This window comes from Acanthopagrus latus, chromosome 18 (genome assembly GCF_904848185.1).
Source record: "Acanthopagrus latus isolate v.2019 chromosome 18, fAcaLat1.1, whole genome shotgun sequence".
NCBI lineage: Eukaryota > Metazoa > Chordata > Actinopteri > Spariformes > Sparidae > Acanthopagrus > Acanthopagrus latus.
In genome coordinates, this window is record NC_051056.1 from 14839618 (window position 1) to 14900517 (window position 60900).

Consider the following 60900-nt stretch of genomic DNA (forward strand, 5'->3'; position numbering starts at 1 on the left):
TGGAGGGCTGCTTTACCAGTAATCCTTCATGTCTATAGATCGACTATTCCCTAGGCCCTTTGCACACAGAGTATGTGGAACTTTAGTCCTGTGACCCAGTTCAAAGAATGGGCCATGTCTAAGGATAGAAGGTTTGAAATGTTGTGCAGATTGGAAATCCCTCGAAGGCAAATATGTGATTTGTGATTTATATATATATATATATATATATATATATATATATATATATATATATATATATATATATATATAAAAAACTGACCTTGCCTCTCACCCAATTTGAGCTGGAATAGACTCCAGCCACCTGGGACGCCGCAAAGATAAGCTGGCAGAGATGACGGATGGACTGATGGATGGATAGAAAATGTACTTGACTGGATTGTGCCAGTAACACAGCGCCTGACACCAAATGTCAGCCGTACAAAGTTAGTAAGTAAGCTGATAAGGAAAGCTGAGTATCTAGAAAGTGTATGCTGCAGATATTTTTCTCCCAAACTTTTTTCCAGTGATTATTGGACTTACAGTTGTCAGGTGGACAGACATATGCTCCGGCAGGATGATGTTTTTTCCTCCGTTTGCTGGATACGCAATTGCCAAGCTGTCCTCACTCACGCCTCGTCAAATATGGCAGCTTGGTCATTGGCCTTAAGCCTCAAACTATGGCGCTCTACTTGCCCTTCTAGCATCAAAAGGCTCTGCTGGCAAGATAGCAATAATACGTAATATACTAAATGATATGTCAGCTTAGACTTTCAAAATAAGGGCTCCATGGTCAAGTTAGCTATAATAACTTATATGTAACGTCCACATAGACTTTCAAAATAAAGCGTCTCTGGTCATGTCAGCAATAATATCTAATATGGGTCGACTGTGGCTCACGAGTAAGAGCCAACGTCTTGTTATTGGTCGGTTTAATCCCCCTGGTCTGCATGTCAAAGTGTCTTTGGGCAAGATACTGAACTCCAAACTGCTCCTGATGTGCTGGTCGGCATCTTGCACGGTAGCCGCCACCATGCAACATCTGGCTAGACTTTCATAATAAAGCCTCTGCGGTCAAGTTACATGTAATACATAATATGCAACATCTGGTTTGCAGTTTACAGTTTACATATTCTTTAATATTTTGACATTTGGACTGTTAATAAAGTTGTCAGACAGTTGCAGTTTGGTTAGGTTTAGGCCCCAAAGCTGCTTTGTTAGGTTAAGGAAAAGATCATACTTTGGGTTTAAAATGACTACATTTGGTCTCCTAATTTGCATAACATCAAGTAAGGAAAGTCCAGTGTGTGAGGAGTGTGCTTCAACACGTGACACTAGAGGAGGTAGAGTAACTACAATACCAAACTTAGAACTGCAAGGCCACTGACAGCAGAACTGGGAACAGGCTGTAAGTACACAATAGTTTGACACACAATAGTTTGCTAACACATTCACCATTTGAACCTTGCAAGGCAAAAATGCTACCAGGGCTGTGTGTCTGTCAGCTTGGCAAGAGACTTAAAGCAGTTTATGTAATGCTTCCATGATCAAGATTATAAGCAACATTATATTTTAATAGCAGTTACAAAATAACTTCTTGAACTTTTGACACTGAAACAATTTTCACACTGCAATGGTTTAATACTCAAGTCACCAAAGTAAAACACCCTCAAAACCTGCACATAGTGGCTTTAAGCAATCAGATGTTGGTTTGTGTGGATGTATTAAATTGTGCTTTATCAGTGGGGAGAGGATTTTAGATGGACGCTTTAGTTCACGAGAGATTCTGTTTATGCCAGATTCTGACTAATGTGTATGTTGGCAATAATAGTCACCACAGAGTGTAAATGCACTTAACAGCTTCTGTGACCACCTCAAGGATTGTTATCATTGTAAACAGTGTTTGGCTCCATCATTCGTCCTGAGCCCGTGTTGTTATGTGACAGTGAAACAGAGGATCTATTTCCTGGGCCGTGCCTCCTCAACCGCTGCCAATACCATGCACGACGTGCGCGAAACAGAACAACGGTTTGTCCATGGTTGCGACAATTTACAATCACAGAAGGGCCCCTTAAAGAAGTTGCCCCGCTCGTCACTGAAGACAGTCGAGCGCATGTGCTGTCATCTGACAGCGACAGGCGCCGCTGGGCAGATTAGACATTCATTCTTTACACTGAGAATCTTAACGGATTTTCAGTTTGGAGACTTACAGCATACTGTAGATCCCCTATAGACATCTCCAACTGTGATAATACAAGAGTTTCCGTGCGTGAGAACTCTACACACAAGTATCTAGTTAATTGGATCCCAAGCGGTAAAATCTATACACTTTTAAGAGTATATATTTTGAAAGTGTCCAGCCCATTATATATATTTTGAAGGCACGGTAGACAGCATCCAAAACAAATTATTAAAAGACAGGCGCTCGCGAGACAAATTAAGCTTAAGTTTTGGCTCCATACCAGTAGCGGCTGTGTTTGTTTGTGTGGGTGGAGGTGGCTGCATTCTCCCCTCTTTGTGTGTAGTGGGGTGTAATGAATCGGATGCCATTTTGAGAGATGCTGTTTATGAGCGTCTGGATTGACGTTGGAGGCGACAAGGGACTGTGGGGGAATTAAGGGAAGGAATGTGAGCCGCACTTAACAGAATGTGACAGGCGCAAAATGACGGGGTTTGGCCCGAGAATCAGGATGCCATGTCGTGTGCGCACACATGCGCATACATAATCCTCACGCAGAGATGCTCAGAGCAAACACACACACACTGCCATGGTAAAGTGGGTACAAGCATGAGGGGACAATTTGATCTGTTCCCCCCAAAACAAATCAATGTCTATGTGGCTCTATTTTTGAGACGAACACACACACACACACACACACACACACACAGTCCCAATCAGTTGGGCTTTCTCAGACAGGGACGAAACAAAGTCATCTGAGCCTGCAAGTGGCTGTCCCAGCCTGGTAGTGACAGCCAGGATAGTTGCTATTAGACAGATTAACCTGAGGGATTTCTGCCCAACCCCTACTGCCGAGCAAGGACACAGAACTCTCTGCCCCTTTAGATATTTCATTTCAGAGTGAAGGATACATGGCTCCAATATGTCAGCGTGGGCTGATGTGCGATAATCAGAAACTGACTTATCTACAAGATCTTGGAATTGTATTTCTTTTGTTGATCATAATAGGAAGGAAACAACGATGAGACAATGGGAATTTTGTCAGATAGAAAGTCCAATCTTTGATTTGAATATCTTAAACCTGCGCCACAGTAGACACTCGAGCTGAAGAAGAAAAACTGGGAATCCTCTGTTCTTTATCATCTCTGTCACATGATATCAGATCACTGCTTCAAATCAAAACTAAGTGTGTAGAGACACACCTCACACACACACACACACACACACACACAATATGCTACTGTATACACAGACAACTCAACTAATTTAATAATGCCAGAGATTGAAAGAAAACTTTTAGTATTTGAAATAACTACAAACGCGTCAGCTACACAAACAAAACATGGTCAATTCAAAATCGGAGAGACTCTGCAACCGCATGGCTTATTTCTCGCCTGAAATGTCTTCAGAGCCACATTCCACTGAGCTAATTGTTTTATAATAAAGGAGAAAGTTTCTGAATGAGCCGCCACCTCGGTCGGATTTGAGGGCGGGGGGTGAGACAGGAGGTAACTTGAGAGGCAGGACAGGAGGCGGGTTAAGAGGAGGAGAGATGATGAGGGGTGAGGTAAGAAAGGAGTGACGATAAAGGTAAGAAGAGGGCAGAAAATGTGTGATCCAGAAGGAGAAGAAGTTGAAAAACTGGTGATGGGAGGGAGGGTGAGACAAGGAAGGGGGGGGGGGGGGGCAAAAGAGGAGGTGAGAAAAAGAATAAAGTGGAGCACAGGAAATGAGATGCCAACACTTGTGGAGAAAGCAGGTAAAGAGGTGAAAATGTGTTGAGGGGAAAAGGAGTGAAAACAGAGGCGGAAAGGAGAGCAGAGGTGCCAGGAGCGAATGGAAGAGAGTAAGATATGCATTTTAATCCTTTTTGCATCTTAAGTACGTGATCAGAAACATATACGTCTATCATTATTCTTGCAGTGAGAGGCGCTAAAGGAGAGAAAACCGAGAAGAAAAGAGAGGGGAAGGAGAACAGAGAGACCAGGAGTGGATCAAACAAAGGCTTGTGAGACATACACCCATGTCGTTTATCGTACTCGCCTGCAGAAAGCTTATGATGTAAGATAAGATAATACTTACTTCGCAGTATTGAAGACACACATTTATTTGCCATTGTTGTGGATCCTTGATGTGCGATTACAGCAGCCGTTATTATCACGGCATGCATTCAAATGTAGCGGCTTTGTTAGCTAAACATTCAATCTACAAACTCCACGCCGGCACCCAAGATCCCAGATTAGTTATGCGGTTTACTCCAAATCCCTGCTCTGCATCACCTACGCTATTCAACTTAAAGATTCAGTGTGCACAATTTTAAGGGAGGGGATCTATTGGGAGAAATTACACATAATATTCATAGTTGTGTTTTCATTAGTAAATGACCTGAAACTAAGAATCGTTGTGTGTTTTTCCTTTTATACTCCACAAGGTCGACCACATTTCGGCGCCGTGTTTTCTACCAACGCATCCTCAGACATGAACTACTGAATGCGTCGAATGCCAGTGACTCCCAAATCGTCTTACTGTATATCACCATGCCTAGACCAACATGTCCACAGGAGCGGCAGGCGACCTGGACCCTTGTTGTGCATTGGTTAGGTTTAGGCACTGAACCTACATGGTCGGGTTAATGTGACCACATTGCACGTGCATCTAGTACCATGTGTATTGACATTACATACGTAGCTTAAGATACAGTCATACCTGACAATCAGGATAAGTAAGTGAACACGTCAACATATTCTCACTCCTGAATGGCTGACAAAAGACATGTTACTGTTTTCAAAACAACATGACAGCATAACAGCACCACATGACCTCTGTCATACAGTCACAGTTTGGTTAGGTTTAGAATCACTTGTTACCTCTGCGACTTCCGTTACAAATGTACCTATATTGCCTAAGCTACTTGTGCTACCTATGTTCTTGATGTTAGTCCACTGTGGTTGACTTTTGGTTTCACACTGGACGTGATCAGACATTAACTCTTTTGTGTCCTAACAGCAAACAGAAGTATGGGCTCCCAGTAAGACACATTTTCACCTATATGGTTGTTCTACTGACGACGACAGGCTCGCCTCCTTATTTTTACTATTTCGCCTGATTTCCTCCTTTGCTGCCGTAATAATTGCTAGGCCACGAATTGTCGCTGCCGAACAGCAAACATTAATCTGGGTTGTAATAAGCTGCTTTCACAGTTTACCTATATGCCTACACATTTTTCCGATGAGGATGGACTTGTATGGACACAGTTGTTCAATAGTAGGTTTTTGTTTTTGTTTTTTTTTTTGCAGCCATTGCAGGGGAGGGGTGTTTGTTACAATCTACAATCTAACCACTCAATGACATGAAATCCTACACTAAAAATAATAACTTGAAATCATTTCTACCTAGGTCATTTAAAATGATGGAGGAAATTGAAGAACAACCATTTCTGTATCCTACATTTTCAGACATTACATTTTCCTGTAGGAGGAGTTTGGGCTAAGCCCTGTATGATTACAGTACCTGGCTCCGTTCTGGTTAAGAGTCAGGGGATAACAGTCAAATAACTTTATGTGCAGGAAATCCCCACCTGGCTATGCTCAGTCCACTTAATCCTCACCACTCCGCATCTATTGACATGTACACGCAGCAGTGCAGTGTAACCAGGGATATCATAACCTACCAGCTCTGTAGCTTATTGCCAGTGATGGCTTTCGCATTCATGTCAAACGTAACCACTCACATATTTCAAGAGATTTGGACACATAAAGAAACTTATTTGTGCTCCGCCGCGACATAAAGCAACCATTGTTGCGCGCCTAGCAACAACTGTGGCCGTCCAACATGGAGGAGGAATTCCAGACATTCAGTGAATAGCCTCCATCCCTGTCTGAGTCGGAGGAAATAATGGCTTCAGCTGTGAAGCCGTTCGATGTGTTTTAAGGAGAGAAAAGCAAAGAGAAGTGAAGAAATCTTTACAGGAGGATGGAAGCTGTGCGGACGCGAACAAATGATATTGACATATAGATGTAAAGTATAGAGAAGGTGAAGAGAAAGAGACTTTGGGGAGGGGAGGAGGAAGAGCAGGAGGAGGGGGAGAAAAGGGTGAGATGCAGCAGGGCGACAGTGACGGATGAGAGCCACAGATGACGGAGCGCTCGGTGATGGCAGTTTATCAGCATCTGGTCCGCGGGGTCACTTCAGCTCTTGGACTCCCCTCACTCATCCGTCTCCCGTACCTCTCCCCTCCCAGATCTCCTGACCCGTCTCCCTCTCTCCTTCACCTCCTCCCTCCCCGCTCCCTCTCACTCGTTCGCTGACAGCACCGACAACGCTAAAATGCGCAGTCCACATTTCCTTTCTCACGTTTCCCGCCCCCCCCCACACACACACACACACACACACACAGTGAAAGCAGCGTCCGGGGGGACACAAATTGTGACGGAGAAACACAACTAGCAGTGTAACAGAAGTTGTCAATAACATCAGAGATAGATTAACCGACGACTTTATTGCTTAGGCGTTAACATATTTAAAACGCCAGCCTGCTTGTGGGAGAGCTCGACACCACCCGGCTGATTGAATGTGATGTTTCGGGATGAGGAACAGCCGCGGCGAGAGGAAGAGGAGAAAGTCAGGGGGAGGCCAGGCTCACGCTGCATGTGTACGACACCTTAATTGCGTCAATGATTATCCCTCCACATTACGCTTTTCCCCCGCTCATATTTATAGTTGTGTCCAATTTTCATTATGCTCTTCATTACGGGGCATAAATAACCCGCGTTAATGTGCCCGGCGCACCACGACACACCCCCGTAACACTGCCAAGCGATATCCATCTTGTCCCCCCGGCGATCCGACATTACCTGGCTGAAATATGTCTATTAGCCGCGCGAGGCCCCTCCCTCGCCATCAGAACAGCAGTCCGCAGATGACAGCATTAACTTTTAAGACTTTATAGCATCTTCTTTACCCAACACACACCATTAATCCACTTAATGGCCACCATGACCCCTTTCATCGTGTTTCATAAAATAAAAATATGAATAAAGCCCATTACGATCTCTATTGTGGAGAGTCTCGGCGATAAATCAGAGCGGGTCCTATTAGAAGGATTGCCTCTGTGACAAGTCAGGTTGGCCGCATTAAATCACCCGCGCTGTTTGCTTTATTAAACCTCTTCTTTTTTTCTTTTTTTTTTTGCCCGTTTTTAATACCCAAAGCTGGAATCTTTACCTTCCCACACGGTTTGAGTCATATTTCAATCCCCTTTTTGTCCTTTCGCCAGTTTGTTAGTGTGAGGGCTTCTGAACTAAATATTTGCATTCTGGCTCTCTTACTTTAGGAATTTTCTATCTTAGATATTTCTTCTTGTTTACATCTGCCGCGGCGGAACGCATCGAGGTCTGCAGCTGGCACGAATGTTGCAGCGTAGGGACGCCTCCAAAGTGGCGTAAAAAAGTATTTTGCCAGTTGCTTCGGCCTGTTTGTTTCTCTGTGTGAAGCAACAAAAGTCACCTCCTTCAGTGTGTCATTTTCTCTGTTTTGAGGAAACTTTATGAACGTGGTAAGGAACAAAAGCTCCCCACTGACAGGAATGAGAGTCCATACATGGTAACTGTCAGAGGTGGGGAGTAACAAAGTACCAAATTAGATTTTTGCAGGTATCTGTATTTTACTTAAGTTTTTTACATTCACATTCCCTGAATTGTTCTTTCTACTTCCTTATATTCACAGGCTCGTTACTTAAGCTGGAGCGCCTCTGAGGGGAATTGTCGATTGCTTTATATTTTGACTCATTGCACGCCACCCTCCCAACTTACAAGACTGATTTCAACCCACTAGTGCACATCGGGCGCGGCAGATGCAGTGAAATGAAACAGTGTAAAAAAAAAAGAAAAAAAAGAAAGACGCAACAAGACGGAAACAGACAGAGAGGGAGACTAGCATGTGGAGAAAAGATGCATGGTTGACAAAACATATACTTACTGTGTGCGATGTGAAAGTTGTTGCTCCTGTGGCAAAATCCACAAAGATCTCCCCCCGTTTCTGCAGTTTAGTTCAGATAAACATAGCTTTTAATCATCATTTAAGTCTTGGGTGTTCTGGTATATTTACAGCAGAAGCAGACCAGATTTTGTCTACATTCAGAGAAAAGACATTTGACAAACTCACTCTTAAGAGACGAGCTGTTAAACGCAGTGGATCATTTAGCAGCTCAAGAGACAGACGTTTTTTGTTTTTTTTCCTCAGGAGCTGGTCGACACTGAGACGGAGCTAAAAGGAAGGAGTGAATATTGGACTTACATTCATCAGGTGGAAACAAACACAACTTCAGATGCATGCTAATGTTGCCCACCCCCCACCTTGATGTGCAAATAAGCCACTGCTTTGCAAACACGTTCCCCATACCAAGTAATGATATGTCAGGGCTGTTTGTTTGTTTGAAAAAGAGAGCAAAGAAAAGAACTGTATCGCTTAATTCTCTGTCTTATTTAAAACTTTTACTTCTGCAAAAACAGAAAAATGAGCTACTGGCATAATCAACAGAGACCTGTTATGAATTATAGCGGCCCAATCTCACTTCCAGCACATTTAACAGCAGCCTGGTCAGCAGCCCAAGTGTGATGGTGCAGTTACGCCTCTGGTGTCACTCAGGGTGCAGTAGTATAAAGAGCAAGAAAAGTCTGAGTTTGGGCAGAATAAAGACTTTTGTGACTCTAGCTCCAGTGTAATCACGCAGTTGCATTGTGGGTAATGTGGCACCAGGTTTGAACAAAATGTCCACTGATCCATTAACTCATCATGGACGCAAACAACAAATGATTGAAACTTGTAAAGCAGGACCAGAGATATTGCTGACTTTACCCACAATGCAACACAGCCACTGAGCGACATCACCGGAGGCGATTTATTAGCTCACTTGCAGTTTCCTCTGGAGCCACGGAAGGCTTTATACTTGCTCCAGTTACCCTTTAATTTACCATACATAAAAACTGGATCGACCCTTATTATTATTTACTTTTTAAAAACTTTTTAAAATTTCTATTCTCAGTGTAACCATCATCTGAAAAATCTGCAAAATTGTTTGCAGCTCTTCCCTCTACCCTGTGGGTTTTACCCCTAAGACAGCGAGCCGGGGGTCTTCAGGGATATTAGCACGGAAAACCTCCTAACCCTTATTTTAACCCAAAGCACACTCTATTCCTAAACCTTGCCAAACAGCAACAGTGTCACGATGTCCAAACAATCTAAAAGTCACAGGTTTCATGGTGTGTGAATCGTTCGCCAGCAGGCTTTATTTTGAAAGTTTTAACCAAACAATGAACGAATTATCGCTAACTTGACTGGGAACCATCAACATGCTAAACTCACACTAGACGGGGGACAAGTAGGGCGTCACAGTTTGAAGCTTAAGGCCGCTGACCGAGCTGGAGTGAGAACGCATTGAAGCCGCTTCAACCGTGCAATGGTTCACCCCGTCACTCTGTTAACCTCGTCTACATTTAGTTATACTTAAACAAACAAAAAAAAAAAACAAAAAACAGTTAGAATCAGCATTCATAAGGATTCTCATCCTCCACCGGGCGAGGGCAAAGGCCACTCACAGTAGATTGGGTGAGTGTGCATGTGTGTGTGTGGGGTGGAAATATAAAGTGGACGAGGAGCTCAGGTGTAGATACCGTTGAATTATGGAGCGAGCCCTGCCTGGACAGAATGAAGTATTGTTGCCCAGTATCAGAAAGCTGTCCCCTGCCTTTCTCCTTCCTCCCTTCCCACCCTGCCTCCTGTTCCTTGAAAATTCTCCTCTATGGCGGCTCAGAGGGGAGTTCAACTTCAAAGAATCGTCCTCTCCTTAAGCTTTTTTCTCTCTAACGCCGGGGCGAAAAATTTACCTCCATTAACGGGTAACAACCCCTGTGATTGGGCGTCACATATAGTTTGTTGCTCGGCCCAATACAAGCCAGTTTGCCAGCGAGGACACGGTAATGATAAATGGAATTATGCTTAACAAAAAAGCTATCACTGGCTGCGGTACAAAGGCCTTTGAGTAAATTCTCAATTTGAGGATCTAACGCTGCCCTTGAATTGTTTAGGCACAACAGGGACGGGTGGAGGAATTAATTTCAGATATTACCCCAAACAGCAGGGGTACACAACTCCTCGGGGCGCCACAGACAAAATCTTTCATCCCAGTTAAAAAAAAAAAAAAAAAAATTGAACGGGGATTTAAGGAGAACACACAGATAATTCAATCTTTATCTGCGGCGAGCCACAATGAAATGTTAAGTTTCCACGGGATCCTCTTACCTCAAAGGAGGACTCTGGAATGAAAGGACAACACATCTGAAGCATCTCCCTCCTGCTCTCGAGAGCAAAAAAATACAAGAGCACATGCGCCGGCCGACACACATACCGACGCACAACATAAAAGCTTCTAATCAACATATCAAAGCTGCAGTTCCTCCTGTTCAACATGCTTTGTGCAAAGTCTGCGAAATAGGCAACATACAATCCCTCCTCTGCGAGTACACACCGCCTATATATATATATATATATATATATATATATATATATATATATATATATATATATATATATATATATATATATATATATATATATATATATATATATAGCGTCGACAGCTCCTGCAGATAGCAGACAGTTACAAATCGAGATAACTCTGGGGTGTCAGGTTTTTACGTGCACACACAAACACCGACGTATTTGGCATTCAGCTCCATAACTGCCCGGCAGCCTCTCCGCCTCACATTTACACGGGGCACAATGTATGAGGGAAAGTTTTTTTTTTTTTCCGAGGAAGAGATATATCGCAGACAGGAGTGAGGCGAACAGGCTCGGGCTTAGTAACATCAACTCGAGGCTCCCTGAGATGCCCAATAACAACACTTGGCTACTCCTCCAGAGAGGACCCCCGCTGTAGCATTAGAGTTGTCAACATGCATCCAATCCGCTGGTTTTCGGAGGTCGTTACACTGAGTCAATATGCAATTTGAGGCCGGTTGGCGGACGACGCTGGATTGATTGATTCTGACCTTTCTTCCTGACAGCACCTGCTGTACACGTTCTCCACCAAATAATGAAAAGTGTTGAAATCCCTCAATCTTTAGATTTTGCCTCTTTTCTTCTCCCAAATAAGCGCCTCTGGTTAATCCCACTCATATGTCTGGCTGTAGGTCTGCCTTCTCCACTTTATCTCTAAGAGCACGAGGGGAGACAGGCTCAGGGGGGTGATACCAGCCGTATCGATCTGTGCAAACATGTGCACTCCCACAAACACAAACACACACACACACACAAAAGCATTCCTTTAAGCAGGTGGCTGTGCACAGTTTGGCAATAATCCACCGGATTTAACTCCATCTATCTTACACCTTAACTAGGTTATTTGTAAAAAAAACAAAACAACTGAAAACAAGTTCATCAGACTTAAAAGTAACTAGCGATGGTCGGCCGTGTAATGCTCCTTAACCTAGAGAGACACTGGATTTGAGCCACACTATCAGCACGGCGGAGGGCAATGTCAGCTGGCTGGTGGGTCCAGACTGAAACGTCTCAACAACCATTTGATGGATTGCCGTTCAAATTGGCACAGACGTTCATTCCCCCCGGTCAGCTGATATTTGGCATTAGATTCTATTTAATTGCCTTAAATCAATATTGAAAATAAGATGAAAAACAAGAAAAGGACAGTCAGCCACGCCTGTCTGCGTGTCTCGTGTTCGGGTCCCTTTTGGCAAACTCTTGGCAGACTAAGTGAGCAACTTTAAACATACAAAATAAAAGAAACCCCAGCAGTGTTTGCACAAAGCAGCAGTTACTGATGAGCGGAGAATCCAGCAAGGTCACACAGCAGCGTCATTGTGAGCATGTTAGCATGCGGATGTTAGCATTTAGCCCAAAGCACCACTGTGCCGATCACGTGGCGCCGGTGTAAGGAAATCGCACGTCTGGCTGGGAAGATTCCACGCGAACGCCCCCTCAGATTGGACCAGCTACTTGGAAAGTCTGAGTGCCGAGTTGACGTCATTTGATGCGGCAGACGAAAGTAAACTGTAAGTTGACGGTAACATGCGTACTGGTGGAATATATTTCACGGTTCACATGATCTGTTTCCTTTACTCTTCCTTGTCACTCAAACGTGTGTTGTTTAAATGATCTGCCAATAAAATGCAGAACATCGAACCTCCCACGTTCCAACTTGACGCAACCTGAACGCATCAAAGTCGGAAAAGCGACTTCCAAACTCGGGAAGAGGGAAGGTCCGAGCTGCTAGCAGGTCTGTCTCTTAGACTTAAGATGGATGCAACCGTAAAACTGATTTTGAATGCTGTCAGCATCACGTCGATCCTCGGGTGAAGTGAATGAACACCCTCCTCCAATGAGAGCAGACGAGATCAAGCACATTTCGAGCTGATACTTCTACTCATTGGGGCATTGAAGGGTTACAATACCCAAGTGGGAGGGTCACATTACAAAGAGACACAACATCCCTCTCCCCCTTCAGATGTGAAAACAAAAATCCCTTCTGAGAGGAAGCGAGGCGCCCTCAAATCAATCCATCAAACCAAAAGGACGGCGCACGCAAACGAGAAAAATGCCAATTGTGAATTGAATTCTCTCGTCTCTCGCGCCTCGGGCCTCGAGTCGAAAAAAAAAAAAAAAAGGGCCGGTCACACGAGGGTTTAAATAGAAATCTATTTTCTGGCCTGAAAATCAAACTGGCCATCACTCTGTCCTGCCTCACCTCTCTCTTGGGGACTTGTCACATTTATAACGCGTAGTCATTTTCTCAGCTGTCAAACGGCCGCTGTTACCAAGCCACTGTTCCCCCAACTCAAGCTGTCAACTTCTAATTCTAATCTGCTCGAGTGTCTCTGCGTGCGTCTGCTATGAATCAAGTACAGTTAAAAAAAAAAAAAAGTAAAAAAAATTTAAAAACCTCTTTGGAATTACAAAGAGATTGTTATTATTCATTATTAGCGTGCGTGTGTGTGTGTGTGTGTGTGTGTGTGTGATCTGTAGGGGTCTGCACAGAGGTGGCATAGCAAAGTAGGTCATGACAGAGGTTAGTACTGCATTAGCGACTGTCACAGGCGGGACAGGAGAGTGCAGACACCAGGGCAGCCCTCTCTCTCTCTCTTTCTCTCTCTCTCTCACTCACAGCCTCTCTCGCTCACTCACACACACACACGCCAACGTTTTTTACCGACGAGCCCGCCGACATTCTGTCATGGATCTGAGCCAGCAGGCCGTGACACACATGGAGGGCAGTGTCTGGAACAGGCGGGACGCGTTCGGTCTGTCTCTTGTGTTGTATGCGCGCACGTGCATGAGACAACGTTTGCATATGACAGGGCTGCTCGGCCTGCCAAAAAAAATCTAAATTGTTTGCCCTTGCCAAGGAAAGAAGAAGTAAAGGGGAAAAAAAGAAAAAGAGTTTCCCAACTTCTTTTTTGACATTTTTTTTCCCGGCTCTCAGTGATTTTTAATGGAAATTCATTCAATATTCAAAGATTTGCTCAGTCTAAGCACAGATGAATCTCACGCGGAGCCTTTGTATCGGTATCCATTTCTCGAAGACTTGAGGCAGGGCGCCGTTTAGCTCAGTTGGTAGAGCAGGCGTCCCGTGTACAGAGGGTTGGTCATAGAGGTAAGATCGGGCCTAAAAAATCCAGCCCGACCCGACCCAGGCACGCAGGCATTATAGCCCGACCCAGCCAGAGCCCGACCAATTAACTTGATTTGCAGGCCCGAGCCCGAAGCAAACCCGAAATTTCAAGATTACGTTCACGAAATGTCCGCAAAGCCGTGCGCAAAGCGTGCTCTTGCTCTGCGCCTCCTGTTTAGTAGTAGTTATATAGCAATTACCTTACAGCGCCGCCTTCTCTGTTTTATCCAAATTATTTATTTACAACAAGTATTCCTTAGTTTAGTATCCACACATCGTTTTAGTATACATTTTTATAAACATATATTTATTTTAAAAAAAGTCAGCGAGAGAGAAGCCCGAGCCCGAGCCCGACCCGACCCGAACGTAATGATTGACATTTTAGGCCCGACCCGAATTTCGGGCCGGGTCGGGCTCGGGCTCGGGCTTGGGCTAAAGATCTTACCTCTAGTTGGTCATCGCTGCAGCAGACCCAGGTTTGACTCCCTTTGTTGCGCGTCACTCCCCTTTTTCCTGCCACCTCTTCAGCTAATCTGTCAATAAAGCCATAAAAGGCCCAAAAAAAAAAAAATACTTTCAAAAAATGTTGACTTATGGAAATCTGTCTCATTACTTCTGCCTCCTTACAGTTTAGACTCTCACATGAAAACATAATGATCCAAGCTGTTTCTGTTGTCTGCTGCTGCGAGTCAACGAGCCTCTTTATTTTTTATGTATGTTTTTCATATATATATATATATATATATATTTTTTTTTTTTTTTTTTTTTTTTTTGATGTTCTACAGTAAGTCTCTTCAGTTTCCATCCTCAGAAAGTTGGGGATAATTATGGGAGTAAAAAGGCTCACTGTAAGAGCAGATTAACAACATCTCACTCCGCTGAACTCCTCCACTCCCTTTTATCTTCACAAACGCAGTAGAAGAGAAGACGAGTTACGCAACTCCCACCTTGGGGACCCAGCCGACTTTCCACCCAACTTCTGTCTGTCTCTGCATGTCTAGGGCGTCTGCGAGTCCTCTGCTATTTGATGTGTGTGTTTGAAGCCGCCACGCAACCGGGGGGGAGGCGGATGTGCCTGTTGTTTGCAGCTCTTGACGCTTTTGCGCCGTTCCCTCGAGGACTGACTTTCAAAGCGTGGCAAAGTTGGACCTTTCCTGGTTCTACATTTAACACATCCTCAAAATCGCAGTGCCGAGGTGCTGGGTAGCTTTCTTCCCACCTCTTCTCTTTTATCATCCCTCCAAAGACCCTCCTTTTATTAGCAAGGTTCTGGGAGACCTGCCTCCCCTCTGCTATCATTTAGCTGAAACCTGTCATTTAAAGGAAATGAACATCTGCTTGTGATAGATGTTTTTTTTTTTTTTCATAGAGGCCCAAAAGCCTCTTTAACACATCTGGACCCTCGTCTGAAGTTCTTGGTCTCACATTTTGAAAGGATATGTGATCGCGTCAGGTCCATAACGTTATTATACATCAAAAATGCCAGAAAAGAAACACGTTTTTTTACTGTCCGCTCATTAGAAACTGCTTTTTATCCCCTTTGTGGCAAATACATGAAAAACAAGTTCAACTTTAGGTTAATTGGCTCTGGTGTACCGGCTTGTTTCTGCATCAAATTACCACTTACAGGATATAAAGAGGGGCCAGTCATCAAACTAACTGTTAGTTTGTGTCTCAGTCTGTCAGAATGAAAATGTATGTTGCAATTGCTGCCTATTGATTTAATATTTCTATTATTAGCCTATTCCTTTTTTTAACATCATCTTATTATAATGTGAATTGATGATTTAGAAATGTTTGTCAGGCCCAAATTGATTGTGTTGTTTTATCTCTGTGTAAGTACGGTATCGTTGTTTCATCAGCGTCAGGAATCTTCATGGTTCCCAGACGGTGGGAAAAAAAAAACATAAAAATGGCTGCACTATACACTGTACTGTCCTAATGTTAGCTAGCGGGCATGAGCAACGTTAATGTTAGCTAGCATTATCAATGTTAATGTTGGCTAGCTAGCAGCGGAAAAGTTAGGTAGTGCAAAAAAAAGGAAAAAAAATGGCAACCACTTGAGCATGCTGATGAACAAACATTCAGTGGAGCGGGGGAGAGGGGGATGTCCACGTTTTTCGGAATGTGACTCAAGTTTTTCAGTCCGAGTCTCAAGTAAGTCGCAAGTCAAGCTGAGTCCCAGGTTGTGTCAAGTTAAGTCGAGTCCAGTCTTCATAAAGGGACAAGATGAAGTGGTAGGATTTGTCTACTAATGCTATTATCGACCAATTTATCCAGCCTGTTCAAAGATTACGATAAAGAAGTTTTTTATATGTTATATATATATAATGTTTGATATTAAGTGAAGCTTATCAGACAAATGATACATATTTTTTTAAATGTTTATTTCCTCTCTATCAAAAACCCCATCCCTCCTAAAGCCTGAAATCATGACTGAAAGAACACATGAAAACATGAAAAATGAAAACAGAGAAGTCATCGTATCTCAAGTCAAGTTATGAGTCTTTAACATCCATGTCCACATCGAGTCTCAGGTCATTTATTTTCTGTCAGGTCAGGTTGCAAGTCGCCAAAACAGCGACTCCAGTTGACTGTGAGTCGGAGTCACAATGACTCAAGTCCACATCTCTGCTAATTACCATAAAATCATGAGGCTCGGCTCCCTCCGTCATCCTTCAGAGGAAAAAGAACTGTGGCCCTCCTTTGGACTAAAAACAAACCAAAGACAAAAACGCACTAGCTTTGATCGAAAGCGGCAGATTCTTGATCAAAACTTAAGACAAACATGAGATCTGAATAAACAACTGACTGTATCCATTTCAAAGGACCCAAGCCACTGTGAAAAACACAACACTACTCTCAGAAAACCACGTCTGCTCCTGCTGACACGACTGCATAAGATTATTTGCGCTGTTGATGGACTGATTCCAATGAAACGCCAGTGGAAGAGAACAAGCAGCAAAAGTTGCAGTTAGTTAGTAGAGAAGTCCAGACTGTCATATAACAAAAGGTGTCCAGTCTGTGTGATCATTGCAGTGAGACACGATGAACATTGCAGCCTGCAGATATGGTAGAATACCTCTCAGAAGCTGATCGGTGGTCAGTCTCAAGGCGTTTTGGTTCGAAAAGTTCTTCAGGTAGCAGTTAGATCTTTTTCTGTCTTTTACTGATCTATTATTTAAAAATGTGTTTGAATTCAAAACAACTGCTGGATCTTTTTCAAGGTGAGCATGAAGCCGGTAAATACATTTAAAATTTGATGCTGCGATGACAGCTGAAAGGAGAACGTGACACTTTTTTTTTTTTTTTTTTTTTGAAATCACATTAGTCCTGCTGCGGGGACAGATGGGCTGATTCTCAGGAACATGCACCTCTATGGCCTGAAGCTATAAACTGGCGGAGTGACCCCAGAGAGGCACTGAAAGATGTGGTGTCTGCTACGGCTACATACACAGAGAACTGAACTCTGAGTTTGTCCATTTTTTTTCAGATGCTAGGTAGAAAAATTTGTTTTGCACATGTTATATATCTTTTTTTGCTTGTTTGTTTGTTTTAGAAATGGCTCTACAAAATCCACAAAATTGGCTTTTAGCATGAATAAAAAATAAAAATCAAGCTACCCCAGAAACACCAGTTTATTTATATAAATCTGCTCGGGAAAGATTGATAGTCTGCCTATCCGTCCACACGGCTTTTAATTTGACAGCACAGTGTCCATGGAGTGGCACATGGCATCAATTATAAATATTAAAAGGGAAATTAAACCACGGCAAAAAGAGAGGTGACAGTACAGGGCTGGGCTGCATCCTCAGGGCTTGACAATTGAGTCATCATGTGATATGAAATTACACAGTGTCACCTCTCATCTCCATCCTGCCCACCCTCAGATACTGTAGGCACATTAACATCATGAACAGCTGCTGTGCGAGACGAGAACAGTCAAAACCTACGCAATAAAACAAGGATGAAAGTAACTAAATCAGCTTTTATCCCAAAATGTCTTATTCATATCAAATTTAGTAGCAACGTGGCTATTTGTGTAATAGATTGTTTTAGTGTTGAAACATCACACATCTGTATGGGGAAAAAAAGGACAGCCTTCTATTGCCAGGTTTGCTTGAGCATAAAATTCAAGGAACTTCCAATGACGTTCAAGGAACTCACTTGAATTCAAGGAGCACAGCTAACTTTGAGACAGGGACAACTGTTAAAGGTCAAGTTCACACACAAAATGAAAATTCTGTTATGATCTACTACAAGCAGCGAGGTAGTTCACTCATCATTATGCAACTCTGTGTTGCATAATGATGAGTGAACTACCTCGCTCGAGTGAGAGATTGTAACACCTTCGTGTTGCACAAATTACAGAACATACACACGGTCATTTATGTACAAATTCACATAAACACGTTGCACGTCTTTGATTCTGCTTCAGGGAGTGTGTAAACAGCAGCAGCGAGACAGGGATGATAATGTGGCCGGCATCTTCATGTAGAAAAAGTTCGACGTCTGGGAGACTGCCCATCAGCTTCGACTGCGTGTGAGCACCAAGCAACAACTCAATGCATTTTTTAAAAAATGAAAAAATTCCAACAGAATTCAGTCACGAAATATATCAATACGAGCACTTGAATGAACCATTCCTATTTATGTCTTTTTTTTTTTCAGAAACGACCATAGCCTTCATTTCGTTCTCTCAAATTGCATTTCGAGGATTTCGAGGACCTGAAGGAACAAAATGTACCTGAAGGTAACACATCACAAACTGCAACTGATATCATATTGCAGAAAAGCTTGACCTTTAGAACATGGAGGTAAATGGAGGAAGTGGAAGAAGTACTCTGATCTCTTACTTGAGTAAAAGAAGCAACGCGTCAAAGATTTACTCAAGTAAAAGTACAAAGGCATTTGCATCAAAATGTACTTTAGATACCGAACATAAAACTACTCGTCCATTTCAGAATCACATAATCACATATATAAAACAACTTATAACTATTGTTACTGAACTTTTGCATGTGTGTGTGTGTGGGGGGGGGGGGTGCATAAAGCCCTTTTGTGGCTCTAGAAGAAGCTGTGTGTAATCTTATAAACTGCCTCCAGTGATTAACTTAGTGGCTAGCAGTATTGTGGGTAATGTAGGCACCAAGTTTGTGAAAAGCATTCCACTAGTCATGTATTGCACTCCCATAACATTGCTGGACTCATTATGGACACAAAAAAAACAAATGATTAAAATTGACAGAGCAGACCCAGAGATGTCACCTGGCGCCTACATTTCCCACAATCCAAATTAGCCGCTGAGTGACATCACTAGAGGTGGATTTATAAGATTACGCGCAGCTTCTTCTGGAGCATAGGGCTTTATACTGCTTTTATTTTTTTTCTCACACACACAGTAGTGCTCCCCAAGACCTGTAAACAAACTTTAAAGTGTGAAAATGTGTGCAGTTACCCTTTAGGGACAGTACTTGAGTAAATGTACTTAGTTACAGCCCATTAGGCCACATAGAGAACACTCACCACAAGTCTGAAAGCAATTTTTGCTGTCCCAAGAAATTCAATTTGACTTAGTAAGAGTTTTAGACCGCATATTTGATAACATTTAACGACAGATTGTTAACGAAATTAACTCTGTTCCCATGAGTCATTAGTCTTGCACACAGCCTCACCTTAAACGCACGACCTGTTGACACCGATGCCCTGGAAGCTGTCTAATCTACACACCGCGTCCAGAACATGGCATATGGTGTTTGTCCGTCAGTATGCGAGCCGTGCCAGTCAGGCCGGCACACAGCAGGGGTTGTGTGGGGTATATCGCCGGGTGACTGACCTTCTCAACTTTATCTCAACTCTACTGTTGGTCCACACTACGGTTAAATGAATTAGTGCCACGCAAGAACAGATCAGCATGCTTACAGGTCAGGGTGTTAATGAGAGGACCTTAGAGTTTTCCGCTGAGCCTGACAAAGGCCAGGTGGATGCGGGGAGTTATAAAGGGGAAAGGTAGCCAAGTGGAGATGTTCTCTGTAGCTGTATAGTCCTGCAGGCCTAGGCCCTGTTTATCTGCATCTCCCAACTGCTCTGCTGCACTGAGGCCTCAAACACAGGTAAGCAAGTCTTTCTCTGTATTCCCACAGGATTTCAACTTTGAAAATGTATGTGGATAACAACCAGGGATGAAAGTAAAGAGTAGCATGGGCAGGATCTATAACTCAACCAATCTTGTGTGCCAAGGAGCCTGGCATACGGCCAAGACGGATAGAGGAGTGGCAGGCCCAGATACAGCACTCTGCCAATGTTGTAATGCCTGGCACGGGTGCATTGTTAAAGACACTGTTAAAATGATTCATTTTCAATCCAATAATCTGCAGTACACTATAAGATGTCCACAAAAGGTCTATATAGTTTCTAAATGACTGCTAAATATGTTTTTCACCTTGAAAATGGAGCTGAACTTCCAACCCAGGAGAATATCCATCACAAATGGGATCAGACTAATAAAACTAATAACAATTTGGTAATCTTGGACAGAGCTTTCCCCTCTCTCGTGAGCACTGGAGCAGCTGAAGCTGGACAGCGCTGACCTTGAGGATACACCGACAGTATCCACAGCGGTGATTTGGGGACAAGTGCATTCTTTCTGGCTTGTAATAGACGATGCTTTGATAAAAAAATAAGGCTCACCTGGGGATGAAAGGAAAGCAGAAGGAATCAAAATAAAATCAATTTTCAATTTACTTCAATAGGAGCGAAACATAACAAACATAACCTTGGATGGCTCATCTAAAAAATGCTGTTTGTAAATGTGAGCCGCGAAATGTCCGACATCAAAAAGATAACAGACATTCGGGGTCGATCTCAACTTTAAAAAAACTGCTCACTTCTTGGAATTTAGATGTATCATTAAGACAGTTTGAAGACCACCTGGGTCATCAAGACGTAATTTCTGCACTCATCACTTTTCTTAATCTTTGGTTTTCTCTGCTTAGGCTCGCGCTAATTTGGAAGATTGAGAGATTTGAGTCAAATATCACCCGATAGTTTTTTTTGGTTTTTTTTTCCAGCAGACCTCGTTTCGCCGCGGCTTTTCATCCCGGCTTTTGATTTCCAAAGACTGAATGGATTGTTCAGTTGTTTTTTTTTCTTCTGCTCACTTCAAAGCCCTTGTTCTGAGCCGGGGCTATTGCAGCGTGCCTACAGTGTTGTCTCTGAGCTATTAAACTCCCAAAGCGTGAAGCTATATCTGGTGGAATTGCGCAGGAACGTTGCACGAAATATCTGTATTGAAAGCTGTTAAAAAGAAAGTGGTTTTGTAATGCCTGAGTGTCGTCAAGAAAGGTCTGATCAAACTTCGCCTCATCCTTAAGCTCCCAAGCATCTGCCTCGAGGTGTTAATTATTGATGGGGGGGGGATTCATTTTTCTCTGTCTTTGAAACCTAACAGAATAAAAATTTGATCAGATGTGTGCTATTTTATGTGTGAGCTTTTTTTCTTTTTGTGCTCCATCCAAAAAAAGGTCTCCTTCCCATGGCCAGAATACCATGGGCGGTGTCCATGCTGCTGCTGCTGGTTCTCTACTCCCCCGGGGTGTCCTTGGCCCCGGCCCAGCACTTGTGTGGCTCCCACCTGGTGGACGCCCTCTACTTCGTGTGCGGGGAGCGGGGCTTTTTCTACCGCCCAAACCGGCCATACAAGCGGGATCTGGAACATCTGCTCGGTAAGGCCACATCGGCTCCTCCTCTGTGTGAAATAAGTTCTAATTGTGCGCTTAATGGTGGTTGGAGTTCAGAAGGGGGGACAGCGTGACATTGCCCAGAGACCCCGGGCAAGCTTTGTTACACTGCGGTCCCTGCGATGTTCAAAGTTTACAGTCAGTCTAATGAGAATACCAATTTGGGTCCTGGCTAGAGGAAAAATGTTTATTGAGAAAACACGCTGGAGACTTCCCCGAACTGAATCTTTGAATTTGTCCGAACCATCATTAGTGTGCAAAGCCTGTCTCCTCTTTTGAATTCGGTGGGTTCAGTGGGCTTTTGGTTTCTTATTGTTGCTTTCAACATCTGAAAAAAAAAATAAAAATAAATCCCCCAAATTCCTCATTACTTTATTCCCGATATGCATTATTTGGAACTCTTTCCTCAAACGCCTTACTGATGTTTTGAAGTCAAAGGTGCGAGCTGTGATATGCAGCCATCGGCGCACCATCATAACTCCGCTTGAAGTACAGACTTACGAGACTAAATGGATTGGCCAAGATCAGATTACCTTGCTGTTAAATCTCTATTTAAATGTGACCTGTCTCAATGGTATTTTGACGAACTGGAGGGTTTTGCGGGACTTAACGAATGGCTTTGGGAACTTTCTCCGCTTCTAAGGGTTCCTGACTAAAAGAGCTAGACAGGAGCAGCGTCTGTGGAGGGTCCTGTCTGACCACGATGAGCCCAAGGTGAAGAGAGGCATCGTGGAGCAGTGCTGCCATAAGCCGTGCAGCATTTACCACCTGGAGGGCTACTGCGACTGACACGTCACTCCACGACCAGCACCACTCATAGCTTGTAAAAAAAAAGTCCATTTCTGGCCCAATGCTTGCAGGCTATGTCTTATCAACCGAAGGAAATAAAGCTTCGTGACCCATAACCCAGGGCTCCTCTCTGCAAAGATGTGAATTTGTGTTCTTTGTAGCTGGTGCATAGTGTGGATGAAACATGGTTCGTAATAGCTTTCTGCTGTGCTCCGACGTGTGGCTGCAGTCCTAGAGTGCTCTCTACTGGCTGAGGGCAGACATGGCCGAGAAGATCACATACAGCCGAGGTTGGAGGTTTACATACGACTCTGGTGCCCCCCACCCCCTGCCCTGCATGTCGTAGATGTCTCCCTGCACCGAGACACCTCATTTAAATGAATGGGTTGCTGTCAGGCATCGGCAGAGCTCGATGACGAGCTGATCGTTTGAGTCAGAAGTGTCAGAGAAGGGAAAACATCCGGAACGTGCAGGGCGAGGCGGTGACGGAATCAGGATTGAGACATCCAAAGACATTTGAACTGCCCCCCCCATGATTCCTGTAATTTAATCCTCATAAACATTCCATGACTGCAATCAGTTAGGATCAACACTTTTATAAAAGCAGAATAATAGCAGAGAAGCTTATTTGTTTCATCTTATGTTCTCAATGGGTCAGAAGTTTAAATACACTTTGAGGAGGCAGTTTAAGCTCATTCCTCCTGATTCAGCTGGTGTAGCCGAGTCAGGTTTGTAGAATTCTTTACTTTAGCAAACTTTTCCGGTTATGGACGTTCCGATTGCCCGAGGTGTAGATCTTGCTGTCCTTCATTCATTGTCCACTTAGCTGATGCATCAATATATCCACACTTTTCCTTCCTCATGCCATCTATTTTGTGAAGTGCACCAGTCCCATCTTCAGCAAGACACCCTCACGGCATGATGCTGCCACCCAATGCTTCGCGATTGGGATGGTGTTCTTCGGCCTGCAGCCCTATATTTTGCTTCAGTGATAGTGATGGGCCAAACATTTCCAGATTTTCTTCCCCCTTTCCAGTTGCAAACCGTAGTCTCAAGCAGCTTTGATGCTGTTCTGGGTTTCATTTGCATTTTTCATGCCAACGTATTCTCATCTCAACTAGGAGACAGGATATGTCTCTTCTGATCAGTGTTACGGCTGCATGGTCCCAAGGGGTTTATGCTTATGCGCTATGGTTTGTACAAATTCTGATTTTGGTTTATTTTGTCCATGATGTCAAGCAAAGAGGCCCTGACTTTGAAGATAGGCTTTACAATATATCCACAAGGACACCTCCAGATAAATATGTCAATTAGCCTATCAGTCAATTTCCTGTATGTAAACTTCTGACCCGTTGGAATTGTGATATACTGAATTATAACAGCTGAATACATTTTGTGGAGTGTATGTAAACCTCTGATTTTAAAAATTGCACACGATAAAAAGTCAGCAAATCTTGATCACCTGTTTAAGAAGACTATTTATTTACAAAGAATTAAGATCCATGAAGAGGCACCCTGCACAGTTGCTGGCTCTTCTACCAAAAGCACTGCAGTTACAGTAGAGTTACACAAATACAAAGCAGATTTCACAATAAACAGCATTTCACAACGTAATGCTTACTACAACTGTTGTTCTCTTGAGTGTGTGCACCTATTTCCTCATTATTTTCACACACTGATCCTGTAAACACTTTCACACGCACACGTACACACACACACACGCACGCACACACACACACACACAGCTCCTAACACTTCTTTTTAAAATCCAAGCACATGACATGAATCATTGCAGTATATGTGAAAATTTGACACGTAGACTTTAAAAACGTCATGGGTTGCCAAGTCATAATAAACACAAGATATAAATTTGGCAGCCAATTAGTTGTCAGTTCTCATCTTGTAGAAGAGCTCCATTACACAAAGTGATTTCCTGAGAGAACAAACAAAGAAATAGGTTCCCGCTTAAATATCTCAGTAATCACATCAGGTAAAAAATTATCAACAAGAATCTTACAATTGTTCAATTCTCATTGCTGCAGCGACAGGACAGTTTAGTACTCACCTTCTTTAAGAGGTTCACTTGTTTCAGTTTGCCTGTTCTCCTTGTCGTGTTGGAAAGCTTTGCTGGGATCGAACCTGCGTCGAGGAGCACCCGGGAGCGCCGACCTGAGCTCCTCCAAATCACTCTTCTGCCGGTTTACCTGGGACCGAAGTTTGGAAACCTCCTACACACACACACAGAAAAGAAACCTGCTGATAAAATGCAGGCACTGTAGCTCGAGAAAAACAATGTGTGTGGTTCGGAAAGCAGGCAGTATTGCGCTCGAGTTTTCACCTGTTTTAGGGAGATATTCTCATCTTTCAGCTTGATCACATGTTTGATCTTCTGCTTCTGGTTCTGGTGGCCCAGCAGGCGAGCGTAAGCATCCGACAACTTGTTCAACTCCTCCTGGTTTGCTCCGTTTTCATTGAGCAGCGCCTTTCGCTCTGCTGCGAAGGCGTTGAGCTGTTCCTGTGCAAACACATGAACATAGAGTAGAGGTAAGATCGGGCCTAAAAAATCCAGCCCGACCCGACCCAGGCCCGCAGGCATTAAAGCCCGACCCAGCCCAAGCCCGACCAATTAACTTGATTTGCAGGCCCGAGCCCGAAGCAAACCCGAAATTTCAATTTATCCCATAGTATTTTACGTTCACGAAATGTCCGCAAAGCCGTGCGCAAAGCGTGCTCTTGCTCTGCGCCTCCTGTTAAGTAGTAGTTATATAGCAATTACCTTACAGCGCCGCCTTCTCTGTTTTATCCAAATTATTTATTTACAACAAGTATTCCTTAGTTTAGTATCCACACATCGTTTTAGTATACATTTTTATAAACATACATTTATTTAAAAAAAAGTCAGCGAGAGAGAAGCCCGAGCCCGACCCGACCCGAACGTAATGATTGACATTTTAGGCCCGACCCGACCCGAATTTCGGGCCGGGTCGGGCTCGGGCTAAAGATCTTACCTCTAACATAGAGAGGGTTTTACCTCTAAAAGATAGCCCAAAGATAATTCAGTTCATTGTGAGAGACGTGAAGCAATCAGAAAATATTCACATTTAAGAGAATGTTGACGAATTCTTTCTTAAAGGATAACTCAAACAGATTAAGCAATTATCAAAATATTTGGTGATTAACTAGACTGGACAACAATCATTGCAGCTCTACTTTAACTTCAGTCAGGATAAAATTTTCTGTAGTTCATTACCAGAAGTATCACCTTTGACTTTACACTTTTTTTTTCCACTCTGTGAAAAATCAAAAACGTTGATTATGCAGCATTAATGAAAGACAATCTGCGCTATTTTAATTGCTGTCACTGACCTGGAAGGGCCGGACTTTTGAAAACAGCTCCTCGTATTGTTTCCTCCAGTGTTCTGTGTCTGCACTTTGGGTGCAAAGAAGAAAAGAAAGAGTTGTTCAAATGTGCAAATTGGGAAAACAAAAACAAACACACAAAGAAATCCACTTCCTCACCTTTTCTCCTGTGCTTCAGTTAATTGTCTTTGGAATTCCTGTCGCTGCTCCTCCATCTCCCACTGCAGTGTAACCTTTTCCTGAGTTAGTACTTCAAGCTGCTGCTGCAGAGCTCGTCCGTCTTGCTGTTGATCTTCGAGCTCGCGCTTCACTGCCTGCGTCTTCTCCGCGATGAGGTCTAATTGGGCCTGGTAGTTCAGAGTCCCTCGTTCAACCTCATCCCAGCGTGACTGAAGTGCATTTCTGTCCTGCTCCGCAATGATCAGCTGGTTTTCAAGAGCCAGCCTAGACTGCTCTTTCAGTTCTACTTGAGACAGGAGACTCTTGCTTTGCTCGTCCACTCTCTCTAGCTCGGCCTGTAGTCTGAGCACCTCTGACCTGGCCTGTCGGTGGTCATCTCTTTCAACCTCCAACGCCCCCCTTTCCTCCTGAAGTGCTGTCTGAATTTGAGCTTTCTCATCTCTTTCTTGTTGAAGCTGTTCTATTATTTCCTCTTTTTCCTGTCTTACCTCCTCTAGCAGTTTCTCAGCTTTTTCCCTCTCATTTTGAAGTCGAGCTGAACTCTGACCTCTCTGTTCCTCCAGTTGCCCCAGTGCCTCTTCTCTCTCTTTTGTCTGCTGCTGTAGCTGACTGATCAGGGCAGCGTGTCTTGCCTCCATGGCCTTCATCTCCTCATCTTTTTGTGCAAAGCGAGTCTGCACCTCCAGCAACATCCTATCAAGTCGAAGAAAAGAGAATTTAAAAAACGGGTGAAGTGACAGCTATTTCAACACAGACGGAGAGTGAATTTAAAAACATACCTTGAGTTCTCCTCCCTGGCTTTCGCTTCAGCTAATTGTCTCTCCTGGTGCTCCTCCAACCGCTCCTTCACTCTTTTCATCTCCTCATCTTTCTGTAGAAGGACTTTGTCCATCTCCTTCATCTGCCAGGTCACTCTCTCCACCTCTGCTTCCAGTGTTTTCCGTTTTTCCTCTGCTCCCTTCAGAGCTTCTTTGGAGCTGAAAAGTAAGACAAAAGCAGTCTGTGAACCTAACACGCTGACAGAATTTAAAGCTAAACGCCAAAAGGCATCAAACTGACATTCGGGGCAAACTTGAAGAAATACAGACAGGCGAGCACTCACCTTTCCAGTTCTGCGACAACGTCTGCCATCTTGTTCAAGGAGTTTGTGTGCGCCTCTTGGAGTTCTCTCATGGCCTCAGAATGCTCCGCCTTTAAAGCTTCCACTTCAGTGCTAAAAAAATAAATCACAAGCACACAGTTTTGATGTGAGTGAAGTCAGATGACTTCACTGCCCTAAAACACAGAATTCAACAGACACGAGCACCTTCATAAGATTATGGCCTCTCCATATGCAGGCTACATTTCCTCAGCACTATTTTTCACTGTCTAATAAAGGCAATGAAAAAACAACTTCCCCTCCAAGTGCCCTACTTCCCCTCAGGATGAGGATGTGAGGTGACTTGAAATTGGTCCAAAATAGAAATAGACAGTGACCCACTGTCAGTGTCAGCCCTGTGATGGACTGGCTACCTGTCAATTATTTCCCTCTACTTTATACCCAGTGGGACATGCTCCCAGCTGCCTGTGACTCTAAATAGAAACTCACAGGCAGAGGCAACAAATCCCAAAAAATTGTGTTATTCTGCAGTGAGCAAGACATATTTAATGCCAAGCATAACTTTAAGACTTCAGCGAAAAAGGGACATTTCAACCCAAAATCCAAAATACATATTTTTACTCTTTTGCTACTATTTCTCCATCTAGATTGCTTTGGTGCGAGCTGTAGAGGTTTTGAGATATTGGTGATAGGATAAGAGAGCACCAGCAGATCTGGGACCAGCTCTAAATTAATCAATAAAAGTAGCGCAGTGAATGTATCCAAATTCAACAGAGAAAAAGTATTTTTTCTAAATTTCTAAATTTCTTTTTCTAAATGAAAATGATAGTACGAGCAAAAGTATGCTGCATTAAAACTACTCCTAAAAGTGCAGTTTGCTCAAAAAAGTTACTCAGTTGCACCTTAAGGTGTAAATGTCTACGTAAATGTTACTGTACATCTCTGGTTATCTTGAGTTACCAGACCATAATTTCTGGAAATTGACACTGCTGTTGAGTTTTCAAATGTATCTATTGTAGTTTTGATTTTGGGTTGAACTGTCCTTTTACTACTCTCGGTCAACACTTCTTATCAGTGTGTTCGGCCTGTTGTCACCTGTCCATCAGAGTCCTAGTATCACTCAGCTGTCTCTCCAGCTCACTCTTCTCCTCCTGCAGCCTCTGGAAGGCCTCCTCATGCCTACTCGCATCCTCCTCCCTCTTCTTGTCCTGATCCTCCAGGAGAGCGAGTTCCCCCAGCACCTCCTCCATCTCCTCTTTTAACTGTCTCAACTTCTCATCAGACTCCTCTCTCTCCTGTTCCACCAACACAGACAAGGAGTCCACAAGCGCCTGTAGAAAAAAAAAAAAAAAAAAAAAAGGGAAAGAGTCAGCAGTCATTGCTTTCAGTGATTCTACACTCAAAACTAAAAAAAGAATGTTCCATGTAAGACAAAACCATCTGTGTGACCTTTTCTTTTGTCAGTTCCGCAGTAAGACTAGCATTTTCTCGCTCGAGGTCAATTTGTCTCTTTTCCTCATCTCTTTTAAGCTCCTTTAGACCGACAATCTCCGCTTTCAACTCCTCCACTCTCATCAGCCCCTCCTCCTGAGTCTTGCCTAAAATCAATACATATAAAATAAATGCATTAAAAAAAGTCAATTTATTTTTGTGATTTAAATTAAACTTAATAAATATCCATGTTGAACTTACTTCTCTCTTTCTCAGCGGACAGGTACCGCAGTTCGAGATGTTCCACTCTCTCATCCAGCTCCTTCTCCGTCCTCCTGAGCACCTCCCTCAGTCTCGCGAGCTCTGCCTCATGCTGTCGAACTGTTGCCTGAGAGTCTTCCAATTCTTGGTTGGCAAACTTCACCTGCTCCTCCATGTCCTCTTTTTGTCTGAGCACTTGTTGAGTGCTCTGTAGCTCAGTAGTGCACTGCTCTAGTTCTGTCTCAAGCTGCCTGTAGAAAAAGCAAAAAATCAGCGTCATGGTATACAGTCTGGATCTAACTTCCTTGAAGGAACTATTATGCATTTTCTTACTTCACTTTCTCAGCCTGAGAACCTGTACCAGTGCTCTCCCCTGTCTTCTCTTGGAGCCTTAAGCGAAGATCCTACAAACATATGAAGAGGATAAGCATGATTTTCACAAAGTAGGACAAAATACCAAGGAAAAATTACACTTTTGTAAGATTTTCTGTATTAGAAGTAGGCCTAGTCCACCCATACACAGGTATTTTTTAGAAATGTTTTAGATTATTTTTTAGAAATTAACATATCTCCATCCTGACTAGCATTTTAGCACAGTTTCAAAAATAATCTCATGAAGTCAACACACTCACATCTGCAAACCCATATCCTGTGGCCATTCATGTAAACTGAGCATGCACATGCCGTAAATAGGAAGCAGACAGTATACTCCAGTTGGACATTTAGATACAAAATATACAATAAAGGAGACAGGGAAAGTGACTGCTCTTCACCGAATCCTCCTGGATTATGCTACTGTGTCTACAAAACATTTTAAGTACCTGTTTTGTCTCTCTGTTCCATCATTATATCAACTCAATGTCTGTTTGTGTCTGATTAAGTAAAATTTTAAAAAATAACATCCACCCAGTGGATCCTACAAACACTGATAAACTAATATATGTCAGAAGTGAAAACAGACTGAATGTCCTCACTGAAAAAGGAGTTTCCAAAAGTGACCTATAATCCCGTTTACATGGTGTGAAAGGCCAAAACACAAACAAAGTGCTGTTTTAATTAAGACGCATGTACATGTGGACAGACATCCAATTCATACCTGGATCTGTTCATTGGCTGTGTCCAAGTATCCCTGCAAGACTTTGATTTCCTCCCTCAGCTCCCTTATCACAGCTGGAAAATAACACACAATTATGGATGTTTGGAGGAAACAAACTGTAACTAGAGCTGCAACCATTAGTAGATCAAAAGAAAGTTAACCGCCAAATATTATGATAATTAATTAATTGATTCAGTCATATTTCAAGCACAAATGTCAAACATTTGCTGGTTCCAGCTTCTTAAATATAGCAATTTGTACACAGGACTCACCATGCAATCTAGCATTCTCCTTCTCCAACTCTTCATTCAGAGTCTGGGACACTTGATGGTGCTCCTCTGTAAAAGTTTATAGGTTGTAAAAGTATTTTAAAAAATTGAAAAATAATAATAAATAAATAAATAACAATAGCAATAATAATAATAATAATAATAATAATAATAATAATAACAACAAATCAACAAACTCTTGCCATTAATCCACTGTTACTCTTTTATACGTCTAAGCATGTTTGATCTGCTGCTGTTAAATCTTACCCAAGTCTTTGTTTCTGTCCTTCAAAGCAGTGATTGTACCCCTGGCAGCTTGGAGGTCAGTTTCAAGCACCTTCAAGTGGCCTTCAGCGTTAACCTGTAGTAGCTTTAACTCCTGGACACACACATACATGCATTTAATACATAAGCATCAGCATCTGCTGCAACTGAAAATGAGCTGTGGCTTTACATTCAGCTGTCTTTAAACCAATGAAGGGTTATACAAATTAATGTGTACACACCATACCTTGTTTTTAACATCTACAGTGTTCTTGGCTTCCATCAGCTCCATTGTGAGAGAGTTGATTCTTTTTTTTGTGGTGTCAGCAGAGACCTAAATAAAAAATAATAAATACTAAGACACACTTTCAAAAGGTTTTTAGCACCAAAGACACATCTCATCAAGAAAGAACTTCTACACTTAACCATGTATAAAATCATTTAAAAAAAACAAAAAAACAAAGCAGACCTTGTTTTTTAGAAACTCGTTGACTTTCTTGAGCTCTGCCCGCTGTCGTTCAAGGCTGGTAACATTGGAAGAGAGGCCCGTCTTCTCCCTGACTGCAGACAGCAGCTTGGCCTCCACTTTCTTCAGCTCCTCTTCCAGAGCCTGCAGGCGACGATCCTGCTCTCCTCGCTCCTGAACCAGGGACCTTATCTGTAAGGCAACAAAATGGTTAGGACTCTGATGTACTGTGATAGAAACAGTAACAATGTGAACATCTGTTGATCAGTTATAACTAGAGGAGACAAGCCAGTGATTACAGACAACTAACTTGTGGTAACTCTATAGAACAAATGTTTTTCTTGATGAAGCTCACCTCTTTCTCCAGGAGTTTCTGCTGCTTCCTCTCCATGCTCATGTCGTTCTTCTCTCTCTTGACACTTGACCCTTGGACCTAGTTTTTCGCAAGATAAAAAACGAGTTAGTTCTGAAGAACTGTCACATCTGTTCGTGAAGAAATTACATGCTGACATTAAAAGACAACTTACAAGACCATCCACGGACATGGTCCTACGGACAGGTGACACCAGGGCGCTTCTGGAGGGCGATGGTGGTGGCATTTCACCTGGAGACAAGAGATAATGGAAAATACGTGGCACAAAACGTTACGTGTCGGATAACTGAATGTCTTAGTTTTCTTACCATGTTGCACCGAGCCTCTCAAATGAACCCACCTGCTTTAACAGCTCTGAATCGGTCAGATTTATCGAAGGAAGCGGCTCCCTTCAGCTCCCCGGACTTGATCTCATAGGAGCCCGGTGGAGGGGCGCAACCTTCGGGCAACAACACAGTATTAGCCACACTACAGACTCTACTCATTCGTCAGTTTACATATTGAAAGAAGTGAACCCAACTTGCTTTGTTTCAACTCCCAACACGGCACCACCCAAATAAAGTGTAAACCCACATTAGGTTTGTTTGGCAGTTTAATGATCCGTCCCGTTGCGGATGCCCGCTGACATTACGTTAACGTTAAGCTTCTTACCGTTGAACGACTTAGGTGGTGCTATGCTAACTGCTGCTAGCTACTAGCTTCTGAACGCTTACTTACCCACATTGTCGTTGAACCTTTTCAAAGGGGCTCTTGAGAAAGACATTTTTAAAAGTCGCCGCTCGTCGCAAGTGTTGAATTTAAACGTGAGTTTCCAGCAGTATCGATAAGGCTGCAGTGCAGCGCTCGCTGAATCTGACACAACAGAACACAACTGACGCTGCGCCGCTGAAATTTCAAAATAACGTCATGCGTGCGTTTTTGTACGTACGGCCAATAGGAAGCCAGTTTTGGAATACGTCAACCAACCAGTCCCGTTGGGGGCGGTGCCTGTCCATGAAGCTTTATGTACACAACAATAATGAAGTTAGGTTTCTATTTTCTATTTATATATTGTATTATTCACTCCTAATTGACTCATGTAATCAAAGCAACAGTAGAGCCACTGCTGTATGTACAATATATAATAATCAAATAAAGGTTTTGAGATTCTTTGATATTTTTACATTTTAAAAGTATTTGAAAATGAATGTAAAACATTATTCAACACCAGCACTTGGTGTTCTTTTCTCCCCTGTCTGCCCTATTGGCATGGAGGCCCTAGACATGTGTTGAGATTGCCTGCAACTGGATCCTGCCCGTAACAAGGGTTCAAGTAGCCCAGTCAAGATAGTGCCGTGCCCGTGATGCCAAATACTGATCAAACCGATTCACCGTGGCAAAAAGCCAGCAGCAATGTTTGATTTGGCTACAGGATTAAATGAAAACGACCTAATGTATGGAGGCTGGGCATCGGCCCAGAATAGACCCAAATAACTTTTGGTCTGGATCAGGATAAAGGGTTGGATCTTCACTTTCTTTAACAGCGTGAGATACGGCTACCTATACTACCATCTACAACTAACTTTCTTATGCTACCAAAAATGGAAAACATTTGTAGACAAAGCTAGAAAAGTGTATGCAGAGGTGTTTGGTCATATAATGTACGTGAAATGTATTCTACCTTGTGGACATGTCGTCTCTCAGAGGTCATGGTCTTTGGAAACTTTTAGCCACTGGCCAAACCCCTGTGAATTTCTCCAGGTATTTAAAAAGAATCAGATTTTATCTAACTGTGCAGTCATACTTTGTAAAAATAAATAAATAAATAAATAAATAAATGTACCTATCTAACTCTCCACATTGCCAGATGTGTAACTGGCGGGGAACACTACATCTTTTCTTTTTATTGATTAACTGGGCCTCAGTGAAGAAGATGAAAAAGAAGAAGAAGCAAGTGTAGAAGACACTGAATCCAATATTGTAACCAATATAAATTACACAGATTCACTTCTTTTTTCAGTTAAACATTTTTTATTTCATGGAAATACAACATAATTTCAAATCCTTTCCAGGACCATTGTTGTACATTTTATACTCTTTTTTTTTCTCCATTTTTTTGTACTTGAAAACATGGTCACTTGTACAACAATATCATAAACAAAGCCTCATGTCACAAATGGAGCCATTGATGACAATAAATTACACTTGCCATGCTAAGGTTTTGAGATGATACATTGGTACCTTCATTGTTACTAGATTAACCTTTAAATGAACAATACGTCAGAGTTGAATAAATATGATAAAAAGACACTGGAGTTACAAAAAGAAAGTTTGTTCATTCAAAACGGAGCAGAAAAAGGTCAGAGCTGTTTTTTGGGAGGGTTACTTCTTAATAATCCATTTGTTTTCCTTCATATGAAAAAAATAGGGACAAATTTGCATATTTTGATAACACTGCTAAATCTAAAGCAAAAGTCCAACAATAGTAAATACTGACTATATTTAGGAAACTGCCCTTTAATTATAACCGACATATTAGTTATGATTTTTTTTTCCTTTATGTGCAGAGTATTTCACAGGTCTGCTAGACCAACATCATCCATTCACACTTGAAACAGGTTAATCTAGTACAGCACTGTCTTTATACAACCTAGAGGTATTTTTCTAATCTTGTTTTTTTCTTCTCTTTGTTTTTTTCTTTACTCTTGAAAAAGCAAACACAATTTAACCCGGATGAAGATGTGTCTTTTCCAAACTGTAAATAATATCACCGTATTCATGTACAGAATATAAAAATCTTTCCAATAGACAGAAGAGAGAAAGAAAGGAGAAAAAAAAAACAAACATGTAATGAGGTCTCCAGCCAGTAGTAGTTGAGAGGCAAGTATACCAATGATGTGTAAATTAAAAAATATTCATAATTAAAAACAAGAACAATTACAACACTCGACACGTCACTTAGTTCAACAGTGAGATTTACAGTGGAACTGGTACCGAATAAAAAATGTTTCAGGGGTGAGAGCGAGAAAAAACCAGACGGGAGGGGAGATAAATAAAAGCAAATCAAAACTGTGATGTACCTTCATTCCTTCGGGGGCAAGCAGGTGACGAAAAAACAATGTGGAAGAAGTAGTCAAATGCGTCATGATAGATAGACACTGTGTTATCATGAACACGGGCAGACCAGATTAGCATACAGATGATCTTGAAATGTGTCACGATAAACACGTTCTTGGTCGTAATAGAGGACACGCATAATGGTAGCACAGGTGCCTGTGCTAGTACTGTTAGTCGCTGTAGTAGCACTTCAGAGCACCATGTTTCACTTAAAAGATCTTTTATATAACTTAGAAAAAATGAGTTATTTGTAGCATTATTAAGTATTTTTATGAAGATTTTATTTTCGCCTCAGCTTTTGATTGCAAATTCTGGAAGGGGTCCTGACGACTTCAAACGACAGGGCTTCAGATTACACGACCGGGATTTTGGCATTTGTGTCGGTGGTCCGACCCACAGGTGCGCAGCGGGAGGAGTAAGAGAAGGCATGCATGAGTCTGAGTGACAGCCACACAGAGAGTAGAATAAAAATCAAAATTAAAAAACAAAAAAAGGAAAGGTGTGAATATACACTTCCACCTCCGGCCTGGTCCACTAAATGCTTCGAGAATTCAAAGACAGACACGTATTAGACAGAGAAACAGTTTTAGAGGGTTTTGTCTTTGGATTCTTGAAGCAAACGTGGAGCCATCGTAGTAATCTATACCTCTACAAGACCAGGAGGAGGCAGAAATAAGTATCACAGCTATGTGTGTGTGTATGTGTATGTGTGTGTGTGTGAGAGAGAGAGAGAGAGATAGCGTGTGTGCATGTGTATGTGTGTGCACTATGTGAAGGGTCTATCTCAACAGGTGGTAGCCAGGGATTGGTGTATAGGAGGCTGGAAGCAGCGAACGTGCTCCACGGTGGAACTGTCCGTCTCCACCGCTTTCATGTACTTGTTGAGGATGGCGAAGATCTCGTTGTTGAGGATCTGGTACTTCCGAATGCGGTCGGCCATTTTCTTCAAGGGCTGTCAAAGAAACCAGAAGAGAAAGGCAATGAGTTTGGTAATATAAAGAAGTGTGTGTGTGTGTGTGTGTGTGTGTGTGCGTGCTTGTGATTAAGAGCAGTGGATGCGGGGTACCCACCACGTTTTTGATGATCTCATCCTTGCCGTCCTGTCTTTGGACTTTGAGCAGGTGGTAGCAGAAGTCGAAAAGGTCGAAGCGACGCTGCTGTCCCAACAGCACGATGATGGCACAGCCGGCCCAGTTCAGCCCGTCCCCAAAGCACTGCCTGGAAGGCAAGGCACGCACGACACAGGAGTTGTTTCCATTAAAGTAGGAACCATCAAACTGCAGCGCCAATTTCCAACAACTACTTTCATGCAAAGATTTTCCAGAAAATGTGACAAGATTACATAAATTAGATAGATTATAGATTAGATAACATATATGGTGACAAAATGGTCCCCGGTCATGTACAGTATATTTGTGCCACAACTGTTTTTATTTCACTTCACATTTTTAAGCAAGTGTGCTTTGCAGAAGGAGCGGAAGCAAATACAGCAACAGCAAAACTTAATTTTTCCTCGAAGCTTAGTCACATATTCTCTTTCTACACGCGCCAACTTTTCTACAACCCCCAAATGCTTTCACAGTATTTGGGAGTTACATTTTATCTATTATTAATGTTTGTTTAGTTAACTATGCAAACTCCTGCAAGCAAAAAGCCAGGGTAAAATATTAACATTTTTTTCGACAGAGCATATCCATGTGCAGGGCTCCATGGTGCAACTGTTTTAGTCACACATGCACCCCAAAAATCTGTGAGGTGCAACTAATGGCACCGGTGCACCTGATGTTCAGCACGTCAGATTAAAATAGAAAAACATTCATCTCCACTTTAACTCCCACAACAATCATTTTACATAATTTGTTAAGAAATTCAATTAAAATGTAGGTGCACCAGTGCAACCAGCGTGAAAAGTTAATTTGGAGCTCCGATGTGCACTTTGCTTTGAACTGTCGTGTTTCAAGTTGAACTGATGTTTGACTGAACGTACGGTTGATAACTTAAAGAGACAAGGAAGAAAAAGAAAACGCACTGCTACAGTCAACACAAACGCCGGACTGCTGCCACTCACTCTGCTGTGAACTCGTGCGTGCCCACGGGAATGCAGTAGACGAACTGCATGGCGCTCCACAGGCGGTGGAACTCCATGCACTCGTCGACGTGCATCACGCCGTTGGTGGGCGGAGGCCCGCGCCACACCCCGTCGTGCAGGAAACTGCGGATGCGCGTCAGGATGACCTCGAACATGGAAAGGCCGCAGCAGAGACGCTCTTTGGTCAGCAGGTCCCCCTCACGGGCAATAGCAATTTGCTGGGGAAAGGAGAAAAAGAAACAATGATTTATTATTACTAGCATGAAAATGGTGAGGAAGAAACGTAACAGACTGGACTTGTCCAACGTAAAGACAGGGTGGTGTTGAACTCACCTGCGGGGTTCCCAACCTCTCGATTAGAGGCACGAGGTGGAGAGGGGCGTACTTTGCTTCCAGCCTCTTCATCCTCACCTCCAGACGCTCCCCCTCTGTGTAACACACAAACACAAGCAGGGAGCTGTACATACTGAACAAAAATGACATCAGACTTACCCAGCTGCCTATAGGGTACCACCGGTAAACCTTTTTTATTAAATACCTTTGATGTAAACTCTGGGCAGAATGTTCTGGAAGGGGGCGGCATGAAGCAGATCACACACTTCCTCCTGGGACTGAGATTTAAAAGATATCGAGAGAAAAAGGGGTCATTTCATGTAAAGGAGCAGCATTCACCTTACCTACAGATACCTTTACATGCAGGTAGCCATGAGGTGATGCTGATTTTACGCTAAAGCTAATGACAGCTTCTAAAGCGTAACAAAGTGCGATTAAACTTGTGGGAGCATGCTGATGGATTAGTCAACACTATCTTCAGCTTATGCAGAGAGGGAGATAAGATGACTGAACGAGTGTGTGTGTCTGTGTGCATCACGAGGCTGCGTTTGTCAAGTCATGATGACAGGCCAATATTAGCAGGATTATAATTTGTCACACTCTTAGGTGCAACATCCCATCTAATCTGGTTTAGCGGCAGGAGGTCAACTGTACAACCATCTTAATCAGACTGCTGACTACAGACACCCAACCCTTACATTAATGCTTTTCTAAGATTTTTTTATACATATTTCTTACTTAGTTATTAATATCAAGTATAAACATATGTAGAAACCCTGTGCACTGGTAGGTTTTACGTAGATATATGGCCATTATAGTGAGAAATTTAAGGTAACTCTAAAACCACAGGGCGCAGCTATCACAAGCCTAGCCAACAACTGCTGCACTTTGCTAGACATCCTTGGCTGTATCCAGCAACTGTTAGCTAATTAGCTCATGGCTCAGTTAGCCGCGGGGACAGTGGGTCTAAAGCTTGTCCGAAGCAGGACCTCCTGAGGTGTGTTTCACGAGGAATTAGTGAAGAGATTCAGCTTGTCTTCGTTCGTCATAAGACAGAAACTTGACATTTTGGAAAGGTTTCTTTTTGTTCATTTACTACGCTGACTACGTGGCTATCACCTCTTGCTGGTACAAAGTGGTATTACAAGACATGACAGGCCCTGGGCTAGCTGGTTAGCATGCTAGCTTCAGCAGACGTCTCCGTGCCACAATACACAAGACGTCTTTGACAAGCTATCGGTTCTTTACATTCTGTTGATGACGTCAGCTCGTTTTCGACGTACGTGAGTGTAATGCGTGTGTAATGTTTTGAAGTAAAATTCTATCATATCCCATACTGTATCCTACAAAGGGTTTTAAACATCAGAAAGGTGGACTTTTGCGCAAGAAGAGCTTGAATTGAAATTAGACAAAATATTTGGGGCAATTAAGAACTCATAGATTTAAATGCAAGTCTACTGACTGACTTTTAAGGCCTTGCATTTATAAAACTGCACTGAACGTCAAGGCTTTTTAAGGACCTGCAGACACCCTGCTAACAACCGCTCATCCCTCCGGGTAAAATGTCAGTGTGTTAGTGGCATTTTTGTCTTGACAAGTCATGCTGACAGAATGACTTGTCAAGCTTATTTAGCGAGATGGAAGTCACGGTGATTACTAGTCACGACAAACAAGCTACGAATCAAACCAAATGCTAAGAGGCAGCGTCTTCATAGCTCTTGGAACTATAAGGGTGATGGATGAGAAAAGAGAGCCATGCAATGCTTAAAAAAAAAGCAACACACACACACACACACACACACACACACACACACACACACACACACACACACACAAACTTGCAGGCAGTCCTAACCAACATACACACAAACATCAGTCAGACAGAAATGGAAGTGCAGAGTTAAGCACAAGACTGAACCAACAACCAACCAGAAATGTCCCATCACCTATTTTCCATGGAAGACAAGGACATAAGGATTCTCTAATATGGCAGCCAAATGTGTGTTTGACCTTGTTTTGATCAAATGTGTCTCCAAATGCAAAATAGTTTCTCTGGGCTTTGGTGCCAGAAGAAACGCTATGTTCGTTTAGTCCCGAGTAAAACTGTCAGTCCCTTCTGCTTCCATGGCTGATTGGAGGTGAAACCGTGTGTGCCAAACCGTGTGTAAAAGAAAAAAGAAGAGAGAGAAAGACAGCAGCCCAAACCAACGAGAGATCAAAGAGGAAAAAAAAGACATTTTCGGTCTGCGTGTTTTATAGATACCAACGACAAGACCTAAATCCTTACCACCTGTGGTAGATGCCAGCGTGAAATGAAAAATAGAGTTGTATTTCAGAAAAAAAAAAACACATCAAAGAAGATCAAACATTTTTTTTTTTTGGCCTGAGAGTTTCTACCCCAGACGCTCGATTCAGGGTGTGAATCAACATCATGTAGTGGGCAGAAACCTTCAGGCACTCAGGTTTATTGGTCACCGACACAGAAACATGGCTACGCACTAACGACCCCTGAGCAACGAGCATGCTCGGGGACCACACTGGGGGGGGGGGGAGTTAACAGTAGAATAAGGGGAGAAGAGGGTACAGACATAAACACAAGGGGTCAAAATCACAAAGGAAGAAGAGAGAGATAGAGACATGGGTATAACACTTGAACAGTCTGAAGGGAAATTGATACAAGTAAAGAAACTGTCCTACCAGAGCTTGCTCGATGAGCAGGCAGAAGAGGATGGCATTTCCCACTTCCCTTAAGCTCTGGAAGACATCTGTCTTCAGCTCAGCATACTCAATGATGTCCTTAAGCTGATGATGGAAGAACTCCAGGATACCTGGAAAATGGCAGAAAGGGAAGACATGCGGCCACGATTGCATAGACAGAAACGCACAACAACAACATCATTAAACCACCTCTTTTATTCCAACAGTCAAACACACAGCCAGGCAGTGAGTGCCCTCTAATTCTTCATTATGTCATTGATAATCTATTGCTAGCAGGATGGTGTCAGCGCGTCTGCCCAGCTGCCCTGTCCCACATTTGGCCCGAGCATGAGGCCTTCACGGCAGAGGATCATTAACTGCTGACAGTAAGATCACAGGCGGTAAGCCAGGTGCAGAACTCCAGGTACAGAACATCAGTAATCTACAGATTACTAAGCCTTCCTTAGTAATGGGTTATCCCATCTGACTGACCTCTAATCCGCACACAGATATCTGGCCAAAATGCACACAGGCGTGTCAGTAAATACGCAAACATGCAGAGTGAGCAAGTAGAAGAGTAAAGCCTCCTTTAAGAAGGAAAACTCGTGTATACCTGATCATTCCTGTCCCGTTCAGATGTTAATTTACATTTCATCTCTGTATTGCACATTCATTAACCTCGCTCTATTAAGCCTGATTTTCTGTTCTATCTCTATTTCTATATTTCTAAGACTGAGTTGCTATTTTCCTCCACCGTGTCCCCAATTAGTTCATTTACATCCCCTCCCCAACTGTTTCACAATACTTAGTGTACGACAAAACAAAACAACAAAACAAATATCATCTGTGACCATTCAGTTCAGTTTTCTGACTGATTTGTGAATTCATTTCGGCGCTCCTGTAAGATCACAATAAAATATGCCTGGATTCTGCATGGATTTAAGACAGTTTTGTACATGTATAGACATACACATTGTGCAAAGGTTAAAGGGTCAACGTGTAGGAATTTTACTTTAAACAATTCAGAGATCAACTGAATTTATCAGAAGAATGTGAACACTTTTGACATTGTGACATCGATGAACTGTGTTGAGAAGATGTCTACTGAAGTTAGCATGCTAACCAGCTAGCCCCAGCCCATCCTGGTCCAGGATACTGTAAGGGTGTAAACATGAACACTCCTCTGGTCTCTGAGCACCCAGTACAAAGTGCTAGCTGCAAGACTAACTGAGCTAATTAGCTAGAGGCAGCTACACTTCTTGTTTTGAGTATAACATTTGAAAGCGGGCCCATTCTTACTTATTACACTTTGGAATCATACTTTAAATTTGGTTTTGTACCTTCGATTGTCTCATGTTTAGTGCAATGGACAAAAGAAGAGGAAAGGACATCACGGATTCTAAAAACTGATAAATGAGTATTATTTTGTGTGAGGAAAATGTTAAAAACAACTCAGGCACCACAGCGCTTTGAGGTCAATACTAATATCAGCATATAAACATGTTCATAAGATTATTGCTAAGATGCTGAAACTGAGAAGCTACAATGTAAGAATATTCACCATGTTCATTTTAGCTCAGCATGTAAGCATGCTAATATTTGCCAAGAAGCTAAAAACACAAATTACAGCAGAGGCTGACGGGAACGTACTTTTGCACGTACATAAAATATGACATTATATTGATAATCAGACCATTGACGTGATTACAAATCATGGGGAGAAAGAAATGAATGTCTGCACCAAATTTCATAGCAATCAATCCAGCATTTGTAAGGATCTTTGTGAAGACGTTTCCCCTTCTTGTTGTGAGGACAGACACCGTTAAAAAAAACTTCCTCCATCGACCAAGTTGAGCTCATGTGATCATATTAATACCAAGGACGTGATGGCATAAAGGGTGTCGGCAGTCAGAGAGACACTACGGCAAATTTGCAACTTTCAAAGTCTGCCACCGTTCTAAGTGTCCACGTGTGACTCATTACAGCTTTAACAGTGAGAGAAGTGGCGTTGTAAATGTCAATTACAACCCCACACACACTAACTACGAGGACTGTAGACTCACCTGGGGAGCCATACTCATGGCGCGGCAAGCGGCAGATCTTGGGCATGACTTCTATCAGTGTTTTTACGTACTGCAGTATGGTGCCCTGTAGCTGCAACATGACAAAGAAGATAGATGGAACACAGCGGGTAACGCGGTAGAAAGGGCACAAAGTGGGAATAAAACAGTTCGCTGTGAGAATTAATCCACTGAGGGGGAAGGAAACGTGTTTTTTAGGGAATGGAAAATGAAGATAAATACCAGGCTCTTGACAATCTTAAGCAGCTCTTCCATCACGACAGCAATGCCTTGGTAACCAAGGAGACGGCAGATGGTCTTGAAGTGAGGCGGGCCAACAAAGTTTCTGTAGGAGCTGTATATGTGGGAGTAGGCAATGTTCAGAGGCTGAAAAGGAAGAAAGAAAGGGAGAGACAATGTTAATCACACAGTGCTGCTGGAAGATTTTTTGCTAAATCTTTCCGGCAATATCAAACACAAGTCATCGGCGGCACCATACCTTGGATCCATACAGGTAGTAAGGCTGCACATTGGCTGGCTTGTCTCTTTGAGGCTCCTGGGTGAAGGGAATGGCTGTGCGTACAAAGCTGCAGAGAAAAGGAGGTTTAAAACCAAAAATAAAAGGAGGCCCAGGCTATTCAAGGAAACGTACATCTAAAAAAACATAACACCGACAAACTGACCGGTTTGTGGATCCGTTGTAGCAGTAGTTGGGGAGGAAGTCAAAGTTCAGCTCCCAGAAGACATGCAGCGTGATCCGTCCGTAGGGAGCGGACACGTTGTGGTTGGCCTCGCGGAACATGGCGTCGAAGCTGTCCAGGGTCATGTGCTTGCACAGGAGTCGGTGGGTTAGTCTGTTGATCTCCAGCAGCCACTCCAGCTCCTGTCGCCGTGGCATACAGAGTTTGTATTTGAGTTCACAATATTGTGAATACTGTATTTTGCTGATTAAAAAAGTCAAATATTGACACTTTGGCTCGGTAGGTCGAGCTAACCCAATGCATCAGTGGGTTTGCAGACCCACATAGACCACATTGTCTCTTGTTACATTTTGATATGTGTAACGCTGGTGATCTCACCACTATTGAAGTGAGGTCCTCGCTCTCAAAGCGGCTGATTGCGTGGTCCAGAGACTTGTACATTGCTGCCGAGATCCTCTGGGTGATCAGGCGGTTCAGGTCAATGGAGCGACCAAGCAGCTGCGAGACACAGAGGGAACGGTTATGCAATGCAATAATATATATATAAGGTCACTGAAATAATGACACCTGAGATGAGTCACAGAGGACTTTAGTTTGAATGTTTTCAGTACCTGAACATGTCTCTGTTTGAGCAGCGTCTCGTAGCGGTTCGATGGAGGGTAGGGGATGATCACGCCATAGTTTTTACACTCTGCTCTGAAGCGCTTGTCTAGGAGGACACTGTGGAAAACATACCACATCATTCAGTTGGGGGATTTTGCAGAGACTGCGACAATATCTGCCGATAACCCGTGTAAAAAAATGAAGAGAAGGTCACTTCTCCTACCTTCCGGCCATTGCTTTGTAGTAGGCGAATATCTGATCTGCTAACTTGTAGACAAACTGGTCAAAGCAGAGGTTTACCTAAAGCCAAGAAAAACATTATGAGGTCATGTTGTTTGAACAGAGCAGCACTGAGATAAAGATCGCCACATTTTAATTTTATCTATACCTCAGCCTCAATTTCATCATACAGGAACTGTTTCTTGAACTTGGTGAGAGCGTAGTAGCCACTGTCGTTATACAAGTCGAGAGGATACAGCACATACCTGCAGGTGGGGAAAATGGTTACAATAAAGTCTTGATGCACAAACAAAATCTGAGTTTGTCGCAGGGAGTCGTGTCTTACTCCATCATGGAGGGCTCCTTGGTCTCCAGGATGTGGTCGGTGAGGATCCACGGCATTGACATCTCAATGGGGAACTGAATTCGGCGACCCATGGTCAGCTCCAGGAAGAACTCTCTGAACCACAGCTGGGACAGATCGCAGCACTGCTGCAGGGCCTCTGAACAGCGGAAGAACACAAGAAGGGATCAGGAAATGAAGGAATGTCTACAGCTCTACAGACACATCGTATCATTTTCACAAGAGGGGCTTTCATATGATCTACTCACCGCTGAAGTTGAGCAGGTGTGTGAAGAAGAAGGAATGTTTGTGGAAGTCCTCAATGGCCACTACTATTGGCCCATCCAAACTGCTGCGCAGAGTCTTCTTCGACCCACTCTTATCTGCGATCAGTGACTCCAGCATGGTGCGCACCATGTACAGCTGCACAGGGAAGGCAAAGGTAAGGAGATATAAATTGAAAATCATCCTATTATACTGTCATTTTCCGTTTACTCCTTGCATGTAGCATGGGATTTCGAGAGGAACAGGAATGGAAAAATCATTTCTGACCTTCCAAATAAAAGCCTTCCTTAAAGAGTTGCACACATAATAGATAATGCAGCGTTAATTTAAAGAGCTAACAGAGAAACAATTCATCAGCCACCAAACTGTGGCTGTCCCATTCATTCTCTTCTAGCACCTGCATGGTCTAAGTAGCAGAGTGTTGCCTGGTTACACCATCCACTATCACTCACCCTGCTCACACACTACATGTCATGTGATGAGGCTCTGAGACACATTAGATCTGCTTTAGAAATAAGCTTTGCTCGGAACCAACAGCACTGAAGCTTCTTTCCCGAAGCACAGTCGGGAGTTACATTTTAAGCCACTACGGGTGTTTATTTGGGTGGGATGTTATTTCATTTGGCCATTTGCACTCCAGGCCAGTAGGGGGCAACAAAATAGCTATAGTGGTGGCCCTCACTATGATGTAATGTAATGCATCTTTGCACTTGTTGAGTGTGTTTGAATGTCAGGAGGCAAACCTTTCTTACAAACTACTGCAAGAGAGGTTAACGCTGCTAAATGTTGGTAATGTTATAACTAATACAACCCTTTCCTGTTCCATGCCTTACCTGTGTGCTGGAGGGTCCTACAGCCCTGCGGGGCACTTTGATGTCGAATCCACCTTTGGGGTCCTTCTCCCCCCTCAGACAGGGGTCATTTGGAGGTTCCCTCGCCCCCTCCCAGTCACAGACGGTCTTTCGAATGGCCTGAAGAACACTACAGACAACGGAAACAGCATTAGAGATGTGCATTTTTAGGATCGAGAGCAATAAGATTAGGTTTAATGTGCTTCTGATCAGATCGTTACTGTCTGTGTGTGTGTGTGTGTACCTGATGAGGACGTTCTTCTTCTTCCGTACAGCCTGGCGCAGAGGCTCTCTGAGGGTCATCTGAGCAAAGTCCTGCAGCGCGGCGTAGATGGTATTCCTGATGGCCTGGTTAAACACCGACTCCATTCTGCCCATCAGAACCTGCACCGTTCATTGCACAGCGACATGATCATCGTCGTCATCTTGGTCGTAGGGGCTACTGACCATCAACTCACTATGAAAGGAATAACTTCACATGGGAAATGTGTTTATTCGCCCTCTTGCAGAGAGTTAGATGAGAAGCCCAACACCTCTCTCTGTCCATTAAAGACGTCCCCCAGATGTCTTTTTAACACATCGCAAACACTGAGCTCTGAGTAATATTTTGTGCTTTATGTGGTTTTCCACAAAAAGCTCAATTACTTTACCATAATTCTTTTATATACGTTCCTATATAACATTTCCTCCTTCTCCCTCATTGAAAAATCCCAACACTGAGCTGAGCTGAGCTAAGTGCTACGTATTTAGTGTTTTTCTTATATACACCGATAGTCCACAACATTAAAACCACTGACAGGTGACGTGAACAACATTGACCATGTTGTTACGATGCAATGTTCTGCTGGGAAACCCTCCTGGGAAGTTCACCCTCTCATGATAAACAGCACCCAAATGTTGGCAGTGGCAGCTGATCGGCCAGACACTAAATGTTGTTGGTGACTGTTGTGCTTTCATCGACCTGAGTGTTGAAAGCGGGGATTGATCTTTTGATCCCAAAATATGTAACTGTTCCATTGAGGTTAACAATGGATGATATCACAGCTGTTTGGTGGACAGTTTTTCATGCTTGATGCAATTTAGGGCTTTAAAACATCCTTTAACCATCGACTGTTTAGAGCATTGATCAAAGACGAGCTCAACACCTGTCAGGGTCACTGGTGTTTTACCTGCAGCCCTTTGATCATGGCGATGACCTCCACCAGGGCAAATTTCTCCTCACTAGTGTAATTGTATCGCGTGGCCCGTTCGTACTCCTCCGCCGTGCCCGGACAGTCCTTGTTACAGAATTTATCCGTGGGATGGACGAGCTTCCACGAGTACTGGAAGAGACAAAGGGAGTTATAAATAGATCAAGGCTAAATGATCAATGGCAGAACCGCCAACTGCTTCATGCCTGAAACCCACGCAGATTGACTGCGGCACAAACATTCTCCGGGCCCACACACGCACAAACACAGGCGATCCCTCGCTTTTACTCACAACTTCCATGACGTGCGTGCTCCACTTGGACAGCAGCTGCAGACCTCTCAGCGCCAGGTCGAACAGCTCCCTGTACTCCTCATCGGACTTCTGGCTGTCCAGGCCCGAACCCGTCACCACTTCGCTGTTGCTGTAGCGCGCCAGCTCCGAGATGAAGCGAATGTGGTCCTCCCTGATCTGCACCATCTGCTCACACAGGTTGTACTGTGGCGAGATGCTGCTCTGGGTGCATGTCCACCTGGGCACAGAACGGAGAAGACAGAGAGTTGGGGGTGGGCAGGAGCAGATGGTGCGGTGGACAAGAATTGCTGTTCTTTCTTGGGATTTTTTGTTACCTACACTGTATAAACACGCAAGAGAGAGGCGCTCTTACTTGGACTTGTTTTCTTCGTAATGAGCACTCGTCTCGATGTAGCGCGACAACTCTATCTGCATGTCTCCGAACAGGGGCACCACTTGAAGCTGAAAAGCACAGCAGAGGATGGTTCAAACTCATGTCACGTACACAAATGCAACTCTGGTTTTAAGAGATGCTAAATTAGCAAAAGGCTTACCTTGAAGAACTTGTCAATCTTGCTCAGGTTGATCCTCTTTTTGGCGTCTAGTTTGTATATATTACTCACATTCCCATCCATCAGGTACAGACCAAAGCCCATCACCTGACACGCAGAGAGAGGCGATTTTGTTTTACATCAGGACAGTTGGCTTAACATCAGACTGTTATAGGTCAGCGGCGGGAAAAGATGTTAAAATGCGGGTACCTTAAGCAGCATGTGTTTCTCGCTGGGTGTCAGATACATCTTGTTCTCGTAATAGTCTACACAGATGTTGACAATGTCTGCCAAAAGTTCCTCGTAGCCAGGAATCACCTCCAACTGTTGGTGCAGGCACTACACAGAGACAGAGATGGAGCAACAGGTCACCTTCAGATAAATTCATTGAGAGACAGCACAGGCTCATTCTACACCTTCTCTACATGTACAGTACCGGGGCTCAGTGATGCCCAGTTGCCCTGGGCTAGTAAAATGCCATGTTGGGCAAGCAAGTCAGGCAAAAAAAGCATGATGGATGATGAAGGTAGCTAAGGACTGAGTCATTTAACTTCCGTTTCATTTCTGCTAATAGATGCACATCACAGTACAGTTACCAGGCAATCCCCCCCCACCCTTTTGGGGGGTGACAGCCTTGTGGGTAACACGCGGTTGTGACGAAGTTCGTCAGTGTAAGCTGTGGGTGGCAGATCTCTCTCATATGCAACAATTTGTGCAAAAGTGTTCAGATAAGCTTGGCACTGCAGCATAACCTTAGCTCATCGTGAAATGTGTCCCTTGCTGCACATGCAATAGTGTCACTGCTGGTGCACGGCATTGAACCTCGCTGTCTAAATGCAGTTACACCGAGAAGAGCCCAAGAAGTTACCCAAAGGGGACAATAAACTGTATTGTATTGTATTGTATTGTATCGTATCGTATCGTATCATTAGTTCCTTCAGCAGAGTGGTCTGGACAGCTAAAAGCGAGGTACCAACTGAGTACGTGCTAAGCTAAGTTAATAAAAATAAACTAGTGTGCTCCCATCTATGGTTCGGAGTCAGTAAGCTGCAAGAGTTGTCAGGCACTTCGGCAAAAATGGCGTCAGGAAGATCCGCTCAGTTGGGTTATGTTTGCTGCTTCGCATTTATGACACACTGTGTTCATGTCCAATTGCTTAAAGATTAAACATGATATAAGAATAAGTAAAAATTGACATCAGGTGAGTAGATTTCTCACCAGTTGCCAAACTGGGAATGTTAAACCCTGAACTATCAATAGTGAAAATATTGAATAGTGAATGAAACTCAAGAACACTGTATCTATTCCAAACAGAAAAAAACATACTGTAAAGAGAAATTGGCATTTCTTATTTATGTTTCTAATGATCTTTCAATGTGCCTTGGGGTCATTAAAAATGCTGAATAATAACAACTACATGCAGAGTTTAAGTAAAAAATTTCAGCTCTAAAATTAGTCTGCTTTTGGACTTCGCTCACTTGCGTTTGAAATGAACTGCCTGGTCACCGTCACACACACAACACAATCTTCCTCCGCCATCACTATCTGGCTTTGGAGAGCACAACACTTAAATGGGCCAGTTGAATCCTGCTTGTTCAGCGGATCAGATGTTAATGTTTAGGTTAATAGCTAAATGGCTCCGTGAGGCCCTTCCGCTTATATTGCACAATTTGTCACGTCACCTTTGGAGAGCACAAATGTGAGTCATTCATCCTCTTAGCTTGTCTAGAAAGTCATTTCCTGAAGTATTAGGTAAGAAGGCTGCTGTATTTCTGTATCATCACGGTCCAAAATGTCCATCTGCCTTTTGAAAACATACCCTTGAAAAACCTTACGACTGCGAAGAGTCAGTTTAATTTAGTCCGACTTCCATCCCCCATACCCTCACAGTTATACATTTGTACACACAAGACAGGCTAGTGTCTTCACACCAACCTGAGTGATCCTGTTGTGGTTGGCTAAAAACATCGAAAGGTTCTGGGACTCCTGGATGGACTGGGGGTCGGCCATCTTCCTCAAGAACTGAGCTGCCCTGGAGGCGGAGGAGGAGGAGACAAATGTTAATTTGGCTCTGACTGAGGCATTCTACAATGACTTCCTTTATTTGTGGTCCATTACCTCTTGTAGGCAGAGTGATCATTCTTGACGCTACACTTCATGTTCTTCAGCTCGTCCAGCACAGCAAACATGTTAATAAATTTGCCCAGAGTGAGCAGGTAGGCCTCAGACACAAAGTCCTTCCTCCTCTCAGCATGACACAGACGCTTCACTTCGCTGCAGAAGCGTTCTATGGCTTTCCGCTGTAAAGACAAAGAAAAAAGGGGATACATGGGTTTGCTTATTAACTGTTGTAGTTGTTGTTAATTGTCCTGTTCGCCATCATATGAGCCCACTTTTTTTTTCCTGGCATGTCTTTTAAGCTTTTCAGCTGCTGTTAATTATAAAAATGTAATCTTACCTGGAAGTACATGAACTTCATGAGCTTGGTCACTTCAGGTTCCAACACCTCCACCGTTTTCTCATAGATCTCCACTCTGTTGGGCTGCTCATTGCATTTCACCTAGTAAGCACAAGAGGGTGCCATCATACAGCTTGCTTTTGCAGAAGGGGTTACAGAGGCGTTCAGCTGGCTCATGCAAATTTAGAGTTTATTTGAAGCACGATGCAAAGAAATTGCTTGGTGATGAGACGGTTTTTTTCTCTGCCTCTCTCGGACACCACCAAAGTGTCCTGTTTCCATGTACGTACAAACTGTTACAGTCAAATTTGAGGATTTCATATTTTTTGCAATAGTGAGGTCACCTGGGTAGCACTGCAGAGCGGCTGAGGTACATGTTTTCCAAAGCAGTGACTAGACTAGAGTTTCATATAATGCAATGATAGGATATATTATGTTAAATGTAGGTGGTTAACACAAATAAATGCAGAGTGGAAGCTGACAGGTTCTGCATAACCGATTGTGTCAGGTTTGGTAAGAGGTACCAAACCTAGAGCCACGTCTGCGTTTTCGCCAGTCGAGGAACACAGCATGACAACTTCAACGGAGATCCAAGTCAACTTTTAATTTAACAAAGAAATTACATTTATGATTGGTTTGACACTAGGTCTCTTCTCTATCGAGTCTCAGTCTTTTGTGAAGGATCAAATCAAGAAGGAATGGAAATTTTTTCATCGATGAACTAAAAAAAAGTAGAGATAAAGTAACATATTAAGCATTAGTGTGTATGTATTAGGCATGGACAACATCAAGGCTCCTTTGATATGATTATGAACACGTGGAAGGAAGTTAGGGCTGCATGATATACATCGGGCCAGTGATGTTGGAAAATCAATATTTTCAGCTATTTATCTGTATCGTTAAAATTACAGCCAATAAGCAGAGCTGATAAAACAAAGCAATGTTGCTTTCACTGACTTAACAAAGCGCAGCATCGAAACACTCTGGCACAGCAGTTGGCAGCATGTACCTTAGACTAAACTTAGACTAGAGAGCCATGTCGCCAGTACAGACTTTTCCTTTTTTTTTAAATTTTTTTTTACAGTTCATTCTGAAAAAATATAATATAACAAATCTTATTAGAGCTATGGAATATTAAATCTTACAACATTCCTCGCTACATGTGAGCCTCCCCTACCTGCAGGTGTGCATAAACTACAGGTTATAAACTTTTTTTTACTGTGAAATGATCTGTTATCTTATCAGTGTCGGTCATGGGAAGCAGGTAATCATCAGTTAGCGATACAGGCTGAAATAAATCCATACCGCGCTCCCCACGATGCCTCCAGGACGAAAGGGGATTATGTATGTATGTATGGATAACTCTCTATCACTTAGCACATGACAAACTGAGCTACTACACTGTGAGACAGCAAATCCATGTCGAAATCAGCAGGAGAAGACCTAGTAAGCTGTCAGCTGATAGCAGCCTGTGGGCAGCAGAGTCGTGCGGTGTTTGGTAATTTGTCTGATAAAAAAAACCTGCCGGGTGATAAACGTGGCAGCGAGAGACGTCCATCACCAGCGGCTCAGCTTTTCTCCTTTTAATTTAGAAAGCGAATCCCCGACAAACCCCGGTGAAACGTCAGGAAGGTATGAAGTTATAAGGAAACGGATATACTGCTCAAGCTTAGTGCGTATGTGTTTGTGTGTGTGTGTTACCTGGGGAATGGCTCTGGAGCAGCTTCTCCAAGTGTAAAGCATCACAGCGTACTCGTGTCCTTCCTCCAGCATCTCATTCTGCACAAGCGGACAAAACGCAACAAGAGACAACCTTCAGTCCTAACGCAACCGTTATGTGCAAATCTCAAAAAAGTGCGGATCCCTCAGTTCCTTGCATTTCTTACTCGTGTACGCTACGAGCAGTCATGTTGCAAATACACATAACAAGGCATTATGAGATTATTGTGAAGCGGAGTCTATCTCAGGGCAAGTCATAAATTCCAGATGAATGAGGGGCCTGATAAATATTTCAGCAGGGGAACATTTCTTCCATTCGGAAGTAGGTGAGACAGACCTCTCCATCACTCCGGCCAGAGAGCGGAGTGTCCTCAAATAGACCGGCTTCAACCTCAGTGGGACTTCCTGATTAACTAAGGTTAAATAAAGCACCACTTCCCCCCTCGTTGCCAGTCCAATCACACTCTCCATTCATTCACCATCAGGAGGAAGAGGTTTACTGGTCCATTGCCTGCCTGATTCACCAGCATGTGAGGGAAGTGTGTATCTACATGAGTGTACTTGTGTGTGTGTGTGTGTGTGTGTGTGTGTGTGTGTGTGTGTGTGGGTGTGTGTGTGTGTGTGTGTGTGTGTGTCCTGCCAAAGGGCCGAGCCAAATCCCAACAAAAGAGCCAAATGATAATCAATTCAGAAAAAAACAAGGCTCTCTTTAAGGGGTGTGAGGCTGCTTCCAACAGCCAGCTTTGTGTCTATTGAAAGGGGAACAGCGACTATTTAAAATAGACAACAAAAAAAATTGATTCAGCCACTCAGACGCTAAAATAAACACGATGGCATGTGTGTGTTGAGCACAGATCTCACCATGCTGGAGTGGACAGTAGCCTGCTCTATATAACGAGCGATGCCGGTCACAAATGCATTCCTGTCTTCAAAGTTGGTGTCAAAATTAGCCTGCGGTGAGAGGGAGGAGAGAACGGAGTGAATGGGGCACATTGAGAAAGTATGAACAATTGGGCGTGATGGTGGCAGGCGGCGGTGGTGTGTGTGTCTGTGTGTGTGGGTGGGTGCGTACCTGGTACATGATCGAGGAGGGAGGGGGTTCGATGCATGGCTGCTGGTCCGGGAGGGGCAGCTCCTCCAGCAGGTCCACGTTGGACAGGGCATCCTCCAGGGTCACGTGGGTCGTCATGGTAACAAGGCGTCACTCACACAACACCCCAGTCTGGCAGGAACAGAAAAAGAAGCAAACCGAGGACACGAGATGAGATGAGATGAGGGCGCAGTAGATGCTACATCACACAATGACAAGATGCAAAGTGGGACTTGGTATGCAAGCCAGGGTACTGGTTCCCCCGGGGGGGGGTTGAATTTACAGTTGCCAGGGGCTACCTGGAGAGCTTGCGAAGTATCTTTGAAATATAGAAATGTGAACTGGTTCAGTAAATATACACATATTGAGTGACAACAACTGAATATAATATGTTGGAACTAAGATTGTATGAAAGATATTTTTAGCAAGTGAGCAGAGATGTTGAAACAGAACTAGATGCTCATGGTTAATGGATAAGTAGTTAAAATAGATAGCTAAAAGTGATGGATAGTCTGTTAAAATATATAGCTTACAGTTTATGATAAAAGGTTGAAATAGTTAGCTAACAGTAGTGGGAAAGGATAGAATAGGTGGGCTAAACAGTTAGCTTAATGAAATAGGAAAAGGGTTAAATACGATAGCTAGATAGTTCCTATTAGTTAAACATAATAGGAACACGGTTGAATAAGTTAGCTACGTAGTTAGCTAAACATAACTGGAAAATGGTTTAATATGTTATCTAAAGAGTTTGCTGAAATATTAGGGGAAAAAAATTGTAAAGTTAGCCGAATAGTTAGCAAAAACTAATGGGAACATGGCTGAATATGTTAGCTAAACACTAAGCCTAAAGTCAAGGGAAATTCATTGAATACGTCTGCCAAATAGCTGCTAGAAGAAGAAGAAGGAGGAGAAGAAGAAGAATGGGGAAACCATTTAAAAAGTTAGCTAAATTGTTAGCTAAAATTAATGGGAAAAGGGTTAGATAAGATAAGCCAAATAGTTTGCTAAGAGTAGCAGGACAGCAGTTCAAATGCTACATAGTTAACCGTTTAGGACAGAGGAAATAGGAAAAATGGGTGAAATATACAGTAAAAGTCATGGATACTTGATTCAAACATCCAACTCCAGGTGACAGTGGTAAGAGCGTAAACTCAGCCAAGAAAAATCAGAAGTTAATATGCAGTATGAGGTCTAAACATGATGGAGGGCTCAAAGATGCACAGTCAATAAATTAAATTAAGGACAGAGGTATCACAATTGAAATGCTACAGTAAGATAATATTTCTCCAACTCCAAAACAGATACAACATGTATTCTCTTTGAATGTCTAGACAACCCCACTTCCTCTTTCTGAAACCCTGTTTAGGTTATGCTCTGCTGTATTTTTGTGTGCTCATCGTGCACCTGTATCCTCTCCCATTTTACTACATGTCAGTACCAGATTAAGCTCAGGGGAAGTAAAGGGCAGAGGCCTATACACTGTTTCCGTTCTGTTTTTTTTTTTTTATTTGGCTCGAGGCATGTCTGAAGCGCATCATTCTTCAAGTGCCTAGACCTAGAAATCTCCCCGATCTGTGAGAGACAGATAACGGTCTGGCAGCGAATGACATCTGACAAACACAAAAACGTGTTATCTTGCACAGGCAGACTACGAGCTGGCAATTAAAATATGGCGAAACACTGCATATGAACATAGAGCTTACATGGACCTCTTGCACAAGGCTTAGAAAATCCACAGCCACAGTTATCATGGTACTCAATTTGATCCGCCCTTGAAATTAAATGACTGGACCCCCTCGAAACAGCACAGTCATTGCAGCGTCCCCTTTTCCTCATTATTAAACATCAGCCCAGCCAAAGCAGTGTGTATGCGCCCACCCATGTTATCATGTGCCTCTAAGAAATGTGTGTTTTACGTCTGACCTGGCAGACGGGGCTGACAGGGCCGATAATCAGCTTAATATTCACAGCCAGAGAGCGGCATAGCTAGAGCCCAGAGTGCCAGAGGCCAAACAGCAAAGAGAAAAGAGGCAGATAAAGCTAAAATTTGACTGTCTCTCTTTTCCTCGCCATAGGTAGACAAAGTGAAAGTCAGCCACAGACTGATGATCGTATGAGCAGATAGGAGAAACAGTAATACCTCTACAAACGAGTGGCGGTCGAAACATCCAGCAAAGCAGCAGCATATTGACAACATGTCAACCCTGACCCTGAAACTCACACTTTGCTCCTTATACTAAGAGCAAAACACAGAACTCAAACTAGAGAGAATCATTGTAATTACTGTGCGTTGTAATGACTGTGGTTCTGCGTTACCAGATAAAAATACAGATGGACGCCTGCATCATACGTTCACATTGTCATTGCTCACACCCAAAAGTGCACAGACATTAGCATGATCACAAATGAAGTGAGAAAAAAGAGGTGGGTGGAGTTTCCTGTCACGTCGAACCATCAAAATTAACATATGCAGAAGTTATATTTACATCAGGTAAACCACCAGCCTCGAGGCTAAACTAAACTCGTCACAGTTCAAATGGTCCTTGGAAAGTGACACTTCACTGTATTGGCACAGAAAAAAGGTATTCACATATAATCTAGTCTAATTATGAGCGAAAAACGAGGAACAATAAAAAGTGGCAGATCATGCACCTCATTGTGCAAGATGCTGAGGAAATTAAACTAAAACTACAGACCAGCTGGCAAAGAATGGGCACTGACAAGCAGGCCAATGACATTGTTAACACAGGTTCTTTTTCAGCGCCGACTGAACAATGTTCGAGCGCCGCTTGAATGGAAACGGATGGAAATGTATCAACAGTCCGACCGCTTTAACTTCAACATGCATTTCTGCATCGCGCCGGGGAAGGGGAGTAAATTAGCGTGTCCACCTAGGTGTGTGTGTTTTCACAAAGCCGATCGGAACAGGAGGCAATTACCACCCGTAACTACTGCAGAGTTGTTTGGCGCCAGAGTAAACGCCAATCGTACACATTCACACCGAAGACAAATGGCAGACTTTAGCGGGGTGTGTGTCCACTGTGAGAAGACTACAAGTGACAATGGAGGTCTCACTAATGTTGATGCAATGCAAGAATACAAATTATCAAAAGATTTTGAAACTTCATTCTTGTACACTAATGAAGGCCCCTGTGCTGCTGTAACAATGTAATGCCAATGTTGAAAATAAAAAATGAAAATATGTTGCTTCCTGTATTCTTTCCACTGCCGTTTGGCTTCGCAACCTGGGAGTCAGTCGTTCTCTGCCTCTTTGAAGACTCGACTGGTTATTTTTAACTGTTCAGCTTATAGAAAAGGAAACATGCAGCTCGCTACAAGGGGGTTCTGTCAGGCAGATAAACACGCTCGGAGCTACTAAACTCCCATCTGTGCCTGGGAATACAGACGCAGACTGAAGCCTGAATTGGCTGAACAAACTTTCCCACCCTGCACCCGCCTCTGTCCAACAGTTGGTGCGTCTGTGCATCTTTACAAAGCAAAGGGCCCCTTCATTCCACCCTGGACACTTGGTAACCTAGCTGTGGGCTGCATGTGACAGCTCTTCACAGAACCCATACAGTAGCCAGGCTCTTGGGAGGGTTTAAACACAGAACCTTTATTGATACGCACGGCGAAAATCCCCCCCAAGACCATCGGAACTAAAGCTTCAGTACATTTTAAACATTTTCCCAGCTAAAATTCTCACATAGTGCTCCTTCACTACGTGAGAATCTTAGCTGGGAACATTTTTAAAATAAACAATATGATCAACTGAGAGTGAATAAATAACAGTGTTACTGTTATGTTAAGGACTGATAGAGATACCTACTCAAGTAAGCATGCTAACAAGCTAGCCCGGGCCTGTCCCTGCTCCAAACCCCAACGCTCCCCTGGTGCTCTGACCTCCAGTCCAAGACCAAGCTAACAGCAGCTAGTGAGCGGTTGCTCTGGTGATACGCTGCCATGCATGTTTATAAATACGACGAGGAGGCCAGTTGTTACATATTGCGCCTTTAAGAGCCGTGGTCAGATCTCCTCACTGCAACACTTGACCGGCAAGAATTGATCAAAATATCACCACGTAAAACAACAAATGAAGAAGGCCAAACAGTGGGAAAATTACATACATTGCTAAAAAGCAGCATTAAAACAGACGACACATTATCCGTAGAAGAATATCATGACCAGTATGTGGCTACTGCTGGCTGTTTGTGTAGTACACCCTGCCTGAGAGGAAGGCAGTGTGCGAGAAAGTGTGTCAACTCCAGGGTCACACCACTCAATGGGATCTCCCCCCAAGGCTAGATCTGTAATATATATTCACCGTCCTCACAATAAGATGAGATCCGATCGGCGTGGAGGAGAGCATTAGGACAGGCGCTCACACGTGATCATTTACAACGCGATCACTGGCAAACACACACACACACACACACACACACACACACACACACCAGTCACATGTGTGTTCCAGCAGCAGCCGAGCAATCTACAGCGTGTCATCATGCGCAGGACGGCTGACGGAGGTATTTCACAGGGCTGATTGTCGTTTCAGAGAGCCACAACGCCAAACCCGCTGTTGTCTCATGATACCACATGATGTCATGCTCCCCCCTTTGAGACCAGCGACAATGGTCGTCAACATGAATATGCAACGAGAGCCCAGCTCATATGACCAAGGTAGAGAATAGTGCATCACCAGCCGCTGTATTGACAGGATACTCTTTTACTGGTTCATAATCAAAGTTTTATGACCAAGTGTGAAACTGATGTATAGTTTTTAGTAAAAGGTCACAGTTTTTCCATGTTGCGCAATACCACTTCCTTTTTCTTCAGCTGTTTGCTCTTCTGGTTATTTGCTGTTTCTTTAAAAGGCAGCGTGTAGTGTTATGATCTACTTTTGTCTCTCTCAAATAAAAAAAAAAATTAAAAAAAAACAGCAACAGCACTACCAGCTGCTAATGGCTGCTCGAGAAGGCCATGTCAGGTTTACAGGTACTGGCTATGTAGTTAGCATTTGAAGTTCGTTATGATGTATAATTAAAAAGCCAGGACAGCAGAACCAGCTTAACTGCAGCCACATCATGGGGAGAATCTAAAGGTTCTTCCAACTACCCAACAGAGAAAGTTTCGCTTTCAGCCCTGTCTTTTGTTGACTTGTTGGTTTGTCACCAGGTTTACACAAAAAACTACTGAACAGATTTTCACGGAGGGTGGCACAGAAATAGACCTCATTAACTTTTGGTGCATTTCCAGGAATGTTTCTCATTTTCTTTAAAATTTTGAGATAGGGCGCTTTCGACAGTTTCCCAAGAAACAGTTCATTGTTGTTGATGAAAAAAAAAAAGATCTGGCGTATTTATGTGGCTGGTATCTTTGGCGGAGGTATGCGCTCTGCCATTCAAAAGTCTTGTTTAGTCTGGTAATTCATTCACTTTACAATGACATCAAACAGAGAACAGAGGAAAACCTCACTTCTGGTAACGTGGACTTAGCGACTCTTTGGCATGCTGGCTGGATTTGAGACTTAAATAATTTGATGATGATCAAAATGACTGACACGGATGCCAATAGCCAACCATCGCCTGGTTGTCATGGCTGATACAGATAAGACAAGCAAGAATTTCACACTTTTGTACTCTGTATAAGCTGCTAACCCGTAGTTTATGCACACCGGAGGCGAAGGAGATTAAGACTTTAGCGTGCAAGGGTGGAGAATTTAACATCCCACTGCTTACTGGTGGATCGCAAACCAACTTTGATGAGTACTGCCAACGCTGCTCTCTTCCGGTCAATGAAAGCAATTTGGCCTCATGTTATGGGCTCCATTTATCAGCTAGGATTTCACTGATACCGATTAATAACTTTGAAAAAATATCTTTCCTCACGTCGAGCTGATGTACACCGTGCATCCCTAATCAGAAATTTTAGATAGATTTAGAGGATAGTGGGCATTCATTTTATACTGGTCTGCACACTGACTTATCTTTCAGCAACACATATTCACAGTGATAATCTAGACACCATCTATCATATAATGAAACCTGTGCAATCAACAGGAATCCCTCCTCTTGTGTTCTCCCTTTCAGAATAATTTTTTTTTTTAAATAATACAGTTCTTTTATTGAGACACATCTGTTCGGGCAATCTTAATTAAAAGTAATGATAATAGTAATATGACTATAGGAACCTTATAACAGTGACCCTCCCCATGCAGTCTGAGTGAATACTAGCAGCAGCAGAGCACCCACAGCCTCATCATTACATCACTGCTGGCTGGTGAAGGGGGGGTGGTGGGTGTCATTTACAACTCAGTGAGTCTGCAGAAGCAGCACATCCATAACGCGTGTGTTGTAGAGAGAAGGATGATGATAAACACACACACACACACACACACACACACACACACACACACACACACACACACACACACACACACACACACACACACACACGCCAAACCCGGCAAGTGTTTTGGACGTTTTGTGCGTGTGTGTCTGTGTGTATGTATGTGTGTGTGTGTGAGAGAGAGACGGAAGTAGGTGAACCTGCCGTTGGTGGATCAGTAACAGGCCTGTTGATCGGCTCCGGGCCCGCTGTGACAAACCGTCTATAACGCTGCCTGAGCTCATCTCTACATGCTGTGTGCCCTGCTGGTCGGATGGGTCAAGGCAGTGATACGTGAGGAGGAAAAAAAAAAAAACAGAAAGGCCCATACAATGATGAAAGAAGCGATGTGAAACGGAGCTATCAGAAGCACCAAACACCTCCCCATTCTTCTTCTTCTTCTTCTGCTCCTCTCTAATCATCCAGCATCGCCGCGATCCATCTCCCCCCCCCCCCCCAACATCAACGTGCACTTTTAGCTCGCAATGGCCCGGGCACCCATCTCCTCCTCACCCCACCCATCTCAGCGTGAGCTACGATGCCGATGTAGGCTAACGGGAATCCCATTCATGTGTCAGAATTAATCCGAGAGAAGAAGAAGGAGGGAAGAAAAAAAACGGGTCGGTCGATTCGGCGCACGAGAGAGAACGAGATATCGAGATCGAGGAGATTTCTCGGCGACCATTGCACCTATTTTCCTATCATGTGCGTGTGATTTAAACGGGAATGATGCACGGTGCGAAGGGGGAAAAAAAAACAGCTCCCCCCCGGTTTCTCCAGCCATCATCAGTAACCCAGCGCACATCAGCAGCCGACCGTTCATCTGGCGGCGCTGCGGCTCCATCCGTCCCGACACATACCTGTAAATCGCATGTCCGTCCGGCGAAGACAGGGAGAGACGGGCGGGACGGTGTCGCGGGCTGCGACGGCGGTCCAGCGTTTGCTGATCTGTTTCTTTATTTTATTTTATTTTTCCTTTTTTTCCCTCCCCCTCCTCTTCTTCTGTGCCGATTGATGCTCTAGTTTCGCCCAGTGCCTACCCTGTGCTAATCCACCCCACACAAAGAGCAGAAAATGGCTGCAAGTGCATTTTCTTAAAGGGACAGTCACACTTTAGTGATGGGCGATGGTGATGATGGTGGTGGTGATGATGATGAGCGGGGCCCACCACCACCGCCCGACATGTTGATTCTTTGAATGGTACATTTAAAAAGAAAAAAGTCATCCTACATATGAAGAGAAAATGTCCTGTTTTAACATACATTAAAAGCACTTTCTCTGTGTGTGTGTTCGTATGGGAAGAGGCAATCAAGTGAACTTTAGACTGTCATAGTGTTACAGTCCTCTAATATATAGGAGAACAAATTAAAACATTCTAAATGGCTTTATATATTAGCAAAGCTCTTCATCTAAATTAAACTAAATTCAATTCACTTCAATTAAAATCTGCCCTTTTGTGTTTTATAGTGTCTGTGGTGCTCTGGGTGATTTTAGGGGTGAAACCATTTTAAATGAAGTGAAACAAAATGTAATGATCTCATAATGATACAGGACAACATGTATTTATTGTCACCTCAGACCCCCTGCCAGTGCAAAAAAAATTGATGCTATGTTGTCCCACTTGTCATTTTTAGTTTTTAAAGCGACCACAAGGGACTTTCCTTCTGTTTTGATTCTGGCGCCCTCTGTGGACAAAAGCGATAGTGCGCCCACAGCTTGACATCCAAAGATGTTGATCAGAGCTTCCCAAACTGGGGGAAAAAAAACAGATAAATAACAGCAAATGCTAATTGTTATTTATGTTTTTGTGAGATAAAAATGCTGTTTAAAAATGTAGAAATTCTAATTATTAATAATTTTTCACAATCTTCACACAGCGGACACAGTGACATTTTGCCCACTAAGTCATGCAATTAGGGGTACTTAGGATCCTGGTGGGCTTAATCCTCTTTACAAAACAATACTGTATGTTTTTTTTTCTTATTTTCCACTATTAATTTCCAATTTTGTCCCACCAAGAACAAAAGTTTGGGCACCCCTGGGTGCATTTGTTCTGAAAGCGAATGAAAGAAAGACCCATTGTATTTTTATTTCTATTTTTCTTTTTTCAAAACACAGGTGTGTTGAGGATGCAAGGTGATGAGGTGGTTATGCAAGATTGATAAATGTAACATGACGATGGAGAAACAAAGTGAGCTGTGTTTTAGTGCCATAGTGTATCATCAGACTAGAGCTGTTTCCTTCCTCTGGCTGAGACCCCTAAATTTATCCTGCGCAGTCACCTTGAAATATCATTCTAACACTTGTCCAACCCAGTGACAGACATTAGGCATAACTAAATTGCCAATCTTCTCACTAATGGTCCTGGGACATCAGTATGAAACTGAGACTCATTCATGACCAGTTAAAAACTCCTTAAATATAGTATAGCATAGTGTGTGCATGTTCAGTATATATGTTTTTGAAACAGTTGTTTATTCATTTAAAATGTAGGCCTATAGGCTAGCCACATGCTCAATTATTAGCATTATTATGTTATCATAAAGTGGTAGACTGAATGTATTTTACACTCAAGTGCAAAGATCCAGCTTTGACTTTGTACTTTGACGTACTTTGTGACAGTATGAGTATCAAAGTCTCTCTGGGCCAGAGAACATGTTTGATCTTTACTGCCATTTTTGGCCACAACCGCAGACCAGAAGAACACCTGACTTGGTAGACAGAGCAGAAACAGATTCATCTCTTATACTGTGATCCCGTATACTCAC

At 43.1% G+C, this 60900-nt stretch overlaps 3 protein-coding genes across 4 annotated transcripts; 1 reads left to right on the plus strand and 2 right to left on the minus strand.

Annotated features, from left to right (window-relative positions):
• The first annotated feature begins 4134 nt into the window (after positions 1-4134).
• On the plus strand, positions 4135-22463 carry LOC119007595 (insulin-like). Its single transcript, XM_037077378.1, has 7 exons — positions 4135-4219; positions 4590-4754; positions 8399-8461; positions 18280-18384; positions 18513-18594; positions 21365-21565; positions 22224-22463. The coding sequence occupies exons 6-7, from the start codon at positions 21376-21378 to the stop codon at positions 22367-22369; spliced, it is 336 nt and encodes a 111-aa protein (XP_036933273.1). The 5' UTR covers positions 4135-4219; positions 4590-4754; positions 8399-8461; positions 18280-18384; positions 18513-18594; positions 21365-21375; the 3' UTR covers positions 22370-22463.
• A 1360-nt stretch (positions 22464-23823) lies between these two features.
• hmmr (hyaluronan-mediated motility receptor (RHAMM)) lies at positions 23824-32071 on the minus strand. Its single transcript, XM_037077961.1, has 20 exons — positions 31886-32071; positions 31509-31607; positions 31323-31399; positions 31151-31228; positions 30799-30987; positions 30577-30663; positions 30333-30444; positions 30069-30134; positions 29797-29870; positions 29034-29104; positions 28701-28951; positions 28458-28606; positions 28104-28339; positions 27012-27122; positions 26689-26886; positions 25889-26602; positions 25736-25799; positions 24708-24884; positions 24435-24597; positions 23824-24302 (listed from the first exon to the last, which is right to left on the minus strand). Exons 1-20 carry the CDS (start codon positions 31929-31931, stop codon positions 24286-24288), a joined length of 2979 nt encoding a protein of 992 aa, XP_036933856.1. The 5' UTR covers positions 31932-32071; the 3' UTR covers positions 23824-24285.
• Positions 32072-33152: 1081 nt separating this feature from the next.
• Positions 33153-59376, minus strand: cyfip2 (cytoplasmic FMR1 interacting protein 2). 2 transcript variants are annotated; one of them, XM_037077271.1, is made up of 30 exons: positions 58298-58478; positions 51728-51877; positions 51517-51606; positions 50638-50715; positions 48937-49038; positions 48597-48778; positions 48414-48510; positions 46689-46817; positions 46482-46586; positions 46301-46389; positions 45928-46165; positions 45615-45767; positions 44690-44829; positions 44428-44575; positions 43579-43732; positions 43313-43469; positions 43136-43232; positions 42971-43047; positions 42756-42864; positions 42523-42642; positions 42127-42326; positions 41943-42030; positions 41687-41830; positions 41447-41537; positions 39382-39514; positions 36892-36965; positions 36687-36781; positions 36333-36571; positions 35335-35482; positions 33153-35216 (listed from the first exon to the last, which is right to left on the minus strand). In XM_037077271.1, the coding sequence occupies exons 2-30, from the start codon at positions 51842-51844 to the stop codon at positions 35049-35051; spliced, it is 3762 nt and encodes a 1253-aa protein (XP_036933166.1). In that variant the 5' UTR covers positions 51845-51877; positions 58298-58478; the 3' UTR covers positions 33153-35048. The 2 variants fall into 2 exon arrangements, with proteins under 2 accessions (XP_036933166.1, XP_036933167.1); XM_037077272.1 differs by lacking the exon at positions 58298-58478 and adding an exon at positions 58993-59376 and having other exon boundaries at positions 35049-35216; positions 36892-36964; positions 39384-39514.
• Positions 59377-60900: the final 1524 nt, after the last annotated feature.

What these genes read in the sequence shown, in the direction of transcription:
- cyfip2 (XM_037077271.1), bottom strand. Translation starts at nt 51,844, where the DNA reads ATGACGACCCACGTGACCCTGGAGGATGCCCTGTCCAACGTGGACCTG. An exon ending in CTACTGTCCACTCCAGCATG is followed by an intron (nt 50,716 to 51,516) that starts GTGAGATCTGTG and finishes CCGCTTGTGCAG; the next exon opens with AATGAGATGCTGGAGGAAGG. An exon ending in TACAACGGATCCACAAACCG is followed by an intron (nt 42,031 to 42,126) that starts GTCAGTTTGTCG and finishes TTTTCTCTGCAG; the next exon opens with CTTTGTACGCACAGCCATTC.
- LOC119007595 (XM_037077378.1), top strand. Translation starts at nt 21,376, where the DNA reads ATGGCCAGAATACCATGGGCGGTGTCCATGCTGCTGCTGCTGGTTCTC. An exon ending in GGATCTGGAACATCTGCTCG is followed by an intron (nt 21,566 to 22,223) that starts GTAAGGCCACAT and finishes TCCGCTTCTAAG; the next exon opens with GGTTCCTGACTAAAAGAGCT.
- hmmr (XM_037077961.1), bottom strand. Translation starts at nt 31,931, where the DNA reads ATGTCTTTCTCAAGAGCCCCTTTGAAAAGGTTCAACGACAATGTGG. An exon ending in GGAGAATGCTAGATTGCATG is followed by an intron (nt 29,871 to 30,068) that starts GTGAGTCCTGTG and finishes GTTATTTTCCAG; the next exon opens with CTGTGATAAGGGAGCTGAGG. An exon ending in GTCCGCTGAGAAAGAGAGAA is followed by an intron (nt 28,607 to 28,700) that starts GTAAGTTCAACA and finishes TATTGATTTTAG; the next exon opens with GCAAGACTCAGGAGGAGGGG.